The 71128-nt window shown below is 47.8% G+C and overlaps 6 protein-coding genes across 6 annotated transcripts; all 6 read left to right on the forward strand.

Annotated features, from left to right (window-relative positions):
- Positions 1-1480: 1480 nt before the first annotated feature.
- On the forward strand, positions 1481-2506 carry LOC102443623 (olfactory receptor 52E4-like). The gene has a single exon (XM_075904404.1). It carries the CDS (start codon positions 1481-1483, stop codon positions 2504-2506), a length of 1026 nt encoding a protein of 341 aa, XP_075760519.1.
- An 11577-nt stretch (positions 2507-14083) lies between these two features.
- Positions 14084-15109, forward strand: LOC102443864 (olfactory receptor 52E8-like). The gene has a single exon (XM_006112547.4). The coding sequence runs from the start codon at positions 14084-14086 to the stop codon at positions 15107-15109; it is 1026 nt and encodes a 341-aa protein (XP_006112609.4).
- A 9981-nt stretch (positions 15110-25090) lies between these two features.
- On the forward strand, positions 25091-26065 carry LOC102444097 (olfactory receptor 52E8-like). Its single transcript, XM_025190429.2, has one exon. The coding sequence runs from the start codon at positions 25091-25093 to the stop codon at positions 26063-26065; it is 975 nt and encodes a 324-aa protein (XP_025046214.2).
- Positions 26066-37268: 11203 nt separating this feature from the next.
- LOC102444337 (olfactory receptor 52E8-like) lies at positions 37269-38294 on the forward strand. The gene has a single exon (XM_006112549.4). The coding sequence runs from the start codon at positions 37269-37271 to the stop codon at positions 38292-38294; it is 1026 nt and encodes a 341-aa protein (XP_006112611.4).
- Positions 38295-43249: 4955 nt separating this feature from the next.
- LOC142819253 (olfactory receptor 52E4-like) lies at positions 43250-44275 on the forward strand. Its single transcript, XM_075904807.1, has one exon. It carries the CDS (start codon positions 43250-43252, stop codon positions 44273-44275), a length of 1026 nt encoding a protein of 341 aa, XP_075760922.1.
- A 17675-nt stretch (positions 44276-61950) lies between these two features.
- LOC102444789 (olfactory receptor 52E4-like) lies at positions 61951-62976 on the forward strand. Its single transcript, XM_075904907.1, has one exon. The coding sequence runs from the start codon at positions 61951-61953 to the stop codon at positions 62974-62976; it is 1026 nt and encodes a 341-aa protein (XP_075761022.1).
- Positions 62977-71128: the final 8152 nt, after the last annotated feature.

The following is a 71128-nucleotide window of genomic DNA, read 5'->3' on the forward strand; positions in this document are numbered from 1 at the left end:
CAACTCAGGCCCCTCCAGTGCATTATACGCAATTTACAACCTATCTTGGAAAATGATCCCTCACTCTCAGAGGCCTTAGGAGAAAACCCTATTCTTGCTTACAGACAACCTCCTAACCAGAAACACATTCCTCCTGCTCACCATGCCGCACAACCACATCACAAGCCTCCAGGAACCCAGCTCTGCAACCAAAAAAGATGCCAACTCTGCCCATATATCTACACTGGTGAATTCAACAACATAAGCCACCACATCAAAGGCTCATTTGACAGCACATCCAGTACTTTGATCTATGCCATCGAATGCCAGAAGTGCCCCTCTGCTATATATGTTGGACAAACTGGACAGTCTCTGCGGGAAAGAATCAATGGACACAAATCGGATATACATAAAGGGAACATAGAGAAGCCTGTTGGTGAGCATTTCAGCCTAACCACAGTCTGACCGACCTGCAAGTAGCTGACTTGTCACAAACCAGCTCCATAAGCCAGATCTCCAGAGAAGCCCTGGAATCCCAGTTCATCCACAAATTCAATTCACATGCTAATGGACTCAATCATGATATAGGCTGGTGGAGACTCTACCTATGTAATAACCACTGCAGGTGCTAAGAGCTCTCCGAGTGGTATCCTTCCTGTCTTAGGAATCTAGCTATTGATTTAGATTTTTATCTGCTTAGGTTTAACTACCCATTCTCCAGATATTTAATGTTCTGTCTCCCACCTCCCTGCCTTGTTCTTTCTCTCCCTGCTCCCCTTCCCCTCTCCTATTTATTTTGAGTTTTCATATCCCCAACTCATAACTGTGGTCATCTGAAGAAGTGGGCTGTGTCCACGAAAACTCATGATCCAATCGACATGTTTCGTTAGTCTATAAAGTGCTACCAGACCATTTGTTGTATTTTCTCTCCAAAAGAGGTATCCTCTGTGCGATAGGACACTACAGCATTATCTAATATAATTTTATCTCAGCTATATCATCTATAGCGCCTGGGAGATCGAACCCAACTCCCTGGCCAAAGCAGGTTATTCTCCATTCATCCGTACGTGTCCAATCATCATCTGAGCTTTGGCCATGGCTGCGAAGAGCATGTGACCCCCTGGTGTTGCTTTCAGTGAAGGCCAGGCCTTTCCCTGGGGAATATTCCCTGGTGATGTCTATTAAGCTCTCTCACAACATGATGTATGGAAATTACTGACCCAGGCACAGGGCCAGCATGCGGAGGATTCATTGTTCATAATTCATTTAACTGAAAAAGAAATTATTTTTCAGTGTGTGAAGAGAAAGTAATCTTCTTTGCCCTTGACACCAGTCTCAAGCAGGGCATGTCGTGTCTCATATTATCATTTTCTGTCCCTCTAGGCATTTGTGCTGCAACCATCATTATAAACCCTGGACACATACGGAAAGTGAGAGGAACGTATGGTACATGCACAAGCCACTCTTCTGCCTCAGAGTTGGACAAGTTCTTCCCCGCGCCATGTCAAACTCCAACACAACCGAGTTCTCCAACCCCTCCACCTTCATCCTGCTGGGCATTCCTGGGCTGCAGGGTGTCCATGTCTGGATCTCCATCCCCTTCTGCACCATGTACGTCATAACCATCTTGGGGAATTTCACCATCCTGTACATCGTGAAGAGGGAGCCGAGCCTCCATGAGCCCATGTACTATTTCCTCTGCATGCTGGCCATCACAGACCTGGTCCTGTCCACATCCACCCTGCCCACCATGCTGAGCATCTTCTGGTTCAATTCCAGGGAGATCAATTTCAGTACCTGCCTCACCCAGATGTACTTTGTTCACTGCTTCTCAGCGATTGAGTCTGGGATTTATGTGGCCATGGCTTTGGATCGCTACGTGGCCATTTGCCATCCCCTGCGACATTCCACCATCCTGACGAACTGTGTTGTAGCCAAGATTGCCCTGGCCGTGGTGCTGCGCGGTGCCGTGCTCGCACTGCCCTACCCCATCCTGGCCAGACAGTGGCCGTACTGCAGAACCAACATCATACCCCACACGCACTGTGAGCACATGCCTGTGGTGAAGCTGGCCTGTGCCGACATCAGCATCAGTAGTTACTATGGCCTCTTTGCGCTAATCTCTAGGATTGGTCTCGATGTGCTTTTTATCACTGTGTCCTACACCCAGATCCTCAGGGCCATCTTCAGACTCCCCAGTAAGGATGCCCGGCTGAAGACTTTTGGGACCTGCAGCTCCCACCTCTGCGCCATCTTAACCTTTTACATCCCAGGCCTCTTCTCCTCCCTGACAACTCGGTTTGCCAATAATTTGCCTCTTTATTTCCACGTTTTCATTGGCAATTTGTACCTCCTGTTGCCCCCCATGCTGAACCCCATCATCTATGGGGTGAGGACCCAACAGATCCGGGCCAGGCTGCTCCGGCTGTTTCCTCATAAAGGGACTGAAGTTGTCTCCTTTGGCTCTGGCTCCCAGTCCAAATCCTGTGTAAAGCTTTCAGGAGACATTGTTCTTGTCCCTGCCTGAATCACTGATTGGCCAGGCAAATGAAGTGGGGATTTAAATATCCTGCTCTTCATTTGAAGAAAAATGGCCACCGCATTTTGCGGAGTCAGCACTTTGTCGGCAAAAAATGGCTGTCAAGACAGGGATCAGTCGACACAGAAAGCCTTTGTTGGCTGATCTCTTATGACTCGTAAAACGAGGTTTTCAGTATGGAGACAGAGGGGTGAAGTCTAGACATACCCTTTGTGTGTAACTTATTAACATCTGTACACGTGACACCATCAGTTATTCACAACTGTACAAGTGACACTAACCACAGCATCAAAAGCCCATTCACCAGCACATCCTCTAATGCGGCATGTGCCATCAAGGGCCAGCAATGCCCCTCTGTCATGCATATTGGCCAAATGGACAGTCTGCACAACAATGGATAAACAGACACAAGTCAGGCACCAGAAATCGTAACTCACAGAAACCCGCAGGGGAGCATTGTATCCTGCCTGGGCGCTCGGTCATGGATTCCAAAGCAGCCGTTCTTCTACCAACAACTTTCCCCAGCCAATTACAGACAGTACAGAGTTGACCGTCAGATGCAAACCTGATACTGTTTCGTGAGGCTTGAACAAAGACATTAACTGGATGACCCATTAGAAATCAGCCTTCCATACACTTAACACATCTAATGCTAGGGAGGGGACGCTTCCAGCCCACTCTGCCTCATTAGCACCGGCCCTACAATTGCCAGGTATTTTTTTCCCTCTCTCCCTCTTCTCTTTCAGGGTATGTCTACACTACAGCTCTAATTCGAACTAACTTAGTTCGAATTAATTAATTCGAACTAAGCTAATTCGAACTAACGCATCCAGACTAAAAAACTAGTTCGAATTAGCATTTTGCTAATTCGAACTAGCATGTTCACACAGAGTGGACCCTGAACTGGGGTTAAGGATGGCCGTTAGCAGTGCCGGCAGGGCATCAGATGAGGACTTAGAGCGTGGAGATGCTGTCTCAGGCTAGCTATGGGCTGTGCTTAAAGGGACCTGAACCCCACCCCAGACAGACAGTTCTCAGGGGTGCCCCGCTTGCAAAGCAGTCCTGGCTTGGAGTGCCCTGAGTGCCCACACTGGGCACATCACAGCACTCGGCCATCAGCCTGGCTGCACTTGCCGCAGGCTGCCATCTGGGGAGAGGGGGCAATTGGGGGGCTGCAGGAGAGCTTCCACCCCCAGAAGCCCGCAGAGACAGCCCAGTCCTCCCCATCGGGGGCTCTTACCCCATTCCTCCCTCACCTCCTTCCACTTACCCCTCCCTAGCCCCCCTTCCTGATGTACAAAATAAAGGACAATTGTGTTCAAAAATAGAATCTCTCTTTATTGAACAAAACTGGGGGAGACTGGGAAAAGGAGATGGGAGAGGGGAAGAGAGAGGGTGGGAGAGGGGAGGGCAAATACAATGATGAGGGGTTTGGAACAGGTCCCATATGAAGAGCGGCTAAAGAGACTGGGACTTTTCAGCTTAGAAAAGAGGAGATGGAGGGGGGATATGATAGAGGTCTATAAAAGCACAAATAGGGTGGAGAGGGTGCATACAGAAAAGTTCTTCATTAGTTCCCATAATCGAAGGACTAGAGGACACCAAAGGAAAGGAATGGGTAGCAGGCTTCAAACTAATAACAGAAAGTTCTTCTTCACAAAGCAAATAGTCAACCTGTGGAACTCCTTGCTGCAGGAGGCTGTGAAGGCTACAACTAGAACAGAGTTTAAAGAGAAGTCAGATCAATTCATGGAGGTTGCGTCCATGGAGTGGTATTAGCCAGGGGGTAGGAGTGGTGTCCCTGCCCGAAGTTTGTGGAAGACTAGAGAGGGATGGCACGAGACAAATGGCTTGGTCACTGTCTTTGGTCCATCCCCTCCAGGGTCCCTAGGGTTGGCCGCTGTCGGCAGACAGGCTGCTGGGCTAGATGGACCTTTGGTCTGACCCAGGACGGCCATTGTAAGCTCAGGGCTCAGGGTCGGGGGTCTCAGTGGACCACCTTGATTTTCATGCAAAACTGCTCCTGGGAGGCCAGGCTGGCAGCTCTCCTGCCCTAGACGGCCACTTTCCTGTGCCTAGTGCGGAGGTCGTGGACGAGGTCCACGATGTCTGCACTAGCCCAGGTGGGTGCCTGCCTCTTGCGGTCCTGGGCAAGCTCCCAGGAGCCGCCAGCCTGGTCCCGGGAAGAGGGGGAGTGCTGGGTAGCAGCGGGTGGCTGGCTCGAGCCATGCCAGGTGCAGGGTCTGCTGGCTGGGTGCTGGCAGGCTTGCACCTGGCACAGGCACCGTAGCCAGCCCGTGCCCCTTTAAGGGGTCTGGGGCCGGGAGGAGGGCAGTAGAGTTTCCCTGGTGTTGGCCAGAGTGGCCACCAGGGAAAGCTGGGGAGGGCTAGCCTCCTACTAGTTCGAATTAAGGGGCAACACACCCCTTAATTAGAACTAGTAAGTTCGAACTAGGCTTAGTCCTCGTGGAATGAGGTTTACCTAGTTCAAACTAAGCGCTCCGCTAGTTCGAATTAAGTTCGAACTAGCGGAGCGCTAGTGTAGCGCCTATTAAAGTTAATTCGAACTAACGTCCATTAGTTCGAATTAACTTTGTAGTGTAGACATACCCTCAGTTCTAAATTCTGGATTCCTTCCCTGCACCCTCCCACCTCCATCTCCAGCTCATGTCTAATGGGCCACAGGGCTACTTGTTGTTTTTAAAGTCACACACTAACACGGCTCCCCCTTCCAGACCTTCTACCTCATAGATTTGCCTCCTTTCTAATTGTCTTTGTCATTGTTACTGAGACCCAAGGCCCTGGCCCCTCCCCCTCGTCTCCTCCCAAAGCCCTGCCTCTACTTCAATCTTCCCTGGAGACCTCCATCCCTTCTATGCCTTTCCCCCACCCTTCACCCCCTGCATTCTTGATTGCTCCTCTCCTCCCCCACTTCTCTTTGGAACATCTGTGTGATGGGTGCCTCCTGGCATGGAGGTACAGCTGAGGCCTCTGAATCACTCATCTGGCTTCCCTCTTGCATTGCGACATGACACGCTTGCTTCAGACCAACATCTGCAGGCAGGGGCCACACCCCAGCTGTTTTCCTGAATGCTCTGGCCAGCCAGTCATGGACCCACCGTGGAGAGGCCACAGAGAAAGTGCTCTTGGATCCCCAGCCTGAGAACCCAGCACTCTATCATCCTGTCCCGGGCAAATCCCACCCAGTGTGATTGCCCAGAGCACCAAGGGCAGAGTTTCAGGAGGGTGGAAGGGCAGGGAGGAGTGGGAAGCTGTGTGCATGGGGACATGATTTACTTTTCTTCCCGTTCCCATGACTATCAGGAAGCGAGGGGCACGTACATGCATGATGTGAATTCCTCTCACTCCTCGCTGGGGAAGGGAGAAGGCAGAGGAATAATTCATGGAATCCAAGTACTTTCCCTTTGCTCTTTTACTGCAAGGCACACAGCTCTGTGGAGGTGGCCTTCCTCATCCAGAAGTTGTGGACCCACTGCTGGTCATCCCCCCGGCCCACGACCAGCCTGTCCCACTCCTCGCAAGTGGTGTCCAGCCTCCAAAGCATCTCTCTATTGTGGGATGTGGTTGCAAGGGCCTTGCTCCCGCACACAGGGAGAGGGTCTCAAAGATGAGCTCGGGATTGAGCTCGTGCAGGGCCATGAAGGCGGCTGGCATAAACTGCTGCTAAAACCACAGCACGGCAGTGTGGGGCCCTTGCATGCCCAGAGACAGCTCCGGCTCCATGGGAAGAAGGCCAAAAGCTGTGGTGTCCTGAAACAGGGCAACCAGAGCGCACACTGCAAAAGCTTTGCTGTCCCTTGCAGAGTAGGCAAGCAAGTAGCAGAAGGTGAGAAAGAGCTGTCCAGGGGGGTCCCTTTAAGAGCAACTCAGCTAGCCTGAGGCAACAGCCCCCGGAAGCAACTGCTGACCTAATGTCCTGCTTGAACTGGTTCTGAGTGGCCTTAAATGTGAGACAGCGTCCAATCCACGTGGACGCTATCTTTCAACAAAGCAGATCACTTTTTCATTGTGCTTTTGCTGTGTAGACCTTCTCTGTTGAAATGAGCTTTTCCAGAAGATCTCTTCCACGACTGGCCCTCAGCAGACAACTTTTATTTACAGAGTCCCTCTTTATAGGGTGCGTGGGTCTGGGCCCCCCCCCCCCCCCCCAACTCCTCAGTAGCTACTAAAGGGCGGGGGGAGGGCAGGAAGATGCCTGGTCCTAGGCAACATAGAAGAAGGAATAGGAGCTTGCGGACACACACCCTGGGCCAGAAGGGGTGCTTAAATAAGGGTGAGCCCTCTACCGTGACCTTGAGCAATCATGTCTCTTGAGCCTCAGTTTACCTACCTGTATAATTGGTTTGTGTCGATAGTGATTTTCCTGTTCTAGGTCTTTTCTCTACCCCTTCTGCTTGAGGCCCTGCCCCTGTTGGGAGCATACTCAGCATCTGTGTGGGGAATACGCCCAAGAGTCGCAGAGATGTGCTTGGTCCCTGTGAGGAAAATGGGGATGGGAAAGGCAGATGAACATCTGGCCCCTCTGAGGGAAATGGGGCAGAGAGGCACAGACACTCGCCCACCCTCTGCAAGGCGAATAAGGAAGAGCGGTGCAGATACAGAGCGAAGTGTACCAGGTCTTTGGAAAAACCTTTGATGCAAGGTGCTGAATGGTGCGATGACACTTGCTGAGGAGAATGACTGATCTGTGATCCCTAGGCCCTAGAACAAACTCACTCGGTCTCTCTGCGAGAGGTCTAAGGGCCACTCCATGGGACAGGGCCCCACACCCAGGAGCTGTGTGGGTGACATCGGCATTATCCCTCTTTTGCTTCACAATCAACTTTAATTGTTAAATAGACACAAACACACAAAGCAGCCAATTCCTTCCTGGCTCAGCCCAGAGCCCAAAGGGCCTCATCTTCCATGGGAAGGGCTTTAAAGGCTCCTCTCCAGCCTGTTTACACTCCGATGCTGCTTCTCCCCCAAGGCAGAGCAAACCCCCCTGGGACGGCCCAGAGCTGGGTTATAAACAATGCACAGCCCTGTGTGGGCTCTCGGCGCGGGACGCTGCTGCAGATGCTGGGCTGAGAGAGGTGCAGGACACGGCTGCCTGAGGGGGTTTCCAGGGAAGACACGTCCCTCTCAGCACTCACAGGTACAGTCTCATGCTGTCTCCCCTGCTCCACAGACCCAGTGCAACATTGGTGTGAGTGAACAGACAGTCGGAGTCCTTTCCTCTCTGCAGAGCCATTGAACATCCCGGGGCCCTTGCATTAGGGGATGAGTTTCCTCCAGACTCAAAATGTCCCTCATTTCAGTGCACCCCTGCCTAGCTCGGCTGAAGCCTCCAGTCCCAAAGTGGCCGCACTGCAGTGGCCCAGGGGCTCTGTCAGAATGTAAGGTGCCCGTAGAAGTACAGGACAATGACCAGCTCGCAGGTCGCAAAGATCTGAGAAGCCACCAGTGTGTTAGTGCCCAGAAATGTTCCCCTCCTGCTCCTGAACCTCAGGGCTCTGGCTGTGAATTAGCAGATTGGGTATGGCTGCAGGAGATGTTACCTGACATTTCTCTGCTGGAAAGCATGGAGGTGGAACATGGTGCCACAGGCTCACAGGTGGTGTCCACCACTGGGTGCAGGCCATCCCTGGGAGGAACCTGCTGGTGTGACAGCCCTTCTAGGCCACATATGGATTGGGAAAGAAAATTCCCTTTCTTGGTGCTGCGTGTGATGAGACACAGTTAACAGAAACGACTGAATACTTTTTTGAGAGATTCATGGAGCTTGTGCCCAATAAGTCCAACCACCCACACAACTCAGGTCGTTCCATTTTCACCCACTGACTCCACATATTGGGCCCCATGACCTGTGTGTCACTAAGGCCTGGTTTACGCCAGGATATTGTAATGCAGAATCAAAAAGACACAGGTGAGGGGACGAGATCCCGGTCAGGTCCCGTTTCAGTCTCTCGCATCTCGTTTCCTTTTCTCCAAGTGCCATGGATTGCTCTTCCCCGCCAATGGCTCCACTCCCTTGGCCATGGAAATTTCCACCCATAGATTTTTGCGGATAACTTGCTATGGCTTAGGGGAATAGGAGACAGTCCTCGCATGCCTTTTTGTGCACTGGTTGCCCGTGCGGATGCCATGACTCTTGGGAATGTGGATAGTTGAGTTGATCCTGGGTAACCCAACCTACCCTTTGCTCCTGGGGCTCACAGGCAGCCTGGACCCCAGCAAGGAGGAGTTCAATAACAGGCTGAGCCGCTACAGACTGGTGGTGGAATGTGCTTTGGATGTTTAAAGGCAAGCTTCAGGAGTCTCTTGACTCATTTAGACCTCAGCGAATGCAACATTTCCTTTGTGGCTGCTCCCTGTTTTATGGTCCATAACCTGTGTGAGAGCAAGGGGGAAATTATCTGTCAGGGTGGGGGCTAAGACAGAGCCTCTAGCCCAGGGTTTTCCAACCTGTGGGTCAGGACACAAATATGCGTTGCCACTACATTTTAGAAGGGTCACCAAGTATCTCCCCAGGTGGCTCCTAAGGAGCCATTCACACATTGAAAAGGTAGCCTCTGTAGCTGGCTTAGTCTTAAGGAGCCATTCACCTGCAGAGGTACTCAACTTAATTGGTTTCACAACCTACAGGCAGTTAAACCAATCAATCGAATGGAATACCTTTTCAGCAAAAAGAAAGTATGTTGACGAGTACATCAAGTATGGATTTATTTGGATAAATAAAGCAGGAGTGGAAAGGCCATCATATGCATGGATGTTCTTTCCAATGAATCACTGAAACCAAATAAATTGCAACGTCATTTAAATACTAAGCACCCTCAATTTAAGAGCAGGGATGTGGATTGTTTTAAACAAAAAGCAGGAGGTGTCAAGAAATGCCGACTTAATGTTGGTGGGTCTTATCATCAACAAAACTTAGCTGCTCTAGGAGCCTCACAGCATTGTTATAGCACTGAAAATTGTGAAAGCTAAGAAAGCACATACCATAGCCAAGGATCTAAGAGTTCCCTGTCCCAGAGAGCTTGTCTGCCTTTTAATAGGTGCAGATGCTTTAAAAAAGCTGCAACCTTTGTCAATTTCCAATAATTCAATTAAGCGTAGAATTACCGATATGTCTAATGACAGCAAATTTCAAGTCATCGAAGAAATTAAAAATTCTCCTGGAGGATTATTCAGTATGCAGCTCGATGAGACAACTGATGTGTGTAATCTTGCACAGCTGATGGTGTATGTTCAGTATATTAAAAATGAATATGTGAAAGTAGAATTTTTGTTCTGAAAACCGTTGGAAACTACGACCACAGCACAAGATGTGTTCAATATCCTGAATAGTTTCTTTGAAGAACATTCCATAGAATGGAAAATCTTGTGTGGCATTTGCACAGATAGGGCTCCTGCTATGCTTGGTTGCAAGGCTGGATTCCAAACCCTGGTTAAAAATGTTTCTCCAAATGTAATTGGAACTCACTGTTTCATCCATCAGCAAATACTAGCAACTAAAACTTTACCTATTTTTTCAACCAGGTACTTACTGACGTTATTAAAGCTGTACATTTTATTAAGTCCAGCGCACTTAGAAATCGCATATTTAAAAACCTTTGTTCGGAACTAGATTCTTTGCATGAAGTATTATTGTTTCACATGGAAATAAGGTGGCTGTCGAAAGGCAAAGTTCTAAATCGGGTGTTCGAGTTATGAAATGAATTTAAAACATTTTTTATGTCACAGAACAAAACTGAGTTTGAATATTTGTTTACTGAAAACAAGAGTTTGTATAAAATAGCATACCTAGAAGACATTTTTGGCCTACTAAATGATTTAAATGTGGCACTTCAAGGACCAAATTCTACAATTATCGGATTATTGGAGAAAATAAAATCCTTCAGAATGAAACTCCAATTATGGATTTCGAAAATTGATATAAAAATGTATGTGTTTCCAACCCTCGCAACCTTTCTCAAAGAAAGCACAAATGACATTAATATTAACGACGATTTGCGATTGTCGATACAGGAGAATTTGAGACACTTAAGTGATGAGCTACTCTGATATTTTCCAGATACAGATGAAAAGTTCTTTGCTCTTGCAACAAATCCTTTTGGTGGAACCACGTCTAGACTGCTTTATTTTTCGAAAAATCCTTTTTCATAAAAGCGATCGGATGCGATTATGCAAATGAAGCACGAGATTTCTAAATCTGCGCTTTGTTTGCATTTTTTATTTCCTTCCTTTACATTCCTCTTTCGAGTGTGTTCTAGACGCACCCTAGGTGAACAATGGGCTTTTGAAGTAACCTTGTACTTCCTGACCATCCTCCGTGCTTAAATTCCTGAATTTAAATAATCGCGGCTTCATTTAAATTTACATGGCTGCCGCACTGAGCCGACAAACAGCTAATCAGCTGTTTATCGGCTCAGCGCGCTAGTCTGGACGCTCCGCGCTGACCTGAAACCCTTTTATCGATATCCCGGTTATGCTTCGTAGGATGAGGTTTACCGGGGATGTCGATAAAAGGCTGGGGAGCATCCAGACTAGCACTCTGAGCCGAAAAACAGCTGATCAGCCATGTAAATTCAAATGAAGCCGTGATTATTTAAATCGCCGCTTCATTTCCCTTTTCCAAAAAATCAAATCTACATGGCTCCGTCGACGGAGCCATGTAGTTTAGATGTACCCTTATGGTCCTTTCTATTTCCCTCACTGGGATTTGACTGCCACTTTTTAAAAGACGTGTTTTTATCTCTCACTGCTTCCTTTACCTGGTTGTTAAGCCACACTGGCATTTTCTTGGTTCTTTTCCTGTGTTTTTTAATTTGGGGTATACATTTAAGTTGGGCCTTTATTATGGTGTCTTTGAAAAGTTCCCATGCAGCTTGCAGGGATTTTACTTTTGTCGCTGTACCTTTTAATTTCTGTTTTACTAACCTCCTCATTTTTGAGTAGTTCCCCTTTCTGAAATGAAATGCCACCGTGTTGGGCTGCTGAGATGTTTTTTCCACCACAGGGATATGAAATTTTATTACATATTGGACACTATTTCCAAGCGGTCCAGTTATGTTTACGTCTAGGACTAGATCCTGCGCTCCACTTAGGACTGAGTCAAGAACAGCCCCTCCCCTTGTGGGCTCCAGAACCAGCTGCTCCAAGAAGCAGTCTTTTAAGGTATCATGAAATTTTATATCTGCATCCCTTCCTGAGGTGACATGTACCCATTCAATATGGGGAAAATTGAACTCCCCCACTATTATCGAGTTGTTTAGTTTGATGGCTTCTCTAATCTACTTTAGCATTTCATAGTCACTATCACTGTCCTGATTAGGTGGTTGATAATAGATCCCTTCTCTTAAATCCTTATTATTGGAGCATGGAATTAGTATCCATAGAGATTCTATGGAACATTTTGGCTCATTTAAGATTTTCCACTTCATTTGATTCTACATTTTCTTTCACGTATAGCACCATTCCCCCTGTACGACCTCCTCTGTCCTTCTGATATATTTTGTACACTGGCATGACTGTGTCCCATTGATTGTCCTCATTCCACCAAGTTTCCGTGATGCTTATTCTATCAATATCATCCTTTAAAACTAGGCACTCTAGTTCACCCATCTCATGATTTAGACTTCTGGCATTTGTGTATCAGCACTTGAAATGTTTGTGGCTATTTATCTGTCTGCCATTTCCTGATTTGTTAGACTCTTTTTCTTTAATTTGTTTTGTTTCTCATCTGATCTCCCCCATATTTTATCATCTTCCATCCTCCTGCCTAGAACATAGAACAACCCTATTAATACACCCTCCCCTAAGAGATGTTTCTGTATTATCCACGTGCTCCTCCGCATCCGTTGAGTTTCCCCCAGCCCTTAGTTTAAAAACAGTTTTCATAACCTTTTTAATATTAAGTACCAGCAGTCTGCTTCCACTTTGGTTTAGGTGGATCCCATTATTTCTGTATAGGCTCCTCCTATCCCCAAAGTTTCCCCAGTTCCTAATGAATCTAAACCCCTTCTTCTTATGCCATCGTCTCATCCACTCATTGAAACTCTGAAGTTCTGCCTGTCTACATGGCAGAGCCGCGTGTGGAACTGGAAGTATTTTAGAGAACACTACCACAGAGATCCTGGATTTCAATCTCTTTGCTAGCAGCCTAAATTTGGCCTTTACGGCCTCTCTCTTTCCCTTCCCAATGTCATTGGTAACTACATATACCATGGCCACCGGTTCCTCCCCAGCACTACACATAAGACTATCTAGAAGTCTCGAGAGACCTGCAACCTTCGCACCAGGCAGGTTACCCATCATACGGTTTTCCCAGTCATCACAAACTGCTGTCTATGTTTCTAATGATCTAATTCCCCATTACTAACACCTCATTTTTCCTAATGACTGGAGTTCCCTCCCCCAGAGAGCTGCACGGGGTAGCTGAATTAGTCTGTTACAGAAAAAAAACAATAAATGGTGTGGTAGAACTTTATAACCTAACGAAACATGTAGATGGTATCATGAGCCTTCGTGGGCACAATCCACTTCTTCAGATGACCTGAGTTATGAGTTGGGGATATGAAAACTCGAAATAAACAGGAGAGGGGAAGGAAAGGGAGGGGGGAGAGAAAATGAAGCGGGGGGGTGGGAGACAGAACATCAAAAAAAGGGAGGGGTGGGAGACAGAGCAGCATTAAGTATCTAGAGAATGGGTACCTAAGCAGATTAAAATCTATGTCAATAGATAGATTCCTAAGAAAGGAAGGATACCACTCAGAGAGCTCTTAGCACTCCAGTGGTTATTAAGTATTCAGAGAGGTCTTCAGTGGTTATTAAGTATTAAGATTCTAGGGCTTCTCTTGGATCTGGCTTGTGGAGCTGGTTTGTGACAAGACAGCTACCTGCAGGTCTGTCAGACTGTGGTTCGGCAGGCTGAAATGCTCACCAACAGGCTTCTTTGTGTTCTCTTTCCTACTTCCAATTCGGAGACAATTTCTATCTCCAACTCGGCGGCACAGCCATGGGCACTCTCATGGCACCACAATAAGCCAACATCTTTATGGCTGACCTTGAACAACTTTTCCTCAGCTCTCGCCCCCTAACACTCCTATTTGACTTACGCTACATCGATGACATCTTCATCATATGGACCCATGGAAAAGAGAGTCTTCAGGAGAAAACCCTATTCTTGCTTACAGACAACCCCCTAACCGGAAACGCATTCTTTCTGCTCACCATGACACACAACCACATCAGAAGCCTCCAGGAACCCAGCTCTGCAACCAAAAAAGATGCCAATTCTGCCCATATATCTACACTGGTGAATTCAACAACATAAAAAAGTAATTATTTTTCAGTGTGTGAAGAGCAAGCAATCTGCTTTGCCCATGACACCAGTCTCAAGCAGGGCATGTCGTGTCTCATATTATCATTTTCTGTCCCTCCAGGCAATTCTGCTGTGACCATCATTATAAACCCTGGGCACATACGTATAGTGAGAGGAACGTATGGTACATGCACAAGCCACTCTTCTGCCTCAGAGTTGGACAAGTTCTTCCCCGCGCCATGTCAAACTCCAACACAACCGAGTTCTCCAACCCCTCCACCTTCATCCTGCTGGGCATTCCTGGGCTGCAGGGTGTCCATGTCTGGATCTCCATCCCCTTCTGCACCATGTATGTCATAACCATCTTGGGGAACTTCACCATCCTGTACATCGTGAAGAGGGAGCCGAGCCTCCATGAGCCCATGTACTATTTCCTCTGCATGCTGGCCATCACAGACCTGGTCCTGTCCACATCCACCCTGCCCACCATGCTGAGCATCTTCTGGTTCAATTCCAGGGAGATCAATTTCAGTGCCTGCCTTACCCAGATGTACTTTGTTCACTGCTTCTCAGCGATTGAGTCTGGGATTTATGTGGCCATGGCTTTGGATCGCTACGTGGCCATCTGCCATCCCCTGCGACATTCCACCATCCTGACAAACTGTGTTGTAGCCAAGATTGCCCTGGCCGTGGTGCTGCGCGGTGCCGTGCTCGCACTGCCCTACCCCATCCTAGCCAGACAGTGGCCATATTGCAGAACCAACATTGTACCCCACACGCACTGTGAGCACATGCATGTGGTGAAGCTGGCCTGCGTCGACATCAGCATCAGTAGTTACTATGGCCTCTTTGCGCTAATCTCTAGGATTGGTCTCGATGTGCTTTTTATCACTGTGTCCTACACCCAGATCCTCAGGGCCATCTTCAGACTCCCCAGTAAGGATGCCCGGCTGAAGACTTTTGGGACCTGCAGCTCCCACCTCTGCGCCATCTTAACCTTTTACATCCCAGGCCTCTTCTCCTCCCTAACAACTCGGTTTGCCCATAATTTGCCTCTTTATTTCCACGTTTTCATTGGCAATTTGTACCTCCTGTTGCCCCCCATGCTGAACCCCATCATCTATGGGGTGAGGATGCAACAGATCCGGGCCAGGCTGCTCCGGCTGTTTCCTCATAAAGGGACTGAAGTTGTCTCCTTTGGCTCTGGCTCCCAGTCCAAATCCTGTGTAAAGCTTTCAGGAGACATGGTTCTTGTCCCTGCCTGAATCACTGATTGGCCAGTCAAAGAGAGAATAAATCCTGTCCTGTCCTTACCAGGGTTTCTGAGTGTGACTTACAAAGTGAACAGTTTGGGTATGTATAGACTACATCCCTCTGTCACCAGAGGGATGTAAATTAGACTTACCAGCGTTGCAAATGAAGCAGGGATTTAAATACCCTGCTCTTCATTTGAATAAAAATGGTCACCGCATTTTGCAGAGTCAGCACTTTGTCGGCAAAAAATGGCTGTCAAGACGGGGATCAGTCGACAAAGAAAGCCTTTGTCGGCCGGTCCCTTATGCCTTGAAAAACGCGGTTTTCAGTATGGAGACAGAGGGGTGTAACTCATTCACATCTGTACACGTGACACCATCACTTATTCACATCTGTACAAGTGGCACTAACCACAACATCACAAGCCCATTCACCACCACATCCTCTAATGCGGCATGTGCCATCAAGTGCCAGCAATGCCCCTCTGTCATGCATATTCGCCAAATGGACGGTCTGCACAACAATGGATAAACGGACACAACTCAGACACCAGAAATCGAAACTCACAGGAACCCGCAGGGGAGCATTGTACCCTGCCTGGGCGCTCGGTCATGGATTTCAAAGCAGCCGTTCTTCTACCAACAACTTTCCCCAGCCAATTACAGACAGTACAGAGTTGACCGTCAGATGCAAACCTGATGCTGTTTCATGGGGCTTGAACAAAGACATTAACTGGATGACCCATTAGAAATCAGCCTTCCATACACTTAACACATCTAATGCTAGGGAGGGGACACTTCCAGCCCACTCAGCCTCATTAGCACCGGCCCTACAATTGCCAGGTATTTTTTTCCCTCTCTCCCTTTTCTCTTTCAGTTCTAAATTCTTGTTTCCTTCCCTCACCCCTCCCACCTCCATCTCCAGCTCAAGTCTAATGGGCCACAGGGCTACTTGTTGTTTTTAAAGTCACACACTAACACGGCTCCCGCTTTAAGATAATTTACCTCATAGATTTGCCCCCTTTCTAATTGTCTTTGTCATTGTAACTGAGACCCAAGGCCTTGGCCCCTCCCCCTCGTCTCCTCCCAAAGCCCTGCCTCTACTTCAATCTTCCCTGGAGACCTCCATCCCTTCTATGCCTTTCCCCCACCCTTCACCCCCTGCATTCTTGATTGCTCCTCTCCTCCCCCACTTCTCTTTGGAACATCTGTGTGATGGGTGCCTCCTGGCATGGAAATACAGCTGAGGCCTCTGAATCACTCATCTGGCTTCCCTCTCGCATTGCGACATGACACGCTTGCTTCAGACCAACATCTGCAGGCAGGGGCCACACCCCAGCTGTTTTCCTGAATGCTCTGGCCAGCCAGTCATGGACCCACCGTGGAGAGGCCACAGAGAAAGTGCTCTTGGATCCCCAGCCTGAGAACCCAGCACTCTACCATCCTATCCTGGGCAAAACCAGTGTGATTGCCCAGTGCACCAAGGGCAGAGTTTCAGGAGGGTGGAAGGGCAGGGAGGAGTGGGCAGCTGTGTGCATGGGGACATGATTTACTTTTCTTCCCGTTCCCATGACTATCAGGAAGCGAGGGGCAGTACTTGCATGCCGTGAATTCCTCTCACTCCTGGCTGGGGAAGGGAGAAGGCAGAGGAATAATTCATGGAATCCAAGTACTTTCCCTTTGCTCTTTTACTGCAAGGCACACAGCTCTGTGGAGTTGGCCTTCCTCATCCAGAAGTTGTGGACCCACTGCTGGTCATCCCCCCGCTCCACGGCCAGCCGGTCCAAGTGGTGTCCAGCCTCCAAAGCATCTCTCTATTGTGGGATGTGGTTGCAAGGGCCTTGCTCCCGCACACAGGGAGAGGGTCTCAAAGATGAGCTCTGGTTTGAGCTCGTGCAGGGCCATGAAGGCGGCCGGCACAAACTGCTGCTAAAACCACAGCACGGCAGTGTGGGGCCCTTGCATGCCCAGAGACAGCTCCGGCTCCATGGGAAGGAATCCAAAAGCTGTGGTGTCCTGAAACAGGGCAACCAGAGCGCACACTGCAAAAGCTTTGCTGTCCCTCGTAGAGGTGGTAAGCAAGTAGCAGAAGGTGAGAAACAGCTGTCCAGGGGGTTCCCTTTAAGAGCAACTCAGCTAGCCTGAGGCAACAGCCCCCGGAAGCAACTGCTGGCCTAATGCCCTGCCTGAACGGGTTCCGGGTGGCCTTAAATGTGAGACAGCGTCCAATCCGCATGGACGCTATCTTTCAACAAAGCAGATCACTTTTTCATTGTGCTTTTGCTGTGTAGACCTTCTCTGTTGAAATGAGCTTTTCCAGAAGATCTCTTCCACGACTGGCCCTCAGCAGACAACTTTTATTTACAGAGTCCCTCTTTATAGGGTGCGTGGGTCTGCCCCCCCCCAACTCCTCAGTAGCTACTAAAGGGCGGGGGGAGGGCAGGAAGATGCCTGGTCCTAGGAAACATAGAAGAAGGAATAGGAGCTTGCGGACACACACCCTGGGCCAGAAGGGGTGCTTAAATGAGGGTGAGCCCTCTACCATGACCTCGAGCAATCATATCTCTTGAGCCTCAGTTTACCTACCTATATAATTGGTTTGTGTCGATAGTGATTTTCCTGTTCTAGGTCTTTTCTCTCCCCTTCTGCTTGAGGCCCTGCCCCTATTGGGAGCATACTCAGCATCTGTGTGGGGAATACGCCCAAGAGTTGCAGAGATGTGCTTGGTCCCTGTGAGGAAAATGGGGATGGGAAAGGCAGATGAACATCTGGCCCCTCTGAGGGAAATGGGGCAGAGAGGCACAGACACTCGCCCACCCTCTATGAGGCGAATAAGGAAGAGCGGTGCAGAGAGAGAGCGAAGTGAACCAGGTCTTTGGAAAAACCTTTGATGCAAGGTGCTGAATGGTGCGATGACACTTGCTGAGGAGAATGACTGATCTGTGATCCCTAGGCCCTAGAACAAACTCATTCGGTCTCTCTGCGAGAGGTCTAAGGGCCATTCCATGGGACAGGGCCCCACACCCAGGAGCTGTGTGGGTGACATCAGCATTATCCCTCTTTTGCTTCCCAATCAACTTTAATTGTTAAATAGACAAAAACACACAAAGCAGCCAATTCCTTCCTGGCTCAGCCCAGAGCCCAAAGGGCCTCATCTTCCATGGGAAGGGCCTTTAATGGCTATTTACTCCTCAAGCTGCAGAAAGAGCAGAGAAGTGCGGACAGGCTCCTCTTCAGCCTGTTTACACTCAGATGCTGCCTGTCCCGCGAGATAGAGCTAACCCCCCTGGGACAGTCCAGAACTGGGTTATAAACAATGCACAGCCCTGTGCTGGCTCTTGGCGCGGGACACTTCTGCAGATGCTGGGCTGAGAGAGGTGCAGGACGCAGCTGCCTGAGGGGGGTTCCCAGGGAAGACACGTCCCGCTCAGCACTCACAGGTACAGTCTCATGCTGCCTCCCCTACTCCACAGACCCAGTGAAGCATGGGTCTGAGGGGACAGTCAGGGCCCTTTCCTCTTTGCAGAGCCATTGAACATCCCAGGGCCCTTGCGTTACGAGACATGTTTCCTCTAATTCATGGGTTAACATGTCCTTTATTTCAGTGCACCCCAGCCCAGCCCGGCTGATGCCTCCAGTCCCGAAGTGGCTGCACTGCAGGGGCCCAGGGGCTCTGTCGGGATGAAAGGTGCCCGTAGAAGTACAGGACAATGCCCAGCTCACAGGTCCCAGCCAGGACTTTGCCCAGGTCCCAGTGAGGCCCAGCTCCCCGGATTGGAACTGAGCAAATATTTGAGAAGCCACCCATGTGTTACTGTCCAGAAACGTCCCCTCCTGCTCCTGAACCTCAGGGCTCTGGCTGTGAATCGGCGGATTGGGGGCGGCAGTAGGAGGTGTTACCTGACATTTCTCTGCTGGAAAGCATGGAGGTGGAACATGGTGTCACAGGCTCACAGGTGGCACCTGCCCTTGGCTCCGGACCATAAGGAACCTGCTGGTGTGACAGCCCTTCTAGGGGTCCCCTCTCTGCCAGGCCACATGTGGATTGTGTAAGAAAATTCCCTTTCTTGGTGCTGTGTGTGATGAGACACAGTTAACAGAAACAACTGAGTACTTTTTTGACAGATTCATGGAGCTTGTGCCCAGTAAGTCCAACCACCCACACAACACAGGCCGTTCTATTTTTACCCACTGACTCCACATTGGGCCCCATGACCTGTGTGTCTCTAAGACCTGATTTACACCAGGATGTTGTAGCGCAGAGTCAAAGAGACATAGGTGAGGAGGCGAGTTCCTGGTCAGGTCCGATCTCAGTCTCTTGCATCTCATTTCCTTTTCTCCCAGTGCCATGGTGTCAGGCGACGGTCAGGGCAGTGTGCATGTGTGTGTGTTTCTGAGAAAAGGTTTAACGTCCGTGTCTTTATTGCTAGGACCGGGGTCCCGTCGCAGAGGGAGGCCAGCAGGCCAACAGACGCCCCATTATATAGGAGGAGCTTATTACACTTTAGATTTTAGCTGCTAGAACACAGGGTTCTTTCGCAGCGGGCAGCCTAGGAAAGGCTGAAAGGTGCCCCATTGGACCCTGTCACCTGGGAGTGACACAGATCCAAACGCCCAAGCTCTCCCTATGTCTGTCCCTTTATGACCAGCTGAAGTTCTTTTAAATTGTGCTTGGTTCTATTACAGGACTTGAAGGAGTCAGGTTAAAGCTTAAACAGTTACAGGTTTATTAAAAAGACTTATAAAAGCATATGGTTACAATGGCTATTGCTCTATTTCTTAAATGCTAGCAAATATATATATATATATATATATAGGTCTTAAAAATGATTACAGGAAAAAGGTAAAGATAGAAAATAGAAATAATGGTACCAAGTGACAGCTTAATCTTTAAAGAGCTCTAACACTATGAATATATATACTTAAACAAAGGACCACATCCAGGTACAATTTTTACACCCTTCTGTGCCTCTCGACTCCAGCGTGTCAGGCCAGGGCCGGTCTCTCAATTCCTAGGAAAGACGAATACGAGGTGGGCGTCCTCGTGGTACCTCGGGAGATCAAACACCTAACCCGACCAGAAGATAGATGGTAGATGACACTCAAAGTAAATGTGCTGCTGGACCCATCTTTATACCCCTGGAGGCCCGTATCCTCTTTCTTATCTAAGAGGCCAAATTCTACTTGTCCGTTTTGTGGCGCCAGTTCTTACAAGCAAGTTTCAACTTAATTTACACTTGCAAGAGATATAACTAAATTGTGAGTACTAGACATTTTTTACTGGGCGAGAGATTCCTCCCCCCGTGGATGGCCGTGTGTTCGTATCAATATGGGTTTGAGTCAAGGGCACTCCTTGGCAGCCTCTTGGTCAGCAATTGGCGTATCTCTGTTTACAGCCATTCACGGTCACAGCAGCCTGGGCCTTCTGCTCTGTGTGCCCTGTTTGCTCCAGGCAAGCAAAAATGGATGTTACAGGGGGGTTCCTGTCTGGCTACACATGGATTGCTCTCCCCCGCCAATAGGCTCTACTCCCTTCGCCACGGACTTTTCCACCGATAAATTTTTGCAGATAATTTGCTTCGGCTTGGGGAATAGGAGACAGTCCTTGCGTGCCTTTTAGTGCCCTGGTTGCCCGTGTGGATGCCATGACTCTTGGGAATGTGTATAGGTGAGGCGATCCTGGGTAACCCAGCCTACCCTTTGCTCCTGTGGCTCATGAAACTCTACATGGGCCACCTGGACCCCAGCAAGGAGGAGTTCAATAACAGGCTGAGCCGCTACAGACTGGTGGCGGAATGTGCTTTGGATGTTTAAAGGGGAGCTTCAGGAGTCTCTTGACTCAGTTAGACCTTAGCGAATGCAACATTTCCTTTGTGGCTGCTCCCTGTTTTATGGTCCATAACCTGTGTGAGAGCAAGGGGGGAAATTATCTGTCAGGGTGGGGGGCTAAGACAGAGCCTCTAGCCCAGGGTTTTCCAACCTATGGGTCGGGACACAAATATGCGTCGCCATTACATTTTAGAAGGGTCACCTGGTGTCTCCCCTGGTGGCTCTTAAGGAGCCATTCACACATTGAAAAGGTAGGCTCTGCAGCTGGCCTAGTCTTAAGGAGCCATTCACCTGCAGAGGTACTCAACTTAATTGGTTTCACAACCTACAGGCAGTTAAACCAATCAATCGAACTGAATACCTTTTCAGCAAAAAGAAAGTATGTTGACGAATATTTCGAGTATGGATTTATTTGCATAATTAAAGCAGGAGTGGAAAGGCCATTATATGCATGGAAGTTCTTTCCAATGAATCACTGAAACCAAATAAATTGCAACATCATTTAAATACTAAACCCCCTCAATTTAAGAGCGGAGATGTGGATTTTTTTAAACAAAAAGCAGGAGGTGTCAAATAATTCCGATTTGATGTTGGCGGGTCTTATCAGCAACAAAACTTAGCTGCTCTAGGAGCCTCACAGCATTGTTATAGCATTGAAAATTGTGAAAGCTAAGAAAGCACATACCATAGCCAAGGATCTAAGAATTCCCTGTCCCAGAGAGCTTGTCTGCCTTTTTATAGGTGCAGATGCTTTAAAAAAGCTGCAACCTTTGTCAATTTCCAATCATTCAATTAAGCGTAGAATTACCGATATGTCTAATGACAGCAAATTTCAAGTCATTGAACAAATTAAAAATTCTCCTGGAGGATTATTCAGTATGCAGCTCAATGAGACAACTAATGTGTGTAATCTTGCAAAACTGATGGTGTATGTTCAGTATATTAAAAACGAATATGTGAAAGAAGAATTTTTGTTCTGCAAACCGTTGGAAACTACGACCACAGCACAAGATGTGTTCAATATCCTGAATAGTTTCTTTGAAGAACATTCCATAGAATGGAAAATCTTGTGTGGCATTTGCACAGATAGGGCTCCTGCTATGCTTGGTTGCAAGGCTGGATTCCAAACCCTGGTTAAAAATGTTTCTCCAAAAGTAATTGGAACTCACTGTTTCATCCATCAGCAAATACTAGCAACTAAAACTTTACCTATTTTTTCAACCAGGTACTTACTGACGTTATTAAAGCTGTAAATTTTATTAAGTCCAGCGCACTCAGAAATTGCATATTTAAAAACCTTTGTTCGGAACTAGATTCTTTGCATGAAGTATTATTGTTTCACATGGAAGTAAGGTGGCTGTCGAAAGGCAAAGTTGTAAATCGGATATTCAAGTTACGAAATGAATTTGAAACATTTTTTATGTCACAGAACAAAACTGAGTTTCAATATTTGTTTACTGAAAACAAGAGTTTGTATAAAATAGCATACCTAGAAGACATTTTTGGCCTACTAAATGATTTAAATGTGGCACTTCAAGTACCAAATTCTATAATTATTGGATTATTGGAGAAAATAAAATCCTTCAGAATGAAACTCCAATTATGGATTTCAAAAATTGGTATAAAAATGTATGTGTTTCCAACCCTCGCAACCTTTCTCGAAGAAAGTACAAATGACATTAATATTAACGACGATTTGCGATTGTCGATACAGGAGAATTTGAGACACTTAAGTGATGAGCTACTCTGATATTTTCCAGATACAGATGAAAAGTTGTTTGCTCTTGCAACTAATCCTTTCGGTGTGGCTGTGTGTGATGTACCTGAAGGCACCCAGGAACAATTTATTGATATGATCAACAGCAGTGATATAAAAGCAGAGTTCTCAGCCATGCCAAATAATCAGTTCTGGATCAGACGCAGAGTGGACTACCCACTTTTGTCAGAAGTTGTTTTGAGAATTTTACTTCCATTTCCCAAGACTGGACGTGTGAATCAGGCTTCTCACATTTGCTTACAATTAAAAACAAATATCGAAATAATTTAAAGGTGAAAGATGATCTTTGATGCGCACTTGCCACAATTCCGAGGCTACAACAGTTAGCAAAGGAAACACAAGCTCAACCAGCCCATTAATTTAAGTTCAGGTGAAACTGTTTGGTAAAATACTACATTTTACTGGGTTTTTTTAATAATATGTATTATGTTTCCAGTATTTTTGTAACACCTGTGAGACTCCCAGACCCTTGACTGTGAGACTCCCAGCCCCTCCAGCCTCTGCATATGGAGCTTAAGCCAGGGGGGAGTGGTTTGGGGATGTGTCTTTCCCCCACCACAACGCAAATAAATGTAGTGGTATTATTTTATTACTAATGTATTTTCAGATTTCAATGTAATAACTACTAGGAATATATAAACAGGAGAGGGCACAAAATTAGCTAATTACATCACTGACCCTCCCCGCAATTTTTGAATTGCCTCGGGTCACCAAGTCTTCCTGAATTGTCAGAATGGGTCCCCATCTGGAAAAGGTTGGGAACCGCTGGTCTCGCCAGAGACTTTGAGGAGACAGACACCAGGGTGATCAGAAGAGTGCAGGAAGGGGCAGTGAGAATCGGAGAGGCCTGGAAGGACAGTTTTATGCAAGGCCTCTGCAGACTCTGCCACGTAGCTCTCCACAAGTTGCCTGGCATTCCCCTTGTTTCCCTTTAATCCCTCAACCCACCCACTGATTGCCCTCATTCCACCAAGTTTTCATGATGCCTAGTCTGTCAATAGCCTCCTTTAAAACTAGGCACTCTCGTTCACCCATCTTATGATTTAGACTTCCAGCGTTTGTGTATCAGCACCTGAAATGTTTATGGCTATTTATCTGTCTGCCATTTCCTGATGTATTACACTCTTTTTCATTTGATTGGTTCTCATCTGAACTCCCCCATATATTATCATCTTCCATCCTCTCCTCCTGACTAGAACATAGAAAATCTCAATTAGTAGACCCTCTTTAAGGGATGTCTCTGTCCGATCCATTTGCTCCTCTGCAACCGTCAGTTTTCCCTCAGCCCTTGGTTTAAGAACTGCTCTACGACCTTTTTAATGTTAAATGCCAGCAGTCTGGTTCCACTTTGGCTAAGGTGGAGCCCATCCTTTCTGTCTAGGCTCCCCCCGTCCCAAAAGTTTTCCCAGTTCCTAAGAAATCTAAAGTTCTGCTCTCTACACCATCATCTCATCCACACTCTGATGCTTTGCCTGCCTACGTGGCCCTGCACGTGGAACTGGAAGCATTTCAGAGAACGGCAAAATAGAGGTCCTGGATTTCAGTCTCCTTCCTAGCAACCTAAATTTGGCCTCTAGGGCATCTCTCCTACCCTTTCCTATGTCATTGGTACCTACATGTACCACGACCACCACCTCCTCCCCAGCACAACACATAAGTCAATCTAGATGCCTCAAGAGATCCACAACCCTTGTACCAGGCAGGCAACTCACTGTACGGTTCTCCTGGTCATCACAAACCCAGCTATCTATGTTTCTAATGATCAAATCTCCCATTCCTAACACCTGCCTTTTCCTAATGATTGGAGTTCCCTTCCCCAGAGAGGTACCCTCAGTGCGAGAGGATACTACAACATTATCTGATATAACTTTATCTCAGCTATAACCTGTATAGCAACCAGGTGATCAAACGGAGCTGCATGGCCAAAGCAGGTTATTCTCCATCTCATTCCGTATGTGTCCAACCATGGTCTGAGCTCGGGCAATGGCTGCAAAAAGCAAATGACGCCCTGGTGTTGCTCTCAGCGAGGGCCAGGCCTTTCCCTGGGGTGTAGTTCCTGCTGGTGCCTATTAAGCTCTCTCACAAAATGATATGTGGAAATTAGTGACCCAGGCACACGGCCGACATGCGGAGGATTCATTGTTCACAATACACTTCACTGAAAAAGATGTTTTTTTCAGAGTGTGAAGAGCGAGCAATCTGCTTTGCCCATGACAACAGCCTCATGTAGGGCATGTCGTGTCTCATATTATCATTTTTTTTCCCCTAGGTAATTATACTGCAACCATCATTATAAACCCTGGGCACGTACGGAAAGTCTCAGGAACGTATGGTACATTCAAGAGACACTCTTCTGCCTCAGAGTTGGACACGTTCTCCACTATCCCATGTCAAACTCCAGCACAACTGAGTTCTCCAATCCCTCCACCTTCTTCCTGCTGGGCATTCCTGGCCTGGAGGGGGCCCATGTCTGGATCTCCATCCCCTTCTGTGCCATCTACGCTATAGCCCTCTTGGGGAACTTCACCATCCTGTTTGTTGTGAAGAGGGAGCCGAGCCTCCATGAGCCCATGTACTATTTCCTCTGCATGCTGGCCATCACCGACCTGGTCCTGTGTACATCTACCATACCCAAATTGCTGAGCATCTTCTGGTTCAATTCCAGGGAGATCAATTTCAGTGCCTGCCTCACCCAGATGTTCTTCATTCACTGCTTCTCCATAATTGAGTCTGGGCTTTATGTGGCCATGGCGTTTGATCGCTACGTGGCCATCTGCCATCCCCTGAGACATTCCACCATCCTGACAAACCCTGTTGTAACCAAGATTGCCCTGGTCGTGGTGCTGTGCAGTACAATGCTTGTACTGCCCTGTCCCCTCCTGGCCAGACAGTGGCCATATTGTAGAACCAACATCATCCCCCACACACACTGTGAGCACATGCCTGTAGTGAAGCTGGCCTGTGCCGACATCCGCATCAGTAGCTATTATGGCCTCTTTGCGCAAATCTCTAGGGTTGGTATTGATGTACTTTTTATCACTATGTCCTACACCCAGATCCTCAGGGCCATCTTCCGCCTCCCCACAAAGGACGCTCGGCTCAAGACTTTTGGGACTTGTAGTGCCCACCTCTGCGCCATCTTAACCTTTTACATCCCAGGTCTCTTCTCCTCCCTCACAACTCGGTTTGCCCATAATTTGCCTCTTTATTTCCATGTTCTCATTGGCAATTTGTACCTCCTGTTGCCCCCCATGCTGAACCCCATCATCTATGGGGTGAGGACCCAACAGATTCGGGCCAGGCTGCTCCAGCTGTTTCCTCAGAAAGGGACTAAACTTTTGTCCTTTGGCTCGTCTGCCTGAATCACTGAATGGCCAGTCAAAAAATGAAGAAATCCTGTCCTGTCCTTACCATCGTTTCTGAGTGTGACTTTCAGAGTGAAGGGTCTGTGTGTAACGTATTAATATCTATACAAGTGGCACCATCACAGGAGCTAACAACATAAGCCACATCAGCAGGGGTTCATACACCTGTACATCCTCTAATCTGCAATACGCTATCAATTGCCAGCAATGACCCTCTGTCATGCATATTGGTCAAATGGACAGTCTTCACAACAATGGATAAACGGACACAAGTCAGGTACCAGAAATCGCAACTCACAGAAACACGCAGGGGAACATTGTACCCTGCCTGGGAGCTCGGTCATGGATTTCAAAGCAGCCCTTCTTCTACCAACAACTTTCCCCAGCCAATTATAGAGCCAGAGTGAGGACGTGACCTTCATATGCAAACTTGACACTGTTTCTCCAGGCTAGAACAAAGACATTAACTGGATGTCCCTTTATAAAGCAGCCTTCAATACACTTAACACCTCCTTCTCACATCTAAAGCTAAGGAGGAGACACTTTCAGTTAACTTCATTAGCACCCGCCCTGCTATTGACATGTACTTTCTCTCTCTCTCTCTCTCTCTCTCTCTCTCTCTCTCCCTCTCTCTCACTCTCTCTCTTCTCTTTTTTCTCTAAATTCTGGATTCCTTTTCCCACCACTGCAGCTCAACTCCAAGGTCCCAGAGGACTACTTGTTTTTAAATTTATAAACTAACACTGCTCCCCCTTTAAGACATTTTACCTCATAGAATTGCCCCCTTTCCAGGAAAAGCGACATGCCCAACTCTTCTTAATGAGCTACTATTTTTACCATTTAAACTTCAACCAGCACACAGTGTGTTATGTAAAATATAAGAGAGATTTATTAGCTTGAGAACGAGTTTTAAGTAGTTGTAGGTGAGTGCTAACAGATAGCAAAAAGTAGGCTACCATAAGAAATTAAGCAAAACGTCAGTCTAATCCTAATGTACTTACTCAAGTCAAGATTGACCACGTCTACCTATGATCTACCAAGACTACCCACAGGGCTTGTTAGTCTGTCCAAGAAAGCCATCAGGTTGTTTTAACATGATTTCATCTTGACTGTTCCTTATGACCTTTCTGTGTTGTAAATGTTTGCAAATTGATTCATTAAAATATTTGTTTGAATTATCTTTTCTGGTAGAGAAAGGGAGATGCCTGGTTTGTAATTCACTAGGCTGTTTGTATTTCCCCTTCCCAGAGCTGGCCCAAGCTACGGGCTGACCGGGCTACCGCCCAGGAAGCCCCATTGTAGGGGGCGCCACGCGGGGCTGCTGGACCAGGTGGGGGCGGGGCCGTGCATGTGGCAGGTTCCCAGAGTCCGGGGCGTGTGAATGGCTCGGGCCAGCCCTGTCCCTTCCTTAGCCAGTCTTTTGGAATGTCTCCCTATTCACTAATGGCTCAGCTATCTCTTCCGTCAGCTCCTAGCGTATTCCAGGATGCATTTTAACAAGCCCTGGTGCCTTGAACACATTTAATTTTCCATTCATCCTCCTTGTGTTCTCTACTACTTGGCCATGCCCGCTGCTGCCTCTGTGTTTATCAGCCTTCTGCCCTGAATCCTATTAGTCCAGAAAACAGAAAAACAAACCAAAACACCCCCCCATGGCAAAAACAAACCCCAAACGAGTCCCACAATCCAAACTCTCCTTGCAAACTCCCACTCAAACTCTCCTGTTAACAGCTCTGTTTGCTGGCTCCTGGGGCATAGGAAGCCTAACCAGTCATCAACCGGCAATACAGCATCTGCAGTCAGTTATGTGCAATACCTGAGCCTAGGACCCCAAAGCGATATTGTCATGCCATGGTCAGAAGACTGTATTACCCATCCCAACCCCCCCTCAATGTGGAGAGGACAAAGCACCAGCCCTCATCTCAGATCAGATTTCTCTTTTGTATTCCAAACCAGCATTCAAGTGCTGCCAAACATTGTAGGGTTATCCCCTTGTGTTGTTGCAACATTCTGTGTACCTTGGAATGCTGTATGGATCAGCCAAGTAATCTCACAACTCAGCAAGTGCCCCTGCTCTGGGTCCTTAGTAAACCTGTCTTTGTGTCTAGACAACGTTGTTATCCATTGTGCTTTTCCAGCTGGTGATGACGCAGTACAGCTATTCACAACCACATAATTGTGTGCCTCAGTTTACCCTTCCACACAGCAGAGCAGGTTTATTATGGTTTCCCTGTTGTGACAAGATTTGAACCTGTGTACAAGTGTTAGCCCTAACCCTACTCCTAGAACAGCCAATACGCTTTTATAAATATCATACGATGCACATTTTCAGAGGCTATATTGCCAGTATTGAATTTTTTATTATAATGTGTACCATGAGTAGCAAACATTGCGTCATGAGATTTAATAATCACAAACAACAATTAGAGACGGGGAAAGGTACGAGTTAATGAGCTGTACACAGTAAGAATCCCCTGTATGTGATGGTCAGAAAGCACAGTAGTCAAGAAAGGGTTTATTCCCTTTTGCCTGGTTGGTCAGGGATTCAGGGAAGAGGAAGAAGCCAGAGCAGCCTGGCCTGGATCTGTTTAGGCCTCACCCTGTAGATGATGGGGTTTAGCATGGGGAGCACTACAAGGTAGACATTAGCAATGAGACTTTGGAAGTTAAGGGGCAAAAGAGGGTAAATTGAGACACGAGAGAGAAGAGAGATGGGACCCAACCCACAGATCTTGGGACTGTGCCCTGGAGTTGGTTCCCAAAGAACTTCCCTGTGGGTCTCAGTTTACAGAGTCAACTTGGAGTCCAGCTTAGCTGTTTCTTAACCAATTATTGTACTTCAAGAATTATGCCAGTGGGACCAGTGGATCCTTCTGCTGTTGCCCACTATCAGTGAAATAGCCACTAAGCTCTCCCCCTATATAGCTGGCAGCCTCATGACCTTCTGGACATAATGAGAGAGGTTTGGGAACATACCCTGTCGACCTCCCAAGGACATTAGGAAAAACATCCTGCCTGTCCGGGTGGTTCAACACTGGGATAAGTTGTCCAGGGAGGTTGTAGAATCTCCATCCCTGGGGATATTTAAGAGCAGGTTGGACAGACACCTGTCAGGGATGGTCTAGATGGTGTTTGATCCTGGACTTGATGCTCTCCTGTGGTCCCTTCCAGTTCTAGAGTTCCCATGCTATGATTCTATGGGTTGAGCTCAGGGACAAGGTGGTCCTGCTTCTTCCACTGCAGGAGGCAAAGTTCCTCATCCACAGGCCAGGACCTTCCAGAATAATAGGCTGCTCACATATGAGGTTCTCCAGCCACGAGGGACTGCTGCACATGCCATATCCTCTCAAACCGCACCAGGCCCCCAGGTTCCTGATATGACTGTAATTCAGAACCCACAACTGTGTCACACTGTGGACAGCTAAGCCACCAAAACAAGCCTGTGGAAGGCCTTCACCACAATTTTCCGTGCTTCATTAGAATAAAAATGGCTGCCGCTTTTTGCCACCACGGCAATTTGCCGGCAAAAAGCAGGAATCTAAACACGGATCAGTCGACCAGGAAGCCTTTTCTGACTGATCTCTTAAGCCTCGTGCAACGAGATTTACAAGGATCACTTGGAAATGGCTTTCCTTGTCGACCGATCCCCGTCTAGACGGCTGCTTTTTGCCGGTAAATTGCTGCGGTGGCAAAAAGTGGTGACCCTTCATATTCTAATGAAGCACGGGCTATTTAAATCCCCGCTTCATTAGCAATTTGGTATGTCTAATTTACATCCCTCTGGCAACAGAGGGGTGTAGTCCAGACATACCGTAGCTGTCCAAAGCGTTAATTTTGACATTTACCTAATGCCCCAGATCCATGAGCTCCTGGACCATCTTGGCAGAGTGATGTATGTCACAACTCCTAACTTCACAAACAGGTCCTGAGTACACAAATCCTCTTCAATGAGAGATCCGAGAAAGAAAGCAGCATCTGCTACGCCTACCGAGTTATATTGTTTCACGAAGATGCTCTTTGGCCTCCCTGAAGCTATGTTATCCATTTGGCAGTTGTTGGACTGCGATCGATGGCCTACTCTAGGAAGACCCTTTCAGCTCGGTGGCTACTGAGCTCACTTCCAACCCCATCCTGCAAAATACTGGAGGCCACAACCCTCTGAGAAAGGGTGACAGAGGAGTTCCCCGAGCTAGGAGTGGGTTACCTGGGAAATCCTGGATGGGTTTGCTTGGTTTTATTGACATAGGCAGAGCACTGGGACTGGGGAAGAGCTCCACAGAGGGCTAGCCACCACACAAAGGCCCCTACAGCCTTACCACACCAGACCCTGGAACACAAAGAACTGAAAAATGAACTTAACTGGAGAGGCTATTGAAGGGGACACTGAGGGGGAAAAATACATGGTGAGGTTTATGGAATCATTAATCACAAGAACGATGAAAGGTCTGGAGGACATGAGCTATGAATGAAGGATGAAAGAATTGGGTTTGTTTAGTGTAGAAAAGAGAAGACTGAGGGGGGACGTGATAGCCGTTTTCAGGTATCTAAAAGGGTGTTAAAAGAAGAAGGGAGAAAACCTGTTCATCTTGGCCTCTGAGGATACAACAAGAAGCAATGGGCTTAAACTGCAGCAAGGGAGGTTTAGGTTGGACATTAGGAAAAAGTTCCTAACTGTCAGGATAAATTGCCCAGGGAGGTTGTGGAATCCCCATCTGTGGAGATATTGAAGAGTAGATTAGATAAATATCTATCAGAGATGGTCTAGACAGTATTTGGTCCTGCCACGGGGACAGGAGACTGGACTCGATGACTCTCGAGGTCCCTTCCAGTCCTAGTGTTCTATGATTCTATGATTCTATGGAGTGTTACCAGATTTGCCCAATACTCTGGGGGATGCTCCTTTAGTAGAGTTACTCTTCTGGGCCTGGGGGGAGGTTCACAATTCTATCCGTGTGCTGCTTGTGCTACTTGTGCTCTCATAGGGAGCTGAATTCTCCCTGCTGCCAATTCCCCCTCCCACTGGAGCGCTACTCCCCTTCACACTACGATCCTTGTTCCGCCATCGACCCCTGCTGGGAGCAGCCTGACCCACCCCACGGAAATCCCTCAGTTTCTTTCTAATCAGACATCATCTTTTAAATAGACACAAAACCCCAGAGCAGCCAACTCCTCCCTGACTCAGCCCAGAGCCCAGGAGTTCTCCTCGCCTTTGGGACGGGCCTTTAATTGCTGTTTGCTACTAAAGCTGGAGAACGAGCTGAGAAGTGCAACCAGGCTCCTCTCCAGCCTGTTTACATTCAAATGCTGCCTGTCCCCCAAGGCAGAGCCAACCCCCCCGGGATCCCACAGAGCTGTATTATATTAGAACGGTGCCCAGCCCTGTGCCGGCTCTCGGCGTGGGAAGCTGCTGCCGACGCTGGGCTGAGAGAGGTATGGGACGTGGCTGCCTGAGGGGAATTCCCAGGGAAGACACATCCCTCTCAGCACTCACAGGTACCAGCTCTGGCTGAGGGGGTCCCCTGCCCCACACATCCAGTTCAATGTGGCTGTGAGGGGATAAGGTCAGTCAGGGTCCTTTCTGCTCTTCAAAGCCACTGAATTTATCCCATTATTTCTTGAAACCTGTTAAACTCCTCATCTGCTCCACATCCTCTAGCAAGGAGTTCCACAGGTTGACTGTGCTGTGTGAAGAAAAAATTTCTTTTCCTTTTTTAAACCTGCTGCCTATTAATTTAATTTGATGATCCCTAGTCCTTGTGTTATGGGAATAAGTAAATAACTTTTCCTTATTCACTTTTTCCACACCACTCATGATTTCATAGACCTCTGTCATATCCCCCCTTAGTCTCCTCTTTTCTAAGCTGAAAAATCCCAGTCTTTGTAATCTCTCTTCTTATGGGACCCCTCATTTTTTTGCCCTTTTCTGCACCTTTTCCAATGCCAATGTATCTTTTTTGAGATGAGGCGACCACATCTGTACACAGTGTTCAAGATGTGGGCTTTCCATGGGTTTATAAAGAGTCAGTAAGATCTTCTCTGTTTTATTCTCTATCCCTTTTAAAATGATTCCTAATATTCTGTTTAGTTTTTTGGGAACTCGTTTGCTCTTCCACATTTTTTCGTTTCACAAGGCATAAGGGCTCCGCCAAAAGAGGAGGCTTTGCTGCCATTTGGCCCCATCTAGACAGGGCCAAATGGCAAAAAAGCCTCGTCCGGAAAAGCAATTGGAAAAAGCTACGCAAATAGTGGAGCCCAACTTGCATAGCTTTTTCCGATAGAAGATTGTAGTGTAGCCCTAGTCTGAGTTGAAGTTTTCAGAGAACTAGCCACAATCATAGAATCATAGAACACTAGGACTGGAAGGGACCTCAAGAGTCATCGAGTCCAGTCTCCTGTCCCTGTGGCAGGACCAAATACTGTCTAGACCATCCCTGATAGACATTTATCTAACCTACTCTTCAATATCTCCACAGATGGGGATCCACAACCTCCCTGGGCAATTTATCCTGACAGTTAGGAACTTTTTCCTAATGTCCAACCTGAATCTCCCTTGCTGCAGTTTAAGCCCATTGCTTCTTGTTCTATCCTCAGAGGCCAAGATGAACAAGTTTTCTCCCTCCTCCTTATGACACCCTTTTAGATACCTGAAAACTGCTCTCATGCCCCCCCTCATGACTCCAAGGTCTCTCTTTTGAGCAGTTGTAGCTAAATTAGTCCCCATTATATTGTATGTAGAGTTGGGATTATTTTCTCCAATGTTCATTACTTTACATTTATCAACATGAATTTTCATTTGACATTTTGTTGCCCAATCACTAAGGGTATGTCTACACTACCCTCCTATTTCGAAGTAGGAGGGTAATGTAGGCATACCGCACTTGCAAATGAAGCCCGGGATTTGAATTTCCCGGGCTTCATTTGCATAAGCCGGGCGCCGCCATTTTAAAATCCCGGCTAGTTCGAACCCCGTGCCACACGGCTACACGCGGCATGGAGTAGCTAGTTCCGATTAATCTTCTAATCCGAACTAGCTGTACTCCTCGTGGAATGAGGAGTACAGCTAGTTCAGGTGAGGAAGCCTAATCTGAACTAGCTACTCCATGCCGCTTGTAGCCGTGTGGCACGGGGTTCGAACTCGCCGGGATTTTAAAATGGCGGCGCCCGGCTTATGCAAATGAAGCCCGGGAAATTCAAATCCCGGGCTTCATTTGCAAGTGCGGTATGCCTACATTACCCTCCTACTTCGAAATAGGAGGGTAGTGTAGACATACCCTTAGTCTGGTGAGGTCATTTTGAAGCTCTTCTCAGTCTTAACTATCTTGAGCAGTTTAGTATCATCTGACATTTTTATTCTTTACTATTGTTTCAACTAATTTGCCCAGTACTGACGTTAGACTCACCCGTCTGTAATTTCTGGGTCACCCCTAGAGCCCTGTTTAAATATTGGCATCACATTAGCTCTTGTCCAGTCATTAGGTACAGAAACCGATTCATAGGATAGGGACAAAGCACAGTGAGTAGTTCTGCAATGTCCCATTTGAGTTCTTTCAGAACTCTTGGGCATAATTTCTGCCAAGATGCACACCTGCACTGCTGAGCGCAAAAGAGTTTCCCCCCACCCACCTCCTCTGGAGAGTGGCAAAACAGAACTTGCACGGCAAGCAGCAGAATCGGCGGGTGGGGCCAGCTGAGACGGCAGGGTGAGGGAGCCGCTGGGGCTGGGATCCGAGACCTGTCACAGCTGTGTGGTGGAGGGGAGGCCTGCTCTGGTAGCCAGGTCTGCTATAGGGTGAGGGGATTTAGCCTTTACTGGTGGCCAGGGCCAGGATCAGGAGTTGCCACATGGCCATAGGGCAGGGTCTGCTCCGGCAGCTGGGAACGGGACATAGCGCATGGCGGAGGCGAGGGAGGGTTCCACTCCAGCGGCTGGGAATGTGCGCATGTTAACAACTCGGGGGCGACGGTGGCACACACCCACACCAGTGAACATGACCTCAGTCCTGGTACACAAGCCCAAACTCATTCTGCTCATGCTTGGAAAATCTTAGAGGGGACACTGCTCTTGGGTGAATGCCATCTGGTCCGGTGACTTCTTACCGTTACATTTATCAATTTGTTCCAAAACCTCCTCTAATGACACCTCAATCTGGGACAGTTCCTCGGATTTGTCACCTACAGAGAATGGCTCAGGTTTGGGAATCTCCCCAAATCTTCAGTCACGAAGACCGAAGCAAAGAATTCATTTAGCTTCTCCACTATGACTTTATCATCTTTGAGTGCTCCCTTAGCGTCTCCATTGTCCAAGGGCCCCTGGGTGTTTAGCCGGATTCCTGCTTCTGAGGTCTTTAAAAACCATTTTGCTCTTCATTTCTGAGTTTCTGGCTTTCTTCAAACGCATTTTTAGCATTTCTTACTGTATTTTTACACTTAATTTGACAACATTTATGGTCCTTTCTATTTCCCTCACTGGGATTTGACTTCCACTTTTTAAAAGACGTGTTTCTATCTCTCACTGCTTCTTTTACCTGGTAGTTAAACCACAGTGGCACTTTTTTTGGTTCTCCTGCTCGGTTTTTTAATTTGGGGTATACATTTAAGCTGGGCCTCTGTTATGGTGTCTTTGAAAACTTTCCATGCAGCTTGCAGGGATTTTACGTTTGCACCTTTTAATTTCTGTGTAAGTAACCTCCTCATTTTTGAGTCGTTCCCCTTTCTGAAATGAAAAGCCACCCTGTTGGGCTGCTGAGTTTTTTCCACCACAGGGATGTGAAATTTTATTACATATTGGACACTATTTCCAAGTGGTCCAGTTATATTTACCTCTTGAACCAGATGCCGCGCTTCATTTAGGACTAAATCAAGAACAATCTCTCCCCTTGTAGGCTCCAGAACCAGCTGCTCCAAGAAGCAGCCATTTAAGGTATCAAGAAATTTTATGTCTGCATCCCACCCTGAGGTAACATGTACCCAGTCAATACTGGTCCAGTTGAAATCCCCCACTATTATTGAGTTGTTTAGTTTGATAGCCTCTCTAATCTCCCTCAGCATTTCATAGTCACTATCACTGCCCTGATTAGGTGGTTGATAATAGATCCCGTCTGTTAAATTCTTATTATTGCAACATGGAATTAGTATCCATAGAGATTCTATGGAACATTTTGGCTCATTTAAGATTTTCCACTTCATTTGATTCTACATTTTCTTTCACGTATAGCGCCATTCCCCCTGCACGACCTGCTCTGTCCTTCCAATATTTTTTGTACCCTGGTATGACTGTGTCCCAGTGATTGTCCTCATTCCACCAAGTTTCTGTGATGCCTATTCTATCAATATCCTCCTTTAAAACTAGGCACTCTAGTTCACCCATCTTACAATTTAGACTTCTAGCATTTCTGTATCAGCACTTGAAATGTTTGTGGCTATTTATCTGTCTGCCATTTCCTGATGTGTTAGATTCTTTTTCATTTGATTGTTTCTCATCTAATCTCCCCCATATTTTATCACCTTCCATCCTCTCCTGACTAGAACATAGAAAATCTCTGTTAATAGACCCTCCCCTAAGAGATGTCTCTGTCCGACCCACGTGCCGCTCCACACCCGTCGGCTTTCCCCCAGCCCTTAGTTTAAAAACATTTCTTACAACCTTTTTCATGTTAAGTGCCAGCCATCTGGTTCCATTTTGGTTTAGGTGGAGCCCATCCTTCCCGTGCAGGCTCCCCTCTCCCAAAAGTATCCCCAGTTCCTAACAAATCTAAACCCCTTCTCCCTACACCATCGTCTCATGCACTTAGTGAGACGCTGTAGTTCTGCCTGTCCACCTGGCAGAGCCGTGTGTGGAACTGGAAGCGTTTTAGAGAACGCTACCATAGAGATCCTGGATTTCAATCTCTTTCCTAGCAGCCTAAATTTGGCCTTCACAACCTCTCTCCTACCCTTCCCACTGTCATTGGTAGCTACATTTACCACGGCCACCGGCTCCTCCGCAGCACAACACAGATGACTATCTAGAAGTCTCAAGAGACCCACAGCCTTCGCACCAGGCAGGTTAGCCATCATATGGTTCTCCCGGTCATCACAAACTGCTGTCTATGTTTCTAATGATCAAATCTCCCATTACTAACACCTGCCTTTTCCAAATGACTGGAGTAGCCTCCTCCAGGGAGCTTCAGGGGGTAGCCGAGTTAGTCTGTTGGGGTATGTCTACACTGTAGCTTTATTTCGAAATATCTTATTTTGAAATAAGTTTTTTCAAAATAACGCATCTACACACAAAAAGCATTTCGAAATAGCGTTTTGCTATTTCAAAATAACACGTCCACACTGAGTGGACGCTGAATCACTTTTCAGGCTGCCAGAACCAGGTCCGTCAAGGCATCAGGTCAGGAGCTACTTTGTGTGGCTACTGCCTGAGGCCATCTGAGGCCTGTGCTTAAAGGGACCCTCCCTGGACAGCCGGTTCTCAGCTTTCCCTGCTTGTCTGCTTGCTAGTGAAGTTATTTCAAAATAACTGTGCTGCGTAGACATACCAGTGCAGAAAAAAACAATAAAAGATCTGGTTGCACTTTACAGACTAACAAAACATATAGATGAGAACATACAGAAGCCTGTTGGTGAGCATTTCAGCCTAACCACAGTCTGACAGACCTGAAAGTCTACCCCAGAGAGGTATCCTCAGTGCGACAGGATCCCACAACATTACCTGATATAATCAGCTTTCTCCTGTATTGCGACTGGGTGACCAAACCCAACTGCATGGCCGGTTCGTTTTCCATTCATTCACGGTCTGAGCTAGGGGGACGGCTAAAGAGCAAGTGACCCCCTGGTGTTGCTCTCAGCGACGGCCAGGCCTTTCCCTGGGGTGTAGTTCCTGCTGGTGCCTATTAAGCTCTCTCACAAAATGATGTATAGAAATTTCTGACCCAGGCACACGGCCGGCATGAGGAGGATTCATTGTTCATAATTCATTTAACTGAAAAAGAAATGGTTTTTCAGTGTGTGAAGAGCGAGAAATCTGCTTTGCCCATGACACCAGCCTCAAGCAGGGCATGTCGTGTCTCATATTATCATTTTCTCTCCCTCTAGGCAATTATACTGCGACCATCAGTAGAAACCCTGGGCACACACGGAAAGTGAGAGGAACGTATGGTACTTCCAAGAGACACCCTTCTGCCCCAGAGTTGGACACGTTCTCCACTATCCCATGTCAAACTCCAGCACAACCGAGTTCTCCAACCCCTCCACCTTCATCCTGCTGGGCATTCCTGGGCTGGAGTGGGCCCATGTCTGGATCTCCATCCCCTTCTGTGCCATGTACGTCATAACCATCTTGGGGAATTTCACCATCCTATACATCGTGAAGAAGGAGTCGAGCCTCCACGAGCCCATGTACTATTTCCTCTGCATGCTGGCCATCACCGACCTCGTCCTGTCCACGTCCACCCTGCCCACAATGCTGAGCATCTTCTGGTTCATTTCCAGGGAGATCAGTTTCAGTGCCTGCCTCACCCAGATGTATTTTGTTCACTCCTTCGCAGCGATAGAGTCTGGGATTTATGTGGCCATGGCGTTGGATCGCTACGTGGCCATCTGCCATCCCCTGCGACATTCCACCATCCTGACGAACCGCGTTGTAGCCAAGATTGCCCTGGCCGTGGTGCTGCGCGGTGCCGTGCTCGCACTGCCCTACCCCATCCTGGCCAGTCAGTGGCCATATTGCAGGACCAACGTCATTCCCCACACACACTGTGAGCATATGCGTGTGGTGAAGTTGGCCTGCGCCGACATCAGCATCAGTAGCTACTATGGCCTCTTTACACTAATCTCTAGGATAAGTCTTGATGTGCTTCTTATCACTGTGTCCTACACCCAGATCCTCAGGGCCATCTTCTGCCTCCCCACAAAGGATGCCCGGCTCAAGACTTTTGGGACTTGTAGCTCCCACCTCTGCGCCATCTTAATCTTTTACATCCCAGCCGTCTTCACCTCCCTGACAACTCGGTTTGGCTATAATTTGCCTGTTCATTTCCATGTTCTCACTGGCAATTTGTACCTCCTGTTGCCCCCTGTGCTGAACCCCATCATCTATGGGGTGAGGACCCAACAGATCCGGGCCAGGCTGCTCCGGCTGTTTCCTCATAAAGGGACTGAAGTTGTCTCCTTTGGCTCTGGTTCTCAGTCCAAATCCCGTGTAAAGTTCCCAGGCAACATGATTCTTGGTCCTCCCTGAATCACTGATAGACCAGTCAGAGAGAATAAATCCTTCCATGTCTTTACCACGGTTTTGAGTGTGACTTACAGAGTGAAGGTTTTGTGTGTAAGGGTATGTCTACACTAGCTTGTTAGTTCAAGCGAGGTAGGCAAATGAGGGCAACGGGAGTTGCAAATGAAGCCCGGGATTTAAATATCCCAGGCTTCATTTGCATATTCCCGGGCACCGCCATTTTTAAATCCCCCTTAATCCGAACGAACTGCCCACGGCTACACGCAGCAGTTAAACGTTAATTCGAACTAACGCCTTAGTTCAAATTAACTGTTTCTCATTCTGTGTCACTCCTCCGGGTTCTCTCTTGCATTGCGACATGACACGCTTGCTTCAGACCAACATCTGCAGGCAGGGCCCCACCCCCATCTGTTTTCCTGAATGCTTTGGCCATCCAGTCATAGGCCCACTGTAGATAGGACACAGAGAAAGTGCTCTTGTCTCTCCAGCCTAAGAACCCAGAGTTCTACCGTCCTGTCCTGGGCAAAACCAACCCAGTGTGCATTGATTGCCCAGTGCACCAAGGGGATGACCAGCAGTGGGTCCACAACTTCTGGATGAGGAAAGCCACCTCCATAGAACTGTGTGCCTTGCAGTAAACAAGCAAAGGGAAAGTACTTGGATTCCATGAATTATTCCTCTGCCTTCTCCCTTCCCCCACCAGGAATGATAGGCATGCACGGCATGCAAGTACTTGCCCCTCACTCCTGGATAGTCATGGGAATGGGAAGAAAAGCAAATCATTTCCCTGTTCACATGGCTGCCCCCCGCCTCCCCACTCTCCTGAAATTCTGCCCTTGGTGCACTGCCCATTGCTTCTTGTTCTATCCTCAGTGGCCAAGATGAACAAGTTTCCTCCCTTCTCCTTAGGACACCCTTTTAGATACCTGAAATCTGCTATCATGTCCCCCCTCAATCTTCTCTTTTCAAAACTAAACAAACCCAATTCCTTCCTAGCTGGGCAGGCAGTACACTCTGGGTCTGTCTAGACTCCAGGGTTTTGTTGAGAAAAGTGGACTTTGTCAACAAAACTATACCTGTGTCTACAATACCGCTGCATTCTGTCGAGCGTAAGTTGACAGAGTGCGGCAGCTTTGTCGATGGCAGTAAACATCATTCTACGAGAAATAATGCCATTTGTCAGCAGAGTTCTGTCGACAAAGGGCGCTATTGCATCCACACGGGTTTTTTTCAAAAGCGAGCATCTAGACTCTCTGTCGAAAAAGCAGCTTGTTTTGTCGACAGAACTGGCTGTCGTCTAGATGCTCTTTGTCAACAGAGGCTTTGTCGACAGTATTTGTTGACAAAGCCTCTGTCATCAAAAGTCTGTAGTCTAGACGTACGCCCTGTTCGGGCAGGTTGGGCATTCACTGGTTGTTGTGTTTGGGCTGTGGGTGACCCCTACTGGCCTGTGTCCGTGAGCACTGCCCAGCCGGGGGAGTCGGCTGAGGAGTCTGAGGTCACGTAGACAGTGACCCAACCGGTTCCTACCTGTTGAGGGCAGGGACTAAACAAAGGAAATGAATGTTTGGGGGAAGGATCAGTTTCAGCTGGGGGAAACCATGAACGGAACAGACTAAGCAGAGGGTGGGGAGTTTAGGGGCCTAGGCACCACATTCCAAGGGGTCTGAGGCATCCTGGCCCTGGCTCCTGTAGCCACATCACGTCTCTCTTCTACTGGTTGGCAAAGTCTTTTCTTCCTGCTATGGGGGTGCAGGATCGGGGGGATGCCCAGTGCAACATAGAAACAGGAGTAGGAGCTTGTGAACACACACCGTTGGCCAGAAAAGGTGCTCAAGAAATGGTGAGCCCTCTACCATGAACTTGAGCAATCTTGTCTCTTGGGCCTCATATTACCTACCTGTAGAATGGGTTTGTATTGATAGTGATTTTCGTATACTAGGTCTTTCCCCTACACCTTCTGCTTGAGGCCCTGCCCCTATCGGGAGCATACTCAGCATCTGTGTAGGGAATATGCCCAAGAGACGCAGAGACATGCTTGGTCACTGTGAGGAAAATGAGGCCGGGAAAGGCAGATGAACGCCTGGCTCCTCTGAGGGAAATAGGGCAGAGAGGCACAGACACTCGCCCACCCTCTGCGAGGGGAATGAGGAAGAGTAATACAGATACACACAGACCTAAGTGTATTGGGCTTTATGAAAAACCTTCAATGGAAGGTGCTGGACAGTGATAATAGACACAAACACGCAAAGCAGCCAATTCGTCCCTGGCTCAGCCCAGAGCCCAAAGGCCTCATCTCCCATGGGAAAGGCCTTTAATGGCTGTTTACTCCTCAAGCTGGAGAAAGAGCAGAGAAGTGCGGACAGGCTCCTCTCCAGCCTGTTTACACTCTGATGCTGCCTCTCCCCCAAGGCAGAGCAAACCCCCGGGACGGCCCAGAGCTGGGTTATAACCAGTGCCCAGCCCTGTGCTGGCTCTCGGCGCGGGACGCTGCTGCAGACGCTGGGCTGAGAGAGGTGGGGACGCGGCTGCCTGAGGGGGTTCCCAGGGAAGACACGTCCCGCTCAGCACTCACAGGTACAAACTCATGCTGGCTCCCCTGCTCCACAGGCCCAGTGCAACATGGGTGTGAGTGAACAGACAGTCGGGGTTCTTTCCTCTCTGCAGAGCCATTGAACATCCCAGGGAGATGAGTTTCCTTCAGTTCATGAGTCAACATGTCCTTCATTTCAGTGCACCCCTGCCTAACTTGGCTGATGCCTCCAATCCCGAAGTGGCCGCACTGCAGTGGCCCAGGGGCTCTGTCAGGATGAAAGGTGCCGGTAGAAGTACAGGACAATGCCCAGCTCGCAGATCCTGGCCTGGACTTTGCTCAGGCTTCAGTGAGGCCCAGCTCCCCTGGATTGGAACCGAGCAAAGATCTAAGAAGTTACCCGTGTGTTAGCGCCCAAAAACATTCCCCTCCTGCTCCTGAATCTCAGGGCTCTGGCTGTGAATTGGCGGATTGGGGGCGATGGCAGGAGGTGTTACCTGACATTTCTCTGCTGGAAAGCATGGAGGTGGGACATGGTGTCACAGGCTCACAGGCGGTGTCCACCATTGGGTGCAGGCCATCCCTGGGAGGAACCTGCTGGTGTGACAGCCCTTCTAGGGGTCCCCTCTCTGCCAGGCTACATGTGGATTGTGTAAGAAAATTCCCTTTCTTGGTGCTGCGTGTGATGAGACACAGTTAACAGAAATGACTGAGTACTTTTTTGACAGATTCATGGAGCTTGTGCCCAGTAAGTCCAACCTCCCGCACAACACAGGTCGTTCCATTTTTACCCGCTGACTCCACATATTGGGCCCCATCATCTCTGTGTCACTAAGGCCTGGTTTACGCCAGGATGTTGTAATGCAGAATCAAAAAGACACAGGTGAGGGGGCGAGATCCCGGTCAGGTCCCGTTTCAGTCCCTCGCATCTCATTTCCTTTTCTCCAAGTGCCATGGATTGCTCTTCCCCGCCAATGGCTCCACTCCCTTGGCCATGGAAATTTCCACCCATAGATTTTTGTGGATAACATGCTTCAGCTTAGGGGAATAGGAGACAGTCCTCGCATGCCTTTTTGTGCCCAGGTTGCCCGTGAGGATGCCATGACTCTTGGGAATGTGGATAGGTGAGTTGATCCTGGGTAACCCAACCTACCCTTTGCTCCTTGGGATCCAGGCAGCCTGGATCCCAGCAAGGAGGAGTTCAATAACAGGCTGAGCCGCTACAGACTGGTGGTGGAATGTGCTTTGGATGTTTAAAGGGGAGCTTCAGGAGTCTCTTGACTCAGTTAGACCTTAGCGAATGCAACATTTCCTTTGTGGCTGCTCCCTGTTTTATGGTCCATAACCTGTGTGAGAGCAAAGGGGGAAAATTATCCAGCGTTTGTATATCAGCGCTTGAAATGTTTGTGGCTATTTATCTGTCTGCCATTTCCTGATGTGTTAGATTCTTTTTCATTTGATTGTTTATCATCTGAACTCCCCCATATATTATCACCTTCCATCCTCTCCTCCTGACTAGAACAGAAATAATCTCAATTAGTAGACCCTCCTTAGGGGCTGTCTCTGTCTGACCCAGAGAGGTCCTGGATTTCAGTCTCCTTCCTAGCAACCTAAATTTGGCCTCCAGGACATCTCTCCTACCCTTTCCTATGTCATTGGTACCTACATGTACCACGACCACCACCTCCTCCCCAGCACAACACATAAGTCAATCTAGATACCTCAAGAGATCCACAACCTTTGCACCAGGCAGGAAACTCACCGTACGGTTCTCCCGGTCATCCCAAACCCAGCTATCTATGTCTCTAATGATCAAATCTCCCATTACTAACACCTGCCTTTTCCTACTGACTGGAGTTCCCTTCCCTGGAGAGGTATCCTCAGTGCGAGACGATACTACAACATTATCTGATATAACTTTATATCAGCTATATCCTGTATAGCGACCGGGTGATCAAACCGAGCTGCATGGCGAAAGCAGGTTATTCTCCATCTCATTCCATACATGTCCAACCATGGTCTGAGCTCGGGCAATGGCTGCAAAGAGCAAGTGACCCCCTGGTGTTGCTCTCAGCAAGGGCCAGGCCTTTCCCTGGGGTGTAGTTCCTGCTGGTGCCTATTAAGCTCTCTCATAAAATGATATGTGGAAATTACTGACCCAGGCACTCCACTGGTATTCGGAGGATTCATTGTTCACAATATATTTAACTGAAAAAGATGTTTTTTTCAGAGTGTGAATCTGCTTTGCCCATGACAACAGTCTCATGTAGGGCATGTCGTGTCTCATATAATCATTTTCTTTCCCTCTAGGCAATTATACTGCGACCATCATTATAAACCCTGGGCACGTACGGAAAGTCTCAGAAACGTACGGTACATGCACAAGACACTGTTCTGCCTCAGAGTTGGACACGTTCTCCACTATCCCATGTCAAACTCCAGCACAACCGGGTTCTCCAATCCCTCCACCTTCTTCCTGCTGGGCATTCCTGGACTGCAGGAGGCCCATGTCTTGATCTCCATCCCCTTCTGTGCCATCTACGCTATAGCCCTCTTGGGGAACTTCACCATCCTGTTCGTTGTGAAGAGAGAGCCGAGCCTCCATGAGCCCATGTACTATTTCCTCTGCATGCTGGCCGTCACCGACCTGGTCCTGTGTACATCTAACATACCCAAATTGCTGAGCATCTTCTGGTTCAACTCCAGGGAGATCGATTTCAGCGCCTGCCTCACCCAGATGTTCTTCATTCACTGCTTCTCCACAATTGAGTCCGGTCTTTATGTAGCCATGGCGTTTGATCGCTACGTGGCCATCTGCCATCCCCTGAGACATTCCACCATCCTGACAAACCCTGTTGTAGCCAAGATTGCCCTGGTCGTGGTCCTGCGTGGTTCCATGCTTGCACTGCCCTGTCCCCTCCTGGCCAGACAGTGGCCATATTGCAGAACCAACATCATCCCCCACACACACTGTGAGCACATGCCTGTGGTGAAACTGGCCTGCGCCGACATCAGCATCAGTAGCTACTATGGCCTCTTTGCGCTAATCTCTAGGATTGGTCTTGATGTGCTTCTTATCACTATGTCCTACACCCAGATCCTCAGGGCCATCTTCCGCCTCCCCACAAAGGATGCCCGGCTCAAGACTTTTGGGACTTGTAGTGCCCACCTCTGCGCCATCTTAACCTTTTACATCCCAGGTCTCTTCTCCTCCCTCACAACTCGGTTTGGCCATAATTTGCCTCTTCATTTCCATGTTCTCATTGGCAATTTGTACCTCCTGGTGCCCCCCATGCTGAACCCCATCATCTATGGGGTGAGGACCCAACAGATTCGGGCCAGGCTGCTCCAGCTGTTTCCTCAGAAAGGGACTAAACTTTTGTCCTTCGGCTCTGGCTCTCAGTCGAAGTCCCGTGTAATGCTGCCAGGTAGCATGGTTCTTGTCTCTGCCTGAATCACTGAATGGCCAGTCAAAGAGAGAATAAATCCTGTCCTGTCCTTACCATCGTTTCTGAGTGTGACTTTCAGAGTGAAGGGTTTGTGTGTAACGTATTAATATCTATACAAGTGGCACCATCACAGGAGCTAACCACATAAGCCACATCAGCAGGGGTTCATCCACCTGTACATCCTTTAATGTGGCATATGCCATCAAGTGCCAGCAATGCCCCTCTGCTGTGGATATTGGCCAAATGGACAGTCTTCACAACAATGGATGAATGGACACAAGTCAGACACCAGGAATCGAAACTCACAGAAACCCGCAGGGGAGCATTGTACCCTGCCTGGGAGCTCGGTCATGGATTTCAAAGCAGCTGTTCTTCTACCAACCACTTTCCCCAGCTAATTACAAAGCCAGAGCACGGACTTGACCTTCATATGCAAACTTGACACTGTTTCTCCAGGCTTGAACAAAGACGTTAACTGGATGGCTCTTTATAAAGCAGCCTTCCATACACTTAACACCTCCTTTTCACATCTAAAGCTAAGGAGGAGACACTTTCAGTTAACTTCATTAGCACCGGCCCTGCAATTGACATGTACTTTCTCTCTCTCTCTCTCTTTCTCTTTCTCTCTCTCTCTCTCTCTCTGTCCTCTTTCTGCTCTAAATTCTGGATTCCTTTTCCCACCCACTGCAGCTCAACTCCAAGGTCCCAGTTGACTACTTGTTTTTAAAGTTATAAACTTACACCTCTCCCCCTTTAAGACTTTTTACCTTATAGTATTGCCATCTTTCCAATTTTGTCATTTTAACTGTGACCCAAGGCCCTGCCCTGCCCTTGCAGTGCCCCATTTATATTAAGGAAAAGCGACATGCCCAACTCTTCTTAATGAGCTACTATTTTTACCATTTAAACTTCAACCAGCACTCAGTGTGTTATGTAAAATATAAGAGAGATTTATTAGCTTGAGAAAGTTTTAAGTGTTTGTAGGTGAGTGCAAACAGATAGCAAAAAGTAGGCTACCATAAGAAATTAAGCAAAACCTCAGTCTAATCCTAATGTACTTACTCAAGTCAAAATCGACCACGTCTACCTACGATCTACCAAGACTACTGTTACCCACCAGCTCTGTGATTCTTGGGGAACCAGAACATGGTCGCCTGTCAGCCTTGTGCTCTTGGGGAGTCAGGGAGTGACATTCATGGAAAACCATCCCCCTCCCTCAGGCCTCTGCTAGAATCAAAGACAAAGCAAAGAAAAGGCCGGGGAAGACACACCTAGCTGCTTCAGACAAGGGTGATACAATTAAGGAAACACCCCAGCCTCGTTTGCATTAAAGATGGAACAGAGGGACATCTCATTAGCATACAGAATGGAGAGCAGCTCTTCCAAGGCAGGAACCACACTGAACTATGGGACACCGAAAGCAGAGAAGCACTGCCTGATGGGAAATCCCTGCTCCAAATGCTAATGAACCTAGGCCTGCTCACACCCAAATTAGTCATTATCAGACCAATTCTAGTAACGAGCCTATTGACATCCAAAATACTGACACTGCCTAGTTGCATTGTGAGCTTGTTCAAGGAACATCCCCCATAACCAGGGGTGATCAGTCTCTATTGTCTCTCTTCTTTCTCTTTGAACTATCTCTATAAAACTCCTATCCTTGCCCCAAGAAAAACTGTTCTGATACATGGACTTAAACTGCATGGCTACGCCTACTTCAAAGTAGGAATAAGAAATCCTCTGGAAAAGGGCGCTTTTTCCGGAGGATCGGGGCCAGTGTACACGCTCTTTTCCGGCTTTTCTAAAAGCCGGAAAAAAGCGGCGGACATTTTTATTTAAATGCCGCGGGGGATATTTAAATCCCCCGCGGATTTCCCTATTACGATCTCTGAAATTAACATGCCCCTTCCGGAAAAGGGGCCAATGTAGACGAGCCCCATCAGTTCCATTGAGACTTCTTCATCTCCTGTCTGATCATGCTGGGGACTCTGTCCTGCTTTTCTCCTGCCCTCTGGACCCCCGGCTACCATCATCATCTGGGAACCCCGATCAGTGCAAGCTCCGTGGAGTGGTGAGGTCTCTCTCTCTCTCTCTCTCTCTCTCTCTTTCTCTCTCTCTCAACTATCTCTCTAAGCATAGCCTCCTGACCCTGCCCTGTGTAAACTGTTATATGGTTACCTAACATTTGTAATCAGCTTCAATTTAGATTTAATATTGTAATTGTTTGATATCTATTCACTACTCAGAAATAAATCACTTTCATTGTTAAACTGGTTGCTTCTCTCTCTTTCTTTCTCTTTTGCTCACTCTTCCTTAAGGGGTGTTGTTTTGGCTTCCCCATTCGCTCTGCAACAACGCTTCTTGTACCCAAGCAAAAGATCCCTGTAGTGCCCAAAATCCTGTGGGGTTTGCTCATCGTGTGGTTTACCTGTGAATGACTGTGGTGTGAAAGTGGGGATAGGGGGTGCTGAACCTGGGGGCTTATGAGGATGGCAGCTTAAAGTGCTGTTTAATCCAGCCCACGGAGTCCAAAGGCACGTGAGGATGCAGTGTGGCATTGCTGTGAAACCCAGCCAGCTGAGTCCAGGGACATATGAGGGGGTCAGCTTGTGAGTGCTGAGTACCCAGTCCTCTCAGACGTGCTCTGTTAGTGTGTGTGAGTGTCTGTGTGTGTTGCCAAGGTGGTAAGAACCCCATCCTGAGGAACCTAGTTCCTGCAGGAGAGCTCCAGTGGGAGGGGGAATTGGCAGCAGGGAGAATTCAGCTCCATATGAGAGCACACGTAAGCACCAACAGCACACTGATAGAACTGTTAACCTTCCCCCAGTCCCATAAGGGTAACCCTGATAAATGAGCATACCCCAGAGTATTGGGCAAATCTGGTAACACTACCACAGGGCTTGTTAGTCTGTTCAAGAAAGCCATCAGGTTGTTTTAACGTGATTTGATCTTGACTGTTCCTTCTGACCTTTCTGTGTTGTAAATGTTTGCAAAGTGATTCATTAAAATATTTGTTCCGTTATCTTTTCTGGTAGAGAAAGGGAGATGCCTGGTTTGTAATTCACTAGGCTGTTTGTATTTTGCCTTTCCAGAGTCGGCCCAAGCTACGGGGCGGGGCCGTGCGTGCGCTGGGTGCCCGGGGCCCGGAGCACGTGAATGGCTCGGGCCAGCCTTCCCCCTTCCTTAGCCAGTGTTTTGGAATGTCGCCCTATTCATTAATGGCTCAGCTATCTCTTCCGTCAGCTCCTAGCATATTCCAGGATGCATTTTATCAAGCCCTGGTGGCTTGAACACATTTAATTTTCCATTCATCCTCCTTGTGTTCTCTGCTACTTCGCCATGCCCACTGCTGCCTCTGTGTTTATCAGCCTTCTCCCCTAAATCCTATTAGTCCAGCAAACAGAAAACAAACCAAAACACCCCCCCCATGGCAAAAACAAACCCCAAACGCGTCCCACAATCCAAACTCCCCTTGCAAACTCCCACTCAAACTCCCCTGTTTACAGCTCTGTTTGCTGGCTCCTGTGCTACAGCAGCTGTCTGTGCCGCTGCCTGACTGGATGGTTACCATTAAGGACCCCTAATCAGTGAAACCCCGCCCCCTAATCAGGGCTCAGATTCTTTTGTAGCATACTACCCCTACACACCTCTACACGTACAAACAATACAAATACAAAACCAAATACAAACTTCTCCTCCAACAGAACTCCCTCTCAAACTCTCCTGTTTACAGCTGAGCCTTTGGTGAGGGACCTTGTCAAAGGCTTTCTGAAAATCTAAGTACACTATATCTACTGGATCCCCCTTGTCCACATGTTTGTTGACCTCTTCAAAGAACTCTAATAGATTAGTAAAACAAGATTTACAGAAATCATGTCGACTTTTGTCCAACAAATTATGTTCTTCTACGTGCCTGACAATTTATTCTTTACTATTGTTTCGACTAATTTACCCGGTATTCAAGTTAGACTTAACGGTCTGTAATTGCCATGATCGCCTCTAGAGCCCTTTTTAAATATTGGTGTCACATTGGCTACCTTCCAGTCATTAGGTACGGAAGCCGATTTAAAGGATAGATTATAAACCACAGATAATAATTCAGCAATTTCCCATTTGAGTTCTTTTAGAGCCCTTGGAGATTTGTTAACATTAAGTTTTTCTATTTGTTCCAAAACCTCCTCTAATGACACTTCAATCTAGGACAGTTCCTCAGATTCATCACCCACAAACAACGGTGCAGATTTGGGAATCTCCCCAACATCCTCAGCCGTGAAGACTAAAGGAAATAAATTGTTTCGTTTCTCTGTAATGGCTTTATCGTCCTTGCTTGCTCCTTTTGGATCTCGATTGCGTAGGGACCCACTGGTTTTTTAGCAGGCTGCCTGCTTCTAATGTACTTAAAAATATTTTGCTATTGCTTTTTGAATTTCTGGCTAGCTGTTCCTCAAAATCTTTTTTTTTTTTTTTTGCTTTTCTTATTACATGTTTACACTTGATTTGACAGCGTTTATGTTCCTTTGTATTAATCTCACTAGGATTGGACTTCCACTTCTTGAAATACGCCTTTTTGTCCCTCACTGCTTCTTTTACATGGTGATTAAGCCACGATGATTTTTTTAGATCTTGTACTATGTTTTTTAATTTGGGGTATACATTTAAGTTGGTCCTCTGTTATGGTGTCATTTAAACCATTGAGAAATTTTATCTCTGCCTCTCGTCCTGAGGTGGCATGAATATGGGGATAATTGAATATGGGGATAATTGAAATCCCCCATTATTACTGAGTTTTTTATTTTGATAGCATCCCCAATCTCCCTTAGCATTTCAACGTCACTGTCCCGGTCAGGTGGTCGATAATATATGGGGGTATGTATACACTACCCTCCTAGTCCGAACTGCCGGTACACCTCGTGAAATGAGGAGTAACGGTAGTTCGAACTAGGAAGCCTAGTTCGAACTACCTAGTTCGTGCCCCGTGTAGCCGCGCTGCACGGGGTTCGAACTAGCGGGGTTTTAAAAATGGCGGCTCCCCGCTTATGCAAATGAAGCCTGGGAAATTCAAATCCCGGGCTTCATTTGCAAGTGCGGTATGCCTACATTACCCCGCTAGTTCGAACTAGCAGGGTAGTGTAGACATACCCTGGTATATTCTTATTAGAGCAGGGAATTACTATCCATAGTGATTCTTTGGAACATGTTGATCCATTTCAGATTTTTACTTCATTTAATCCTATGTTATCTTTCACATACAGTGCCACTTTGGTACCCGCATGACTTATTCTGTCCCTCCGATATATTTTATATCCTGGTATGAATGTGTCCCACCAGATTTCTGTGATGTCTATTATGTCAAACTCCTCCTTTAATACGAAGTACTCTAGTTCACCCATCTTATTATTTAGACTGCAAGCATTTGTGTAGAAGCACTTTAAAAAATTGCCTCTGTTTGTCTGCCCTTCCCTGATGTATTAGATTCTTGTATATGTGATTGTTTCTCGTCTGATGTGACCAATACTTTATCATCTCCCCTCCTCTCTTCGGGTATGTGTACACTATAAAGTTACTTCGAACTAACAGTTGTTAGTTTGAATTAACTTTCATAAGCACTACACATGCAAACTTCTAGTTTGAACTTAAGTTTTTAGGTCTAGATGCACTAATTCGAACTAGCTTAGTTTGAATTAACTAATTTGAATTAAGTTAGTTCGAATTAGTGCTGTAGTGTAGACAGACCCTTTCTGACTAGAGCTTGGAGAATCTCCATCAATGGATTCTCCTCTAAAAGAAGTCTCTGTCCAATCCACGTGCTCCTCCGCACCAATCGGCTTTCCACCATCTCTTAGTTTAAAAACTGCTCTACGACCTTTTTAATGTTTAGTGCCAACAGTCTGGATCCACTTTGGTTTAGGTGGAGCCCATCCTTCCTGTATAGGCTCCTCCTCCCCCAAAAGTGTCCCCAGTTCCTAATAAATGTAAACTCCTCCTCTCTACACCATCATCTCATCCCCGCATTGAGACTCTGAAGCTCTGCCTGCCTACCTGGCCCTGCGCGTGGAACTGGAAGCATTTCAGAGAACGCCACCAGAGAGGTCCTGGATTTCAGTCTCTTTCCTAGCAGCCTAAATTTGGCCTCCAGGACGTCTCTCCTACCCTTCCCTACGTCATTGGTACCTGCATGTACCACGACCACTGGCTCCTCCCCAGCACTACACATAAGTCTATCTAGATGCCTCGAGAAATCCGCAACCTTTGCACCAGGCAGGCAAGTGACCATACGGTTCTCCCGGTCATCACAAACCCAACTATCTATGTTTCTCATCATCAAATCACCCTCTACTAACACCAGCTCCGTGGTACCCCCAGCCATGGCCCTGAGCTGAGGTCTCTGCCCCCACCGAGGAACAGCACAGACACTGAACCACGTCAGGTCCAAGGGGAGTTCAGTTTTGGGCTCAAGTCTCTGGGACACCCCTCCCCAAATGGGATCAAATCCCACAATGAATTATTTGGATAAGCCCCCTTTAGCAATGAAAGGGGGAATGCGCACGCTGGTTGCCCACCCAGGTAACAAGTGTTTACACCGGTTTTGATAGAAAATAAAAGTGATTTTATGAAGTAGAAGTAGTAGGACGGAAGTGGTTCTAAGTGAGAACAGCTGAGGAAAGTCGGTTACAAAACAAAAGAAACAAAACCGCTTGGCTAATTCTACACTGAAACCTTAGTACAAACGTTTTCAGCCTCACCCCAGAACTTCTTTTCCAGCTGCCCCTCCAAACAGGGCTGTCCTTCTTCTCCTCTCTCCCCTCCTCCCCCCGCATCTTCGGCTCCTTTCTTCAGGTGCGGCCCAGCCAAAAGACCCAGGCCTCTGCTTCCCTATTCTTTTGTGAGGAATTGAGGCCACTGCCTTCCAACCATTACTCAGGCTTACGGACAAAAGGCTATTTGCATACGACTGCCCAGACACTGAGGTCCCACTTGCTGGCTTCCATTTACACATTTAACAAGCATAAAGAATTCCCTTCTCCAAGTGTCTAGTTTGACACACAAGAGTCATACACACACCAGAATAAGATACGCAGACTCAGCGGATTATGACAAGAAGATGGATGGGTTACATGAAATCGTTTGCTCCAAGCACCTTTCAGTTCTGTATATTCACGTCCATGGGTGGGGTGGGGCCCTCACACCGCTAATTCGAACCACAGAAGATCGACTGCAGCAGCGTCAACCTTCTCTGTAGTGTGGCCACCCCCTAGAGAGCTTCGGGGCGACACACGGCCGTCCTTAGGGTGCCTCTAGACTACATTCCTCTTTCGAAAAAGAAGTGTAAATGAAGGAAATTGAAAATGCCAATGAAGTGCAGATTTACAAATTTCATGCTTCATTTGCATAATCCCATCCAATTGCTTTTTGGGGGAAAAAAAGCAGTCCAGACGTGGTTCTTTCGAAACCTCATGATTTTCTAGACCTCTGTGATATCTCCCTTAGTCTCCTTTTTTCTAAGATGAAAAGTCCCAGTCTGTTTAATCTCTCTTCATATGGGACCTGTTCCAAAACCTTCATCATTTTTCTTGCCCTTTGCTGAACCTTTTCCAAGGCCAAGATACCTTTTTAGGGTTGAGGTGACCACATGTGAATGCAGTGTTCACGGGGTGGGTGTCCCATGGATTTATAACTGACTCAAACGCACATGGGACCCAAACAAAGCCACCTGGGAGGTGTCCAGTCTCAAGAGACTGAGCCGGGCAGTGACAGCAGTGCTGGAGTAGCTACCTGGGCGCGAGGGCACTGTGACTGAAAGAGGAGTGGGGCTGGGTGGGAAGGTGCCCACAAAGTGTTCTCGTCACCCAAATGTGCCCTCGCTGTTTCCCTGAGGGCTCGGGTTCCAGGACCGATCCAGCCGGGCTCCCCCAGAAGGAGATATTTTGTCAGCAGGGCAGGTTTGGGGTCAGAGAGAAGATGTGCCTTCTCCCTTGGAAATTGCCCCCCAGAACGACAGAGGTAGGGAGCCCCTGTTCTAGTGGGTTTCATCCCATCTCTCTCTCCTTCCCCTTCCATGCATTTTGGTCCATCTCTCCCTTTCCTTTGTGACTCATACCGACCGATATCCCCCTCTCTCTGCCACTTCTAATGTGCATCCCAGCATGGGAGCCGGGCAAGCAGTGCCCAAGGGGCTGTTATTCCACTGTTGTCAGCCTCCACAGCACCCCAGTTCCAATGGAGATCGTACTTGAGATTTTAAGGCTTTGTCCACTGCAAGTCTCCGGGAATAGCTATTCCGTGTCTTCAAAGCAGCCGTTATTTCGAAATAGATTTCAAAACAGCAGGAGCACTATTCCGGCATCCCTGTAACTCTCCTTCCACGAGGGTTGAGGGTCGTTTCGGAATAGCGCTCTATTTCGAAACCGGGTGCTGTGGTGACAGCGCCCAATTTTGAAATAAGCTATTTTGAAATTACCTCGAAATAAGCTCTGCAATTTGCACCTCAGGATGATCCCGAAGCGTTTCTTGGACCCGTCGTGCAGGGCGTCATGGCTGCTTGGTGGCCCATGGAGCAGCCAGAAACCCTCTTGGCCCCCTCTCTGATGGGGAACACCCAGACTGTCTCTAGGGGATTCCTGTCAAGGAGGCACAAGATGAAGGGTGATTAAAGGCGGCCATTTTAGATTACAGAGCCCTTGTGCCAGAGACCTCCTCCCAGTGAATTCAGGCTACGATGTACCTACTGCGGGCCCAGTTTGGGGCCTTAGCCCAAGACAGACGGGACCTCTGCCGGGGATCGCTGCTTGCTGAGCAAGACTCGGCTGGCGTGGCTGCTGAAGAAATCCCCTCAGAGCAGGTTGCCCATGCCTCTCGCAGGGGAGGGCGTTGGTTCTCCAGCACAGCCCAACAATGCTTAGCGGCCGCCATCTTGAGGGGGGATTTTTCGGCTGCTACATCCTCTGTCAGGACTGGAGCCCAAGCTGGGCCTCCACACCCAATTCGATGCTTTCTGGCTTGGCAAAGAAGCCCAGGCCCAAGGCCAAATGCTGCCTTGGAAGGAGGGGACAGGCAGAAATGTTCCCCGCACAAAATTCTCTGTCACTCTTGGGGCACCCAGCAATGCAACTACCTGTTCCTGGGGTGCAGAAGTAACCCCCTCAACACAGACACCCACCCTCAACCCACAGATCTTGGGACTGTACCCTGGAGTTGGTTCCCAAAGAACTTCCCTGTGGGCCTCAGTTTACAGAGTCAACTTGGAGTCCAGCTTAGCTGTTTCTTAACCAATTATTGTACTTCAAGAATTATGCCAGTGGGACCAGTGGATCCTTCCGCTGTTGCCCACTCTCAGTGAAATAGCCACTAAGCTCTCCCCCTATATAGCTGGCAGCCTCATGACCTTCTGGACATAATGAGAGAGGTTTGGGAACATACCCTGTCGACCTCCCAAGGACATTAGGAAAAACATCCTGCCTGTCTGGGTGGTTCAACACTAGAATAAGTTTTCCAGGGAGGTTGTGGAATCTCCATCTCTGGGGATATTTTAGAGCAAGTTGGACAGACACCTGTCAGGGATGGTCTAGATGGTGCTTGGTCCTGGACTTGATGCCCTCCTGTGGTCCCTTCCAGTTCTAGTGTTCCCATGCTATGATTCTATGGGTTGAGCTCTGGGACAAGGTGGTCCTGCTTCTTCCACTGCAGGAGGCAAAGTTCCTCACCCACAGGCCAGGTCCTTACAAAATAATAGGCTGGCCACATATGAGGTTCTCCAGCCACGAGGGACTGCTGCACATGCCATATCCTCTCAAACCGCACCAGCCCCCCAGGTTCCTGATATGGCTGTAATTCAGAACCCACAACTGTGTCACACCGTGGATAGCTAAGCCACCAAAACAAGCCTGTGGAAGGCTTTCACCACAATTTTCCGTGCTTCATTAGAATAAAAATGGCTGCCGCTTTTTGCCACCACGGCAATTTGCCGGCAAAAAGCAGGAATCTAGACATGGATCGGTCAACCAGGAAAGCTTCTTCTGACTGATCCCTTAAGCCTCATGCAACAAGGTTTACAGGATCACTCGGAAAAGACTTTCCTGTATGAAAAGTGGTGGCCCTTCATATTCTGATGAAGAACGGGCTATTTAAATCCCGCTTCATTAGCAATTTGGTATGTCTATTTTACATCTCTCTGGCAACAGAGGGGTGTAGTCCAGACATACCCTAGGTGTCCAAAGTGTTAATTTTGACATTTACCTAATGCCCAAGATCGATGAGCAGAGTGATGTGTATCACAACTCCTAACTTCACAAACAGATCCTGAGAACAGAAATCCTCTTCAATGAGAGATCCGAGAAAGAAAGCAGCATCTACTACGCCTACCGAGTTCTAATGTTTCACAAAGATGCTCTTTGGCCTTCACAAAACTGTTATCCATTCGGCAGTTATGGACTGCGATTGATGGCCAACTCTAGGAAGACCCGTTCACCTAGGTGGCTACTGTCCTACACACCTTGCAGAATGCTGAGCTCACTTCCGACCCCATCCTGCAAAATGCCGGAGACCACAACCCTGAGAAAGGGTGACAGAGGGGTTCCCCGAGCTGGGAGTGGGATACCTGGGAAATCCTGGATGGGTTTGCTTGGTTTTATTGAGATAGGCAGAGCAATGGGACTGGGGAAGAGCTCCGCAGAGGGCTAGCCACCACACAAAGGCCCCTACAGCCTTACCACACTGGACCCTGGAACACAAAGAACTGAAAAATGAACTTAACTGGAGAGGCTATTGAAGGGGACACTGAGGGGGAAAAATACATGGTGAGGTTTATGGAATCATTAATCACAAGAATGACGAAAGGTCTAGAGAACAGGACCTAGGAACGAAGGCTGAAAGAATTGGGTTTGTTTAGTTTAGAAAAGAGAAGACTGAGGGGGGACACAATAGCAGTTTTCAGGTATCTAAAAGGGAGTCATAAGGAGGAGGGAGAAAACTTGTTCATCTTGGCCTCTGAGGATAGAACAAGAAGCAATGGGCTTAACCTGCAGCAAGGGAGGTTTAGGTTGGACATTAGGAAAAAGTTCCTAACTGTCAGGGTGGTCAAACACTGGAATCAATTGCCCAGGGAGGTTGTGGAATCCCCATCTCTGGAGATATTTAAGAGCAGGTTGGATAAATGTCTAGCAGGGATGGTCTAGACAGTATTTGGTCCTGCCATGGGGGCAGGGAACTGGACTCGATGATCCTTGAGGTCCCTTCCAGTCCTAGTGTTCTATGATTCTATGGAGTGTTACCAGATTTGCCCAATACTCTGGGGGATGCTCCTTTAGTAGAGTTACTCTTCTGGGCCTGGGGGGAGGTTCACAATTCCATCCGTGTGCTGCTTGTGCTACTTGTGCTCTCATAGGGAGCTGAATTCTCCCTGCTGCCAATTCCCCCTCCCACTGGAGCGCTACTCCCCTTCACACTACGATCCTTGTTCTGCCATCGACCCCTGCTGGGAGCAGCCTGACCCACCCCACGGAAATCCCTCGGTTTCTTTCTAATCAGACATCATCTTTTAAATAGACACAAAACCCCAGAGCAGCCAACTCCTGCCTGACTCAGCTAAGAGCCCAGGAGTTCTCCTCCCCTTTGGGACGGGCCCTTAATGGCTGTTTACTACTAACGCTGGAGAACGAGCTGAGAAGTGCAACCAGGCTCCTCTCCAGCCTGTTTACATTCAAATGCTGCCTGTCCCCCAAGGCAGAGCCAACCCCCCCGGGACCCCACAGAGCTGTATTATATTAGAACGGTGCCCAGCCCTGTGCCGGCTCTCGGCGCGGGACGCTGCTGCAGGCACTGGGCTGAGAGAGGCGGGGACGCGGCTGCCTGAGGGGAATTCCCAGGGAAGACACGTCCCTCTCAGCACTCACAGGTACCAGCTCTGGCTGAGGGGGTCCCCTGCCCCACACATCCAGTTCAATGTGGCTGTGAGGGAATAGGGTGAATCAGGGTCCTTTCTGCTCTTCAAAGCCACTGAATTTATCCCGTTATTTGTTGAACCCCGTGAAAGTCATATATCCCCTTAGTCTCCTCCTTTCTAAGCTGAAGAGTCCCAGTCTCTTTAATCTCTCTTCATATGGGACCCATTCCAGACCCCTCATTTTTGTTGCCCTTTTCTGCACCTTTTCCAATGCCAATGTATCTTTTTTGAGATGCGGCGACCACATCTGTACGCAGTGTTCAAGATGTGGGCTTTCCATGGGTTTATAGGGAGTCAGTAAGATCTTCTCTGTTTTATTCTCTATCCCTTTTAAAATGATTCCTAATATTCTGTTTAGTTTTTTGGGAACGCTTTTGCTCTTCCACATTTTTTTGTTTCATAAGGCATAAGGGCTCCGCCAAAAGAGGAGGCTTTGCTGCCATTTGGCCCCATCTAGACAGGGCCAAATGGCAGTAAAGCCTCTTCCACAAAAGCTATTGGAAAAAGCTACACAAATTGTGGAGCCCAACTTGCATAGCTTTTTCCGATAGAAGATTGTAGTGTAGCCCTAGTCTGAGTTGAAGTTTTCAGAGAACTAGCAGTTGTAGCTAAATTAGTCCCCATTATATTGTATGTAGAGTTGGGATTATTTTTTCCAATGTGCTTTACTTTACATTTATCAACATGAAATTTAATTTGACATTTTGTTGCCCAATCACTTAGTTAAGACTGTGAAGAGCTTCAAAATGACCTCACCAGACTATCATGAGCAGTTTAGTATCACCTGACAATTTTATTCTTTACTATTGTTTCAACTAATTTGCCCAGTACTGACGTTAGACTCACCCGTCTGTAATTGCCGGGTCACCCCTAGAGCCCTGTTTAAATATTGGCATCACGTTAGCTCTTGTCCAGTCATTAGGTACAGAAACCGATTTATAGGATAGGGACAATTCACAGTGAGTAGTTCTACAATGTCCCATTTGAGTTCTTTCAGAACTCTTGGGCATAATTTCTGCCAAGATGCACAGCTGCACTGCTGAGCGCAAAACAGTTTCCCTCCACCCACCTCCTCTGGAGAGTGGCAAAACAGAACTTTTTTAAAAAGAGGTAGGGATAGCTCAGTGGCATTGGCCTGCTAAACCCAGGGTTGTGAGTTCATTCTTTGCAGAGGCCATTTAGAGATTTGGGCAGAAACTTGTCAGGGGTGGTACTTAGTCCTGCTGTGAAGTCAGGGGACTGGACTCGATGACCTTCAAAGGTCCCTTCCAGATCTAGGAGATAGGCAATCTCCAAAAAAAAAAACTTGCACGGCATGCAGCAGCATCGGCGGGTGGGGCCAGCTGAGACGGCAGGGAGAGGGAGCCGCTGGGGCTGGTATCCAAGACCTGTCACAGCTGTGTGGTGGAGGGGAGTCGGGCTCTGGTAACCAGGTCTGCTATGGGGTGTGGGGATTTGACCTTTTCTGGTGGCTGGGGCCAGGAACAGGAGCTGCCTCATGGCCAGGGGGCAGGATCTGCTCCGGCAGCTGGGAATGGGAACGGGACATAGCGCATGGCGGAGGCGAGGGAGGGTTCCACTCCAGCGGCTGGGAATGTGCGCATGTTAACAACTCAGGGGCGACGGTGGCACACACCCACACCAGTGAACATGACCTCAGTCCTGGTACACAAGCCCAAACTCATTCTGCTCATGTTTGGAAAATCTTAGAGGGGACACTGCTCTTGGGTGAATGCCATCTGGTCCGGTGACTTCTTACCGTTACATTTATCAATTTGTTCCAAAACCTCCTCTAATGACACCTCAATCTGGGACAGTTCCTCAGTTTTGTCACCTACAAAGAATGGCTCAGGTTTGGGAATCTCCCCAATATTCTCAGTCACGAAGACCGATGCAAAGAATTCATTTAGCTTCTCCGCTATGACTTTATCATCTTTGAGTGCTCCCTTAGCGTCTCCATTGTCCAAGGGCCCCTGGGTGTTTAGCCGGATTCCTGCTTCTGAGGTCCTTAAAAACCATTTTGCTTTTCATTTCTGAGTTTCTGGCTAGCTGCTCTTCAAACGCATTTTTAGCATTTCTTCCTGTATTTTTACACTTAATTTGACAACATTTATGGTCCTGTCTATTTCCCTCACTGGGATTTGACTTCCACTTTTTAAAAGACCCGTTTTTATCTCTCACTGCTTCTTTTACCTGGTAGTTAAGCCACAGTGGCACTTTTTTTGGTTCTCCTGCTCGGTTTTTTAATTTGGGGTATACATTTAAGATGGGCCTCTATTATGGTGTCTTTGAAAACTTTCCATGCAGCTTGCAGGGATTTTACGTTTGCACTTTTTAATTTCTGTGTAAGTAACCTCCTCATTTTTGAGTAGTTCCCCTTTCTGAAATGAAATGCCACCGTGTTGGGCTGCTGAGGTGTTTTTTCCACCACAGGGATGTGAAATTTTCTTACATATTGGACACTATTTCCAAGTGGTCCAGTTATATTTATCTCTTGAACCAGATGCTGCGCTTCTTTTAGGACTAAGTCAAGAACAGCCTCTTCCTTTGTGGGCTCCAGAACCAGCTGCTCCAAGAAGCAGTCTTTTAAGGTATCAAGAAATTTTATTTCTGCATCCCGTCCTGAGGTGACTTGTGCCCAGTCAATACTGGTCCAGTTGAAATCCCCAACTATTATTGAGTTGTTTAGTTTGATAGCCTCTCTAATCTCCTTTAGCATTTCATAGTCACTATCACTGCCCTGATTAGGTGGTTGATAATAGATCCCTTCTGTTAAATTCTTATTATTGCAGCATGGAATTAGTATCCATAGAGATTCTATGGAACATTTTGGCTCATTTAAGATTTTCCACGTCATTTGATTCTACATTTTCTTTCACGTGTAGCGCCATTCCCCCTGCACGACCTGCTCTGTCCTTCCAATATATTTTGTACCCTGGTATGACTGTGTACCATTGATTGTCCTCATTCCACCAAGTTTCCGTGATGCCTATTCAACCAATAGCCTCCTTTAAAACTAGGCACTCTAGTTCACCCATCTTCTGATTTAGACTTCCAGCGTTTGTGTAACAGCACTTGAAATGTTTGTGGCTATTTATCTGTCTGCCATTTCCTGATGTGTTAGATTCTTTTTCATTTGATTGTTTCTCATTTTATCTCCCCCATAGTCTATCATCTTCCATCCTCTCCTCCTGACTAGAACATAGAAAATCTCTGTTAATACACCCTTTCCTAAGAGATGTCTCTGTCCAACCCACACCCGTCGGCTTTCCCCCAGCCCTTAGTTTAAAAACAACCTTTTTCATGTTAAGTGCCAGCCATCTGGTTCCATTTTGGTTTAGGTGGAGCCCATCCTTCCTGTACAGGCTCCCCCTCTCCCAAAATTATCCCCAGTTCCTAACAAATCTAAACCCCTTCTCCCTACACCATCGTCTCATCCACTCATTGAGACGCTGAAGTTCTTCCTGTCTATCTGGCAGAGCCGCATGTGGAACTGGAAGAGTTTTAGAGAATGCTACCATAGAGGTCCTGGATTTCAATCTCTTTCCTAGCAGCCTAAATTTGGCCTTTACGACCTCTCTCCTTCCCTTCCCACTGTCGTAGGTAGCTACATTTACCACGGCCACCGGCTCCTCCCCAGCACTATACATGAGACTAGCTAGAAGTCTCAAGAGACCCACAACCGTCACACCAGGCAGGTTATCCATCATATATTTCTCCCGGTCATCACAAACTGCTGTTTATGTTTCTAATGATCAAATCTCCCATTACTGACACCTGCCTTTTCCTAATGACTGGAATACCCTCCTCCAGAGAGCTTCAAGGTTTGCTGAGTTAGTCTGTTGGGGTATGTCTACACTGTAGCGTGATTTTGAAATATCTTATTTTGAAATAGTTAATTAGAAATAAGTTTTTTCGAAATAACGCATCTACACACAAAATGCATTTCGAAATAGCATTTTGCTATTTCAAAATAACTCATCCACACTGAGTGGATGCTGAATCGCATTTAAGGCCGGCCGGAACCAGGTCTGGCAGGGCATCAGGTCAGGAGCAACTTTGTGTGGCTGCTGCCTGAGGCTATCTGAGGCCTGTGTTTAAAGGGACCCTCTCTGGACAGCTGGTTCTCAGCTTTCCCTGTTTGCTTGCCTACCTCGATGAGGGACAGCAAAGCATGTTGTCTCTGTGTGCTATGGTTGCCCTCACTCAGGACACCACAGCACTCAGCCACATGGAGCCAGAGCTGCCCCTGGGCACTCTGGTGCTTCTCTTGGACACGTTGCTGTGAGCCTGGCTGCACTTTCTGCAGGCTGCCATCCGGGAGGTCCATCGGGGAGCTGTCAGTATGCAGGAGACCATGCGGGAGAACTTCCACCCTGAGGAGCACTAAGAGCCTCCTTGGTCTACCCCACTGGGGGTTCTGCCTCTTTCCTCCCTCACGTCCTTCCACTTACCCCTCCCTAACCTCCCTTCCTGATGTCAAATAAAATACAGGTATTTTCATGAACACAAACTCTCTTTATTTAACAAAACTGGTGGGGGAGATGAAACTCTGATGAGACTGGGGAAAGGAGGCAGTTGAGGGGAGAAGAGAGGGTGGGAAAAGGGAGGAGGAAACCAGGGAGGAGGGAGTTGGAAGGGGGAAGCAAGGGAAAGAAAGGGGAGGGGAAGCTCAGAACTCAGGGTTGGGGGTTTCGCCAGACCAACTTGATTTTCAGGCAAACCTGCTCCAGGGTTCGCATATGGTCTTTGCTGGCCAGGCTGGCAGCTATCCTGCCATAGAGAGCCGCGTTCCTCTGTCTAGTGCAGAGATCATATTCATTGGGGCATGCCCCGAAACCTGAATAAGGTCCATGATCTCTACCCTGGCAGGCTCCTGGGGAGCGGTGGGAGAGGAGTGTTCTCAGTTGAGGCTGGAGTGGCCTCCAGGGCACCCTGGGAAGGCTGCAGGACCCCTATTTCAAAATAAGTGTCTTCACAGCACTTAATTCGAAATAGCTATTTCGAACTTGGCATTATTCCTCATGGAATGAAGTTTACAAATTCGAAAGAAGCGCTCCGCTATTTCGAATTAATTTCAAAACGGCGGTTTGGCTGTGTAGAAGCTAGTAAAGTTATTTCAAAATAACTTTGCTGTATCGGTGCAGAAAAAAACAACAAAAGGTCTGGTAGCACTTTACAGACTAACAAAACATGTAGATGAGAACATAGAGAATCCTGTTGGTGAGCATTTCAGCCTAACCACAGTCTGAGAGACCTGCAAGTAGCTGTCTTGTCACAAACCAGCTCCACAAGCCAGATCCACAGAGAAGCCCTGGAATCCCAGTTCATCCGCAAATTCAATTCACATGCTAATGGACTCAGTCGTGATACGGGCGGATGGGAAATCTACCTACTTAATAACCACTGAAGGTGCTAACAGCTCCCTGAGTGGTATCCTTCCTCTTTTAGGTATCTATCTATTGACTTTGATTTTTATCTGCTTAGGTTTAAGTGCCCATTCTCCAGATACTTAATGATGTTCTGTCTCCCACCCCCTTCCTTTTTCTTTCTCTCCTTTGCCCATGACAACAGCCTCAAGCAGGGCATGTTGTGTCTCATATTATCATTTTCTGTCCCTCTAGGCAATTGTGCTGCAACCATCATTATAAACCCTGGGCACAAACGGAAAGTGAGAGGAACGTATGGTACATGAAAGAGACACTCTTCTGCCCCTGAGTTGGACACGTTCTCCACTATCCCATGTCAAACTCCAACACAACCGAGTTCTCCAACTTCTCCACCTTCATCCTGCTGGGCATTCCTGGCCTGGAGTGGGCCCATGTCTGGATTGCCATCCCCTTCTGTACCATGTATGTCATAACCATTTTGGGGAATTTCACCATCCTGTACATCGTGAAGAGGGAGCGGACCCTCCATGAGCCCATGTACTATTTCCTCTGCATGCTGGCCATCACTGACCTGGTGCTGTCCACATCCACCATGCCCACTATGCTGAGCATCTTCTGGTTCAAGTCCAGAGAGATCAGTTTCAGTGCCTGCTTTACCCAGATGTACTTTGTTCACACCTTCGCTGCGATAGAGTCTGGGATTTATGTGACCATGGCTTTGGATCGCTACGTGGCCATCTGCCATCCCCTGCGACATTCCACCATCCTGACGAACCGCGTTGTAGCCAAGATTGCCCTGGCTGTGGTGCTGCGCGGTGCCGTGCTCGCACTGCCCTACCCCATCCTGGCCAGGCAGTGGCCATATTGCAGAACCAACATCGTTCCCCACACGCACTGTGAGAATTTGCGTGTGGTGAAACTGGCCTGCGCCGACATCAGCGTCAGTAACTACTACGGCCTCTTTACACTAATCTCTAGGATAAGTCTTGATGTGCTTCTTATCACTGTGTCCTACACACAGATCCTCAGGGCCATCTTCCGCCTCCCCACTAAGGATGCCCGGCTCAAAACTTTTGGGACTTGTAGCTCCCACCTCTGTGCTATCTTAATCTTTTACATCCCAGCCGTCTTCACCTCCCTGACAACTCGGTTTGGCCATAATTTGCCTCTTCATTTCCATGTTCTCACTGCCAATTTGTACCTCCTGTTGCCCCCTGTGCTGAACCCCATCATCTATGGGGTGAGGACCCAACAGATCCGGGTTAGGCTGCTCCGGCTGTTTCCTCATAAAAGGACTGAAGTTGTCTCCTTTGGCTCTGGCTCCCAGTTCAAGTCCTGTGTAAAGTTCCCAGGCAACATGGTTCTTGGCCCTGCCTGAATCACTGATAGACCAGTCAGAGAGAATAAATCCTTTCCTGTCCTTACCATGGTTTTGAGTGTGACTTACAGAGTGAAGGGTTTGTGTGTAAGGGTATGTCTACACTAGCTCGTTAGTTCAAGCTAGGTAAGCAAACGAGGGCACTGGAGTTGCAAATGAAGTTCGGGATTTAAATATCCCAGGTTGCATGGCGCCACCATTTTTAAATCCTCCTTAGTCCAAACTAACTGCCTGCAACTAGACGCTAATTCCTTAGTTCAAATTAACTGTTTCTCCTCATTCCATGAGAAGTAACAGTTATTTAAATCCCGGGCTTCGTTTGCAACATCTGTGTAAGTGACACCATCACAGGACCTAACCACAACATCAAAAGCCCATTCACCAGCACATCCTCTAATGTGGCGTGTGCCATCAAGTGCCAGCAATGCCCCTCTGCCATGAATATTGGCCAAATGGACACGTCAGGCACCAGAAATCGAAACTCACAGAAACCCGCAGGGGAACATTGTACCCTGCCTGGGCGCTCGGTCCTGGATTTCAAAGCAGCCGTTCTTCTACCAACAACTTTCCCCAGCCAAGTACAGTGCGGACTTGACCTTCATATGCAAACTTGACACTGTTTCTCCAGGCTTGAACAAAGCCATTAACTGGATGGCCCTTTATAAAGCAGCCTTCCATACATTTAACACCTCCTTTTCACATCTAAAGCTAAGGAGGAGACACTTCCAGCCCACTCAATCAGCCTCATTTGCACCAGCCCTGCAATTGACATTTACTTTTTCTCTCTTCCTTCTCTTTCTGTGCTAAATTCTGGATTCCTTCCCCCACCTCCTACTCCAGCTCATGTCTAAGAGGCCACAGGGCTGCTTGTTGTTTTTAAAGTCACAGACTAACACGGCTCCTCCTTTCAGACGTTCTACCTCATAGATTTGCCCCCTTTCTAGTTGTCTTTGTCATTGTAACTGAGATCCAAGGCCCTGCACCGTCCCCCCTCATCTTCTCCCGCCTCTACTTCAATCTTCCCTTGAGTATCCCCATCCCTTCTATGCCTTTCACCCCACATCCTGCACTCTTGATTTCTCCTGTCCTCCCCCACTACTCGTTGGAACATCTGTGTGATGGGTGCCCCTGGAATGGAAATACAGCTGAGGCCTCCCTCTTGCATTGCGACATGACACGCTTGCTTCAGACCAACATCTGCAGGCAGGGCCCCACCCCCAGCTATTTTCCAGAATGCTCTGGCCAGCCAGTCATGGACCCACCATAGAGAGGCCACAGAGAAAGTTCTCTTGGCTCTGCATCCTAAGCACCCAGAGCTCTACCATCCTGCCCTGGGCAAAACCCATTCAGTGTGCATTGATTGCCTAGTGCACCAAGGGCAGAGTTTCATGAGGCCGGGTGGAGAATAGGGTGGAGGACGGAGGGGTGGGGGGGGCAGCCGTGTGCACCAGGAAATGATTTGCTTTTCTTCCCATTCCCATGACTATCCGGGAGTGAGGGGCAAGTACTTGCATGCCGTGCATGCCTATCACTCCTGGCGGGGGAAGGGAGAAGGCAGAGGAATAATTCATGGAATCCAAGTACTTTCCCTTCGCTCTTTTACTGCAAGGCACACAGCTCTGTGGAGGTGGCCTTCCACATGCAGAAGTTGTGGACCCACTGCTGGTCATCCCCCCGCCCCACGACCAGCCAGTCCCACCAATTGTAACTAGTGTCCTGCCCCCAAACGCGTCTCTCCACAGTGGGGTGTGGTTGCAAGGGCCTTGCTCCTGCACACAGGGAGTGGGTTTCAAGGATGAGTTCAGTGTCCAGCTCCTGCAGGGCCATGAAGGCGGCCGGCACAAAGTGCTACACGACCTACAGCATGGCCGTGTGGGGCCATCACATGCCCAGAGGCAGCTCTGGCTCCATAACAAGGAGTGTGCTGTGGTGTCCAAAAGCAGGGGAACCAGAGCAGACACTGTTGAAGCTTTGCTGTCCCTTGGAGAGGTGTCCAGCACACAGCAGAAGGTGAGAAACAGCTGTCATGGGGGTCCCTTTAAGAGCGTCTCATCTAGCCTTACGCAACAGCTCCTGCAAGCAACGGCTGACCTGATAGAATCATAGAATCAGAGAACACTAGGACTGGAAGGGACATCGAGAGTCATCGAGTCCAGTCCCCTGCCCCCATGGCAGGACCAAATACTGTCTAGACCATCCCTGATAGACATTTATCTAACCTACTCTTAAATATCTCCAGAGATGTGGATTCCACAACCTCCCTGGGCAATTGATTCCAGTGTCTGATCACCCTGACAGGTAGGAACTTCTTCCTAATGTCCAACCTGAACCTCCCTTGCTGCAGTTTAAGCCCATTGCTTCTTGTTCTATCCTCAGAGGCCAAGATGAACAAGTTTCCTCCCTCCTCCTCATGACACCCTTTTAGATACCTGAAAACTGCTATCATGCCTCCCCTCATTCTTGTCCTTTCCAAACTAAACAAGCCCAATTCTTTCAGCCTTCCCTCATAGGTCATGTTCTCTAGACCTTTTATCATTCTTGTTGCTCTTCTCTTGACCCTCTCCAATTTCTCCACATCTTTGCTGAAATGCCGTGCCAAGAACTGGTCACAATACTCCAACTGAAGCCTAACCAGCACAGAGTAGAGAGGAAGAATGACTTCTGGTGTCTTGCTCACAACATACCTGTTAATGCATCCCAGAATCATGTTTGCTTTTTTTGCAATAGCATCACACTGCTGACTCATATTCAGCTTGTGGTCCACTGTACCCCCTAGATCCCTTTCTGCCATTCTCCTTCCCAGACAGTCGCTTCCCATTCTGCATGTGTGAAACTGATTGTTCCTTCCTAAATGGAGCACATTTCATTTGTCTTTATTAAACTTCATCCTGTTTACCTCTGTCCATTTCTCCAATTTGTTCAGATCATTTTAAGTTATGACCCATCCTCCAGAGCAGTCGCAAGCCCTCTGAGCTTGGTATCATCTGCAATCTTAAGAAGCGTACTTTCTACACCAATATCTAAATCATTAATGAAGATATTGAACAGAGTCGGTCCTAAAACAGACCCCTGAGGAACCCCATTTTTTATACCTTTCCTGCAGGATTGTGAACTATTAATAACTACTCTCTGAGTACGGTTACCCAGCCAGTTATGCACCCACCTTATAGTAGCCCCATCTAAGTTGTATTTGCCTAGTTTATTGATAAGAATATCATGCAAGACCGTATCAAATGCCTTACTAAAGTCCAGGTATACCACATCCACCTCTTCTCCCTTATCCACAAGACTCGTTATCCTATTAAAGAAAGCTATCAGATTGGTTTGACAAGATTTATTCTTTACAAATCCATGCTGGCTGTTCCCTATCACCTTGCCACCATCCAAGTGTTTACAGATGATTTCCTTAATTACTAGCTCTATTACCTTTCCTGCTACAGAAGTTAAACTAACTGGTCTGTAGTCTCCTGGGTTGTTCTTATTTCCCTTTTTATAAATGGGCACTATATTTGCTCTTTTCCAGTCTTTTGGAATCTCTTCTGTCTCCCATGATTTTCCAAAGATGATAGCTAGAGGCTCAGATACCTCCTCTATCAGCTCCTTGAGTATTCTAGGATGCATTTCATCAGGCCCTGGTGACTTGCAAGCATCGAACTTTTCTAGGTGATTTTTAACTTGTTCTTTTTTTATTTTATCTTCTCAACGTACCCTGTTCCCGCTAGAATTCTCTATGTTAGTCATTCCTTCAGACTTCTCAGTGAAGATTGAAACAAAGAAGTCAATAAGCATCTCTGCCATTTCCAAGTTTCCTGTTACTTTTTCTCCCTCTTCACTGGCCAGTGGGCCTACCCTGTTCTTGTTCTTCCTTTTGCATCTAATGTATTTATAAAAAGCCCTGCCTGAACTGGTTCCTGGTGGCCTTAAATGTGAGATAGTGTCCAATGCATGTGGACGCTATCTTTCAAAAAAAGCACATCACTTTTTCATTGTGCTTTTACTGTCTAGATGCTCTCTTTCAAAATTAGCTTTCCCAGAAGATCTCTTCCAGTCGTCTGCAGTCTAGACGTAGCCTCAAGATTTTCCACTTCGATTCTACATTTTCTTTCACATATAATGCCCCGCTCCCACAAGCGTGACCTGCTCTGTGCTTCTGATATATTTTGTACCCTGGTATGACTGTGTCCCCTTGATTGTCCTCATTCCACCAAGTTTCCGTGATGCCCATTCTTTCAATAGCCTCCTTTAAAACTAGGCACTCTAGTTCACATCTGTCAGACATCTGTCAGGGATGGTGTAGATGGAGCTTGGTCCTGCCTTGAGGGCGGGGGGCTGGACTCGATGACCTCTCGAGGTCCCTTCCAGTCCTATGATTCTATGATTCTATGATTTAAACTTCCAGTGTTTGTGTATCAGCAGTTGAAATGTGTGTCCCCCTCAATCTGTCTGCCATTTCCTGATGTATTACACTCTTTTTCATTTGTTTCTCATCTGATCTCCCCCATATTTTATCATCTTCCATCTCCTGACTAGAACAGAGAGAATCTCTATTAGTAGACCCTCCTTAAGGGATGTCTCTGTCCGATCCATGTGCTCCTCCGCACCTGTCGGCTTTCCCCCAGCCCTTGGTTTAAAAACTGCTCTACGACCTTTTTAATGTTAAGTGCCAGCAGCCTGGTTCCTCTTTGGTTTAGGTGGAGCCCATCCTTCCTGTATGGGCTCCCCCCATATACAAAATTTCCCCAGTTCTTAATAAATCTAAAGTTCTGCTCTCTACACCATTATCTCATCCTCACATTGAGTCTCTGAAGTTCTGCCTGTCTACCTGTCCCTGTGTGTGGACATATAAACATTTCAGAGAATGACAAAATAGAGGTCCTGGATTTCAATATCTTTCCTGGCAGCCTAAATTTGCCCTGGGGGACATCTCTCCTACCCTTCCCTATGTCATTGGTACCTGCATGTACTACGACCACTGGCTCCCTGCCAGCATGACACATAAGTCTATCTAGATGTCTCGAGACATCCACAACCTTCGCACCAGGCAGGCAACTCACCGTACGGTTCTCCTGGTCATCACAAACCCAGTTATCTATGTTTCTAATGATCCCATTACTAACACTTGCCTTTTCCTACTGAGTGGAGTTCCCTCCCCCGGAGAGGTATCCTCAGTGCGAGAGGAAACTACAACATTATCTGTTATAACTTTATCTCAGCGATTGCCTGTATAGTGACTGTGTAACCAAACCCAACTGCATGGCCAGAGCAGGTTATTCTCCATCTCATTCCATATGTGTCCAACCACGTTCTGAGCTTGGGCCAGAGCTGCAAAGGGCAAGTGACCCCTGGTGTTGCTCTCAACGAGGGCCAGGCCTTTCCCTGGGGTGTTGTTCCTGCTGGTGCCTATTAAGCTTTCTCACAAAATGATGTATGCAAATTACTGACCCCGGCACACCACTGGTATTCGGAGGATTCATTGTTCATAATTCATTTCACTGAAAAACAATTTTTTTTCAGAGTGTGAAGAGCGAGCAATCTGCTTTGCCCATGACAACAGCCTCATGTAGGGCATGTCGTGTCTCATATTATCATTTTCTTTCCCCCTAGCTAATTATACTGCAACCATCATTATAAACCCTGGGCACGTACGGAAAGTCTCAGGAACGTATGGTAGATTCAAGAGACACTTTTCTGCCTCAGAGTTGAACGCATTCTCCACTATCCCATGTCAAATTCCAACACAACTGAGTTCTCCAACCCCTCCATCTTCATCCTGCTGGGCATTCCTGGGCTGCAGGGGGCCCATGTCTGTATCTGCGTCCCCTTCTGTGCCATCTACGCTATAGCCCTCTTGGGGAATTTCACCATCCTGTTCGTTGTGAAGAGGGAGTCGAGCCTCCATGAGCCCATGTACTATTTCCTCTGCATGCTGGCCGTCACTGACCTGGTCCTGTGTACATCTACCATGCCCAAATTACTGAGCATCTTCTGGTTCAACTCCAGGGAGATCGATTTCAGTGCCTGTCTCACCCAGATGTTCTTCATTCACTGCTTCTCAACAATTGAGTCTGGGCTTTATGTGGCCATGGCGTTTGATCGCTACGTGGCCATCTGCCATCCCCTGAGACATTCCACCATCCTGACGAACCGAATTGTACCCAAGATTGCCCTGGCCGTAGTGCTGCGCGGTTCCATGCTTGCACTGCCCTGTCCCCTCCTGGCCAGACAGTGGCCATATTGCAGAACCAACATCATCCCCCACACACACTGTGAGCACATGCCTGTGGTGAAACTGGCCTGCACCGACATCAGCATCAGTAGCTACTATGGCCTCTTTGCACTAATCTCTAGAAATAGTCTTGATTTGATTTTTATCTCTGTGTCCTACACCCAGATCCTCAGGGCCATATTCAGACTCCCCACAAAGGACATCTGGCTCAAGACTTTTGGGACTTGTAATGCCCACCTCTGCGCCATCTTAACCTTTTACATCCCAGGTCTCTTCTCCTCCCTGACAACTCAGTTTGGCCATAATTTGCCTCTTCATTTCCATGTTCTCATTGGCAATTTGTACCTCCTGGTGCCCCCCATGCTGAACCCCATCATCTATGGGGTGAGGACCCAACAGATTCGGGCCAGGCTGCTCCAGCTGTTTCCTCATAAAGGGACTAAACTTGTGTCCCTCAGCTCTGGCTCTCAGTCCAAGTCCCATGTAATGCTGCCATGGCTGGATAACCGTAGTCAGACTCATAGACTCATAGACTCATAGACTTTAAGGTCAGAAGGGACCATTATGATCATCTAGTCTGACCCCCTGCACAGTGCAGGCCTCAGAATCTCACCCACCCCTCCTAGAATAATCCTCTCACCTATGTCTCAGATATTGAAGCCTTCAAATACTTTGAAGACCCCAAGATGCAGAGACTCCTCCAGCTGTGATCTGTACCCCATGCTACAGAGGAAGGCGAAAAACTTCCAGGGCCTCTGCCAATCTACCCTGGAGGAAAATTCCTTCCCGACCCCAAATATGGCAATCAGCTAAACCCTGAGCATGTGGGCAAGACTCATCAGCCAGACACCCAGAAGGTTCTCTATAGTAACTCCTATCATCCCTCCATTGACCTATTTCCCACTGATAATGAGTGGTCAATTAGTTACCAAGATCCTGTTATCTCATCAAACCATCCCCTTCATAAACCCATCTAGTTTAATCTTGAAACCAGATAGATCTTTTGCCCCCACTACTTCCCACTAGTGATTTTAAAGAGCCGGTTACACACCTGTCAGGGTGGTCTAGATAAGGGGTAGGGAACCTTTTTTTCGGTTTGGGGGCCACAGACCCACAGAAAAATTAGTTGGGGGCCACACACAAGTGAAAAGGTAATAACAACAATATTTGACCTGGCTCCCAAATGAGTAGAAAAGAACCCTTCACGGATGTGGCCTCCAACTGAGAAACAGGAAAAAGACACTGCCCTCTCACCTCACTCTCCTCAAACTCCAGCCCCATGGAGAGGTGTTGGGGGAGACACCACGGCTCACCAGATTCACTCTTCTGGGGACCCCCAGGACTCTGGGGTGAGACCAAAAATGAGGGTTTCAGTGTGCATTAGGGTGCTGCTGGGGAGCAGGCCGGTGGTAGGGTTGGGGTCTGGGGAGGAGGTAAACCTTGATTTTTGAGGAATAAGGGATCTTGTGCAAAAAAGGTTTCTTCAGACAAATGGCCCCATTTACACGGGGTTTTTTAACGGCAAAACCTCTTCCGCAAAAAGGATTCGAAGAGGATATGCGAATGAGAGCATACAATATGTAAATGAGCATTTCACTTCCATATCTTCTCCCGAAAAACCCGCAGTGTAGATGTAGCCTGGGAGTTACAGAGACAGGTTCCTACAGAGTTTATTCTGCTAGCCGGCCCTCATCTACCCTCAAAGTGCCAGGTTGGGGAACTGAGTCATGACAGGCCTCCTTTACACTTGTAGTTTAGGGTATGTCTACACTAGCCCCCTAGTTTGAACTAGGGAGGCTAACGTAGGCATTCGAAGTTGCAAATTAAGCCCAGGATTTAAATATCCCAGGCTTCATTTGCATCTTCCCGGCTGGTCGCCATTTTTGAAATTTACAAGTCGGGACTAACTGCCCGTGTCTACACGTG

Source organism: Pelodiscus sinensis, chromosome 1 (genome assembly GCF_049634645.1).
Source record: "Pelodiscus sinensis isolate JC-2024 chromosome 1, ASM4963464v1, whole genome shotgun sequence".
Classification (NCBI taxonomy): domain Eukaryota; kingdom Metazoa; phylum Chordata; order Testudines; family Trionychidae; genus Pelodiscus; species Pelodiscus sinensis.

Excerpts from the sequence above, each read along its gene's own strand:
- LOC102443623 (XM_075904404.1), top strand. The coding sequence starts at position 1,481 with ATGTCAAACTCCAACACAACCGAGTTCTCCAACCCCTCCACCTTCATC.
- LOC102443864 (XM_006112547.4), top strand. The coding sequence starts at position 14,084 with ATGTCAAACTCCAACACAACCGAGTTCTCCAACCCCTCCACCTTCATC.
- LOC102444097 (XM_025190429.2), top strand. The coding sequence starts at position 25,091 with ATGTCAAACTCCAGCACAACTGAGTTCTCCAATCCCTCCACCTTCTTC.
- LOC102444337 (XM_006112549.4), top strand. The coding sequence starts at position 37,269 with ATGTCAAACTCCAGCACAACCGAGTTCTCCAACCCCTCCACCTTCATC.
- LOC142819253 (XM_075904807.1), top strand. The coding sequence starts at position 43,250 with ATGTCAAACTCCAGCACAACCGGGTTCTCCAATCCCTCCACCTTCTTC.
- LOC102444789 (XM_075904907.1), top strand. The coding sequence starts at position 61,951 with ATGTCAAACTCCAACACAACCGAGTTCTCCAACTTCTCCACCTTCATC.